Raw genomic sequence first — 72,089 nt, 5'->3', positions numbered from 1 at the left:
TGAATTTATACAAGCTCAAGCATGGGTGCCCCCGCTTAACAAGTTGGCATGCACACACTTCCACTTATATAAACCTAGTAATCCGCCGAGCGTCACGAAGGACCTCGGTAAATCAACATCACAACCAAGATTCACACGATTAAGCAAATACACATCACATACATGGAGTTCGCAGCGGAAATGATATTATAATAGAGTTTACAAATAAATAATAAAACATCAAGTTCAAATCTGATTTAGAGAAAACAACATAGCTTTGAAATGATTACAATAACCTAAGTTCTGAATACATTGCTAGCATAAGTAACATCCTCCAACAATAGCATATAGACGAGAAATAAATATAGAGTCGCCGAGCCCACCAGCAGGTTAGCCAACATCTTCAGTAGGCCGAGAAGTTTACCTACAACATGGTGGGATAAAACCTGAGTAGTCGAATGTACTCAGCTAGACTTACCCAATAGGAGAGAAATAAAAAGACTCTCAAGGATATGCAAGGCTTATTATTGGAGCTGGTTGGATAGCATAACTTTTCAAAAAGGGCATTACTACCATAAGTACTTACTTTTAATATTTTAGTCAATATCTTAGCATCAAGTTTAGTGAAGCTTATTATGGCAAACTTTACACCTATTCTAGAGCAATCACTTGATTAATAAGCATCACAATAGTAACCATATCCGGTTTATCATATAATTATCATAACTATCATGTTCCATCCAGTGTTACTACGATGAGGGGCTCAGTCAAATTTCTCACTATCTGGGAGAGATGGCTGATTTGAATAGATTGCAACCAGCTAGATAGAAATCCTAACACAAACCCACACTTCCCCCATCGGGGTCACGTTGGGTCACCTTTGGTACAACTCAAGACTCAACTTCGTGGGTTCAATCAGCGTCGTACCCTCAGGGACCAATTAGCTGCTAGGATGCTTAGGCTTGGCATGCCCTTGGTCTCATATCTGGCTCCCCGCACATCCTTACTACCTCTAGTTTATGCACTTGGATAGAACGACCCTCTAGCCTGAGTTGAGCTACTCGGCTTCATGGTCAGGAACGAGTTATCCGACCAGCTAAGTGAGAGGCTATGTTCAAAATGACATGAGGGCCCACAACGATGTAGTCCTTAACCCACACAGATGGGATAAATATACACACAAGACCTCCATGTCCTGCTGCCTCTCAATCACCAGATCTCGTATGATCTCCATTTATTCATCACCACATGGTTATTTTCCAAGATAGCAAATATAGCCAACCATGACCAGGTATCCACCTATATTGCAGGTGACAGGAAATCACCCACTTCTACTAATCTAAGCATGGCTAAGCATAGAACGTTCTACTCATACTAGTAAGGGTTCAGGTATTTATATATAGTGGGCAAGGTAGGAAATATGCACCAACAGTTTCATTCAACTCCTATCACCTAATGCAGCATACAAAAATTATACTTATGTGCATTTGTAAAAAGAGAAGGTAGGAGACTTAGAATGCTTCGGGTGATGAGGACATCCCTAGTGTTGACACTTCTCCCACATCTAAACAAAATTCTATTGACATTGTTGGACCTATTACACGACAACGAGCAAAATAGTTGGGGAAGGAAATAAATGCTCAGGTGAACGTTAACCTTTCATTCGTTACAAACAATGTTGAAGATTCATCGATGCATTTAGGTTGCTGCTTTATTATTCTTAGGAATGATGGAGCATATGAAAGTGCATGTGATGATGATAATTTTAGTCCACAAGTGTTGCTCTAGTGAATTCTTCAAGTGCAAAATTCAGGCTGAAAAGGTGAAAGCTATCCCTAATTATGTATTACAATTTAAATCTCGAATTGTTATATCATGTTTTCACTTCTATTTCAGATTCCACTTAATTCATGGATGTGCAAGGCTGCTACAAGTATTAGGAAAGAGTATGCAACTATATTCAATCAAAGACAGAAGCTAAAAGAGGACTGACAGCTGCTGAATTATGCTCAAATGCAAATCAAGGATCTCAATGCCACCTATTAATTAGGTCCAAAAAGATGGAAGGAGAGTATATACTACTGTTCACATCACTCTATAGGCCTAGGAAGCCCAACCACTTTAGGAAGCCAACAGTCATGCTATCTAATTTCCCACTAGCAGTTATCACTTATGTTTGAGTGTAAACTAAAAAGCACTCAATTAAACTATAAGTATGATTGTAATAGGACTTGAGAGGGATCTTTTGGCTATCAAATTTCATGTAAACACTTGTGTTCTATTCAGAACAACCACATGTGAGTCTTGAGAGGCTTGGAAAATATGTTCTTTTGATTCCTGAGGGAGTTGTAGAACGCCGAACTATGGTTCACCCAGTTTGTGCCTTCACGTCTTTACGGCGTGATTGCGTGGGATGGCATCTTTGGTGTGTGGAAGGACGATTGTCTCGACAGTTCATTGTGAGTGTAGAACTCGCTGGTGCACTGCCTCGTCATTAGGTCACGCAGCAATAGTTATCAAGTTCATGGATCCTTCGAGAAGATCAGTCCACAACTACTCATCACACAAAATCCCTAGGCGTGTGCACATCATGTGTTACCTAGAGCCTCCGTTTACTCAGTGGGATCATTCTTACTTTGGTAGGATAATTTGTTCCTTTTCCTATAGTCCACAAAAAGCCACACCACTAGCAAATTATATACCTATCATTTCAATTTTGCATCTGAATTTAGTTTGCAGCTTCGAGTTTTAATCCGATGAGTCTTGTCTAGTTGTTGGTTCTCCTTTGTTCTTTCCTGTAGTTGATCATAAATCACATCATTTATATGCTGCAATTTTTTCCTTGTGATTGTGCATCGCTATCGTAGTTCCCAAATACATAAACCTAATCATTAAGTCCACTACTTTCTCTTTTCATGAAATGCTTTGCATCAAGTTCCTTTGTTGTTTCACACACCTCAACCTGCAATTTTTTTAGTTGTACTGCATACATATTGCAGCAAGTAAAAAAAGAGGTACAAATAAAAGAAGAAAAACAAAACAGAAAGGAAGTGTTCCTATTCTGAAAAAAAGTATTGAAAAAAGAGAGGGTGTTAGGATTGCGATTCAGTTGATGCAAAGTGTGTTACCTCTAATTTTGGGTGCTAAGTTGTTTCCATCCACATAATTCTTCCTTCAACCAACAACTTAGGCTTGTTGTTCACTTGGATTATTATTTGATTTTGCATCACTAAAGTTTCAGATTGCAATGACAATACATCCCACCCTACCCCACCCAAAGCATCACGAGATGCATACGACATCTCTGATACAATTGTTTTTCCACCACTGATTTGCTGCCCTGGTTCTCCTCTTCAGGGAGACAAAGAGCTTGCTAAGTGGTGAGGGAGTGATTCCACATATATTCCACACATATATATTGTCCTATTATTTTTTCCCTCTCTACTAATATGTCAGGAGACAATCACCCTACTCCTGCCACTGTTTCTGCTCAAGATATCCAGGCGGTGCATGCACACATGGATCGACTGATGCAAGAGATGCCCACACTTCAACAATCTCTACAGCAACAACACGCTGAGCCTCCGCATGATGCTAGTGACCATGTTGAGGATGATGATCCTACTGCATTAGAGGCAGAAGCTGCACATCTTTAGGCTAAGGCCGCACGTCGTGCTGCTATAGGTGGTGGTGGTGGTGGCCGAGAGCATGATGCTGGCTTTGGTAATTTTGGTGGAGCTAATAGGAGGCCGCAATTTTTTGGTCGTGCACGGCGTGTTCCTATTGGAGGTGCTACATATTTTGTGTGATTCAGATTGTAGTGATGAACAGGGAGTAGGCCCTCATATTCACCCTAGTGGTTATGATGCTCATAGAAGTGCTACTTTTGGCTGCTTTAGAAATTATGGTGACAACCAGTTTGGTGGACATGATGGATACCGTGATTGAGGTCATCATGATCATGCACGCCGCCAAGATGATGATGGTTTAGGTAAAGTTAAAGTGTCCATTCCTCCTTTTAGTGGGAAGGAGAATGCTGATGCTTACTTTGAATGGGAGACCAAGGTGGACCAGATATTTGATTTGTATGATTACCCTACTAAAAAGAAGGCAAAGCTTGCCGCCATTGAGTTTGAAGGTTATCCTGTAACTTGGTGGAATCAAATTCGTGCATAATACCAATGATTTGGACATCACTGTATTACATGGGAAGAAATGAAGAGGGAACTACGACGTCATTTTGTTCCTGCATATTATTCCCGTGACTTACATTTGTGGCTCAAACGCCTTGTGCAAGGTACTCACAGCAGTTGATGAATATTTTCAAGAGATGGACACATGCCTACTCCATACAGGAATCACTGTGGATGAGGAATCCACAATGGCTTGGTTCTTGGTTGGCCTGAATAAACCAATTGCTGATAAAGTGGACATGACTAACTACAGAAATCTAACAGAATTAGTTCATTTTGCAAAAAGGGCAGAAAGGCAGCTTGCTTGAATCTTATAAGAACCGTGTTTCATTTTTAGCTCATAATAGTTCTACTCCTGTGGCGCCATTCACAACAACAAGGGTTAGGGGTGCACACACCTTCATCTGATGCAACTTCTCAGTTCAATTTTGACTTCTGCCAAACAATTTGATTCGAAAGGCAAAGCTATAAGTTCTAATCAGTCCAACTCCTTTGCTGTTGTTGCCCCAAGGAAGACAAGTAAGATTGAGTGTTTTAAGTGTGGTGGTCATGGGCATAAGCAGGCTGAATGCCCCAATAGGCGTGCTATTATAGCACTTGCTGATGGCTCTTATGACTCTAAGAGTGAAGAGGAGGATGAGCACAATATCATGGCATTAGCATATGAGAATCTTGAAACTTGTGAGTATCAAGCCAAGGATGGTGAATATGAGCTAGGCTTGAATTGTTTGGCCATTCAATCTATTCCACATGTTGCTCAGGGTGATATACCACAAGCTATTATTCCTCTGAATCTAGAGGAAATCACAAGTGCTGATTTTGATGATTTGCTTACTGATATTAATAATTTAGCGGCTCCTATTTTGTCCCAACATGGTAGTTCATTTGGGTCTGCTACAAGTTCCACTATGAGTGCTTATCTTTTGAGTGCACCAGATCATTCTTTGGTGGTTCGGCGAGTCCTTTCTACATAGTTACTTGCAGCTGAGCAAGGGCAGCACCATAATTTGTTTCAATCATGATGCAAAGTGAAAGGACGGGTATGCAGATTCATAATTGATGGTGGGAGCTGCAACAATATTGTTATTGCCCTGCTTGTTGAAAAGCTTGGTCTGCCCACACGTTGCCATCCACACCCATACCATATGCAATGGTTGAATAATTCAGGGACAATGAAGGTTTCAGCCATGGTTCGCTTATCATTCTCAATTGGTTACTATCATGATTAGGTTGACTATGATATTGTTCCTATGCAAGCATGCCACTTACTTCTGGGTCATCCATGGCAATTCAATGTGGATTCAATGCACTTTGGCCAGTCAAACAAATACACATTTATTCACAAAGAGAAGAAGGTGGTTCTTGTTCCATTATCTCCAGAAGACATACATTCTTCTAATGTTGCTCGCATGAAAATGGAGGAGAGTGAGAAAAGAAAATTATGTGAGACCTCCAAAAATAGTAAGGGAGCGACTCCTAAAACATGCAGGCACATAAAGCCTACCATGACAAACTGAGTGTTTATTTGTGAGCAAGAGTGATTTGAGAGAAGTGAGGAACACCACAACCCCATTCTTTGTGCTCCTACACATGGAGGTCCTATTTTCAACTAATGATTTACCTTCATCGCTGCCACATGCTATTCTTGATTCGTTATAGGACTTTGAGGATGTTTTTTCAGATGCGATGCCAGCTGGTCTTCCCCCCATCCACAGCATTGAGCACCAAATTGATTTGGTACCTAGTGCTTCTCTTCCAAATCATCCAGCCTACCGCACCAATCCTGAAGAAACAAAAGAAATTCAGTGACAGGTAAAAGAGCTTTTGGACAGAGGGTATGTTCATGAATCTCTATCACCTTGTGCTGTTCTAGTACTTTTGGCCCCTAAGAAAGATGGCTCTTGGAGCATGTGTGTTGATTTTCATGCAATCAATGCTATAACTGTTAGATATCGCCATCCCATTCCTTGGCTTGATGACTATGTTAGATGAATTGGGTGGCTCAACTATTTTCACCAAGATTGATTTACGCAGTGGCTATCACCAAATTTGAATGAAAATTGGTGATGAATGGAAGACAACATTTAAGACCAAATTTGGCTTATATGAATGGCTTGTGATGCCCTTTGGTTTGACAAATGCTCCTTCAACTTTTATGCGTTTAATGAATCACGTTTTAAGAGCTTTCATTGGAAAATTCATGGTTGTATATTTTGATGATATCTTGATCTATAATCAATCATTTGATGAACATCTTGATCATATCCATGCAGTCCTTACTATTTTGAGAGCAGAGAAATTGTATGGAAATATTTCTAAGTGCACCTTTTGCACAGGTCGTGTTGTTTTTCTTGGTTTTGTTGTGACTGCAGATGGCATCTAGGTTGATGAAGAGAAGATTAAAGCGATAAAGGATTGTTCTACTCCTAAAAATGTGAGCCAAGTTAGAAGTTTCCATGGTCTTATAGGATTCTACAATAGATTTGTTAAAGATTTCAGCACTATCGCTGCACCTCTTAACAATTTGACAAAGAAGGATGTTCCATTCAAGTGGCGAGATGAACAGGACCAAGCCTTCAAAGAGTTGAAAAGAAAGCTTTGTGAAGCCCTGCTACTACAACTACCAGACTTTGGTAAGACCTTTGACATCGAATGTGATGCAAGTGGTATTGGCATTGTAGGTGTGCTACTTTAAGAAGGTAAACATGTTGCCTACTTTTCTGAAAAACTAAATGGTCCACATCTAAACTACTCTATTTATGACAAAGAGCTTTATGCCTTAGTTCGAGTATTGGAAGTATGGCAACATTACTTTTTACCTAAAGAATTTGTAATCCATTATGATCATGAAGCTTTGAAATATCTCAAAAGCCAAGGTAAATTGAACCATCACCATGCAAAATGGATTGAGTTCATTGAAACATTTTCCTATGTTGTCAAACATAAGCATGGTAAAGATAACATTATTGCAGATGCTTTGTCACAAAGATGTGGTTTGATTACACAACTAGATACAAAAGTGCTTGGATTGGAATCAGTTAAAACACTTTATGCTAATGACTCTGATTTTAAAGAACCTTTCTCTAAGTGCATTATTGCCAAAGGATGGGACAAGTTCTATGTGCATGATGGATTCTTATTTTGGACTAACAAACTATGTATTCTAGCTTGCTCTATTCGCAATGTTCTTTTGCAGGAAGCACATGCTGGGGGTTAGCTGGTCATTTTGGTGTAAAAAAGACATTAGACATGCTTTTTGATCATTTCTTTTGGCCACATATGAGACGTGATGTCCAGCGACATGTTGAGCGGTGCATCACTTGGTTGAAAGCTAAGTCCCACCTTAATCCCCATGGTCTATATATTCCACTACCAATTCTGAATGTACCTTGGAAAGATATATCCATGGATTTTATTCTAGGGTTACCTCGGTCTACGAGGAGGAGGGATTCCATTTTCATTGTTGTAGATCGCTTCTCAAAGATGGCACATTTTATTCCATGTCATAAGAGCGATGATGCTTCACATGTTGTTGAATTATTTTTTAGGGAGATAGTTTGTTTACATGGAGTGCCAAAGACTATTGTTTCAGATCGGGATACAAAATTTTTGAGCAATTTTTAGAAGACACTATGGGGAAAACTTGGCACCAAGTTGTTATTTTCTACCACTTGTCACACACAAACTGATGGACAAACTGAGTTTGTTAATCGTACTCTATCTACAATGCTGAGAGTTATGCTGAAAAAGAACCTAAAAATGTGGGAAGAATGTCTTCCACATGTCAAATTTGCTTACAACAGGGTAGTCCACTCTACTACAATTTTTTGTCCTTTTGAAATTGTTTATGGTTTCAAACCACATACTCCCATGGATCTTTTGCCCTTACAATTGTAGGATAGGGTTGATTTAGATGCCACCAAAAGATCTGAGCTGATCAAGAAACTCCATGCTGAAACACGAAAGAACATAGAGACTAAGATGATACAATATGCAAAGCAAGCTAACAAAGGTAAGAAACAAGTACTATTTTAGCCAGGTGACCTTGTGTGGCTACATTTGCGCAAGGACCGCTTTCCAAAATAGTGCAAGAGTAAGTTATCACCACTGAAGAGATGGCCCATTCAAGGTGCTACATAAAGTAAATGATAATGCCTATATACTAGAGCTGCCACCTGAATACTCAAATGTGAGTGCGACATTTAACATCAAAAGCTTACTTCCATATGTGGGTGAGTTTGAGTCGATGATGAGTCCTTTTCAAGAGGGGGAGGCTGAAGAGGACATCCCTAGTGTTGACACTTCTCCCACATCTAAACAAAATGCTATTGACATTTTTGGACCTATTACAAGACAACAGGCAAACAGTTGGGGAAGGAAATAAATGCTCAGGTGAATGCTAACCTTTCATTCGTTACAAACAATGTTGAAGATTCATCGATGCATTCAAGTTGTTGCTTTATTATTCTTAGGAATGATGGAGCATATGAAAGTGCATGGGATGATGATAATTTTAGTCCACAAGTGTTGCTCTAGTGAATTCTTCAAGTGCAAAATTTAGGGCTGAAAAGGTGAAAGCTATCTCTAAATATATATTACAATTTACATCTTGAATTGTTATATCATGTTTTCACTTCTATTTCAGATTCCACTTAATTCATGGACGTGCAAGGCTGCTACAATTTTTAGGAAAGAATATGCAACTATGTTCAATCAAGACAGAAGCTAAAAGAGGACCGGCAGCAGCGAATTATGCTCAAATGCAAATCAAGGATGTCAATGCCACCTATTAATTAGGTCCAAGAAGATGGAAGGAGAGCATATACTACTGTTCATGTCACTCTACAGGCCTAGGAAGCCAAACCACTTCAGGAAGCCAATACTCATGCTATTTTACATTCCCACTAGCAGTTATCACTTATGATTGAGTGTAACTAAAAAGCACTCAATTAAACTATAAGTATGATTGTAATAGGACGTGAGAGGGATCTTTTGGCTATCAAATTTCATGTAAACACTTGTGTTCTATTCAGAACAACCACATGTGAGTCTTGCGAGGCCTTGCAGAACTTGTTCTTTCGATTCCTGAGAGAGTTGTAGAACGCCGAACTATGGTTCACCCAGTTTGTGCCTTCACGTCTTTACGACGTGATTGCGTGGGCTGGCATTTTTGGTGTGTGGTAGGGCGATTGTCTTGGTAGTTCATTGTGAGTGTAGAACTCGTGGTGCACTGCCTCATCATTAGGTCACGCAACAATAGTTATCAAGTTTGTGGATCCTTCAAGAAGATTGGGCCACAACTACTTGTCACAGGCAATCCCTAGGTGCATGTGCACATCATCGGGGCTTGCCTAGGATCCAATACTAGGTCACTGTTTGTTAGATGACACTAACTTCATGAGCATATCTAGTTCAAGCATGAACTCTCGGGGTCCTTCCATCTTCTAGATCCGTCCACCAACACACCATCTTCGGGACTTATCCACCAACACCAGTCTTCTGGTTCGACTCCAACATCATGTCCTTCCACCCTTTACAAGGTTCATCTAGTGTACCTAAATGAGATGCACAATGCAGAGATATGAATGCAAAGAATGGCCACAAGGGATGCATCACATAAAAGTATTCAAAACAAGCTTAAGGTTACACAAGAAGGCATAGCAGCTAGAGTTGTTTAACTAAACATCACACAATCTATTATAGAAAGATAGCAAGCACATCAAGCATGTCACACAAGTGAACTTAGGTTTAGCTATTACAAGCATTCATCAATCAAGAATTAACTAAACATGTTTAGCCAAACAAGAGTAAGCTAAAGCAATTGACTTAGCACATGCCCAGAATCTGGCAGCAACACAGAAGGCACTTGTTTCAACCATAACTAGAGTTATAGGTATCAAACAAAGGGGATCCTAGACCTTCTGAAAATCTTAGGAAGTTGTCTACAACTTTGTTATTTACACCTAGAGCTGATTCAAAGGTTAACAAGGTTGAAAAACACTAACAAGTAGATCTGCACAAACTAGGACAGAAAATAGACATGAACTTCAGAAATGTATATCTGAAGTTCTAGACATTCAGCTAACATGATTCTTAACTTTCTAGAAAGATTATTAAGTTATCTATAACTTTCTTATTATTATCTTAAGATGATTCTATAGCTAACAAGGTTAAACAACACTAAGAAGGCATCTCTGTCTAGATTTTGATAGAATCTGTTATTCCAACTCAGATAGCTATAAGTTGAGTTCTAGTCAACCAAAAAGGGTGTTCTTGTACATTTTGGAAAAGCTTAACAATATAATCATTCAGATCTGTTCAGAGCACATGCAAAAGCTGATAGCAAACTTGTAAAATCTATAACACCTAAACCATCAGGTCTATGATTGTGAATTTTTTAGGACAAGCAATATAAAGAAGTTAGCTACAACTTTCATATTCACCACATTCACAGAAAAGAACATTATCATCACAAAGTTGTCACCACAACAGAGACTGCTCTAGCAGCCATTTTTAGCACATAAGCAAAGTGATGCTTTACTTGATTCTTTAACAAGATCATACATGTACAACTCATTGCATGGATCATAAACTACTATAAACATGGTTAATTAACATTAGTCCACTACTAGGACCCAACCCTGTCGTGATGCCTATATTGGGTTGCAATATGGCTATTTTGGTTGTAATACGGATCAATTGCATCTATGTATGGTCGTTGACAAGTGGTTGCATTTGGAACGTTGCAATAGGTTGTTGCATCCATTTGGATGTGGTGTTGCAATATGGTGGTTTTGCAATGCACATAAAAAACTAACGCAACCACGATTTGGTTGCAAGCATGTGTATTGTGACCAGTTGAATGGTTACGTGAGTTACTGTTGCGACGAAACATGTGGATGTAATATGATAGTATTGCCACGAACGAACTTGTCGCAACATGGCTTTATTGCTACTCCATAGTTACGTGGTAATATGGTCATATTACCATGCAATGTGCTCCATTGCATCTAAGAAATGTTGCAACGTAACAAATTTTGTGGCTAGAATCACAACTGCCACTGCTCATTTGCTGGTGGCAATAAAAGGTAATGCAACTGAATCATTGTTGGTGGTAATAGATGGAAACAACAATGAATCATTGTTTGGGGTAATAGATGGAAGATGCAACGAATCATTATCAGTGGTAATAGATGAAAGATGCAACAAATCATTATTGGTGGTAGACATGTCCTATAGCAACAGATAAAGTTTGTGGCAATAATGTATATTGCAACAACAAAGAGTGCTTGCATAGTAGTATATTGCAACTGAGGGCATTTTAGCCAATGCTTTTTTCATAGCTAGATATTTAATTGTTGTTGCAAAATAATTGTATCATGAGTACATATTTCATCATCATATAAAAACTCGAGCCTTCATTAACTTCAAACATATGTCTCAACCAAAGTAATAACACAATGACCAAAATATTGCTAAAGTAAACATGACCACACCAAAATAAAAACATCATCTCTGACTACAAGTTTGCAACTATGTTTAGCATAATCAAATAGAACTAAATATGAGTTCTCTTATTAGTTTCTTCATGGTCCATCAGCATCAGCGTTCACCAATAAATCTTTCTCTAATTCTTCTAGCTATCCATCACCAACATTCAAGCATAAAGCTTTCTCTAATTATTCAGGTCGTCCATGTGTTCCTGCAATTTATGAACAGACATACAATTAGATACCCTGCTGATTGCTATGAGAACAAGCTCTATCAGTCTATCATATGGGAATAAAATTACTCATACAATTGGAAGTGGAAAATCAGTGTTTATACTATTTAGACTACAGAAATGTTCAGAAACTCAATAAAGACTTAATGTGAGATCTGCACTTCAAAGGTCCCTTAAGATATGAACAAACACAAAGTCTAAAAAGCCATTGAATTATGGGATTTGGATGGTTCATGGCCAGAAAAAGATCTGGAAAATACTATGGACCGCTAGTAATACCACACTAGATAGAGTGTAGCTTACCTAGTTCCTTTGAACGGCTAGCATCAAAGTAACCTCTGGTTCGAGTTCTTCTATCGCTATCTCAAGAAATCCTGAGCCCTTGTGTAAGATCCTTTTAATGCCTTACTTCAAATCTCCTTGAAGCGCTTCTCAGTGGTCGTTCCGGCATCTACAGATTAATGCCAAAAGTCAGGGAGCAGGAAAAATATTAAAAGTGCATTGTGGTTACATGTCTAAAATTAGATATTAGGACTTACGACAGCCAAATGATGTGCAAGTAATATGCAAGGCATGATCTGGTATTACATTTAAATTGAGCTCTGAAACCTTCCGGGAAATAGAATTACTTCTCTTTGTGCTTTCCAGAATGTAGTGTATCTGTCACTTATCAGGCCAGCAGTTCTATTTTCTTGATTTTGACCAAAACGTGTGCCATAAAAAATGTAGCCCCATATTAAGCTAAGGTAATTTCAAAACCATTTTGGTAGACAATTAAAGTAATCTGCAATGATGAACCATCTATTTGCCATGTTATTATCTAGTAACAATGAAAGCTTCAAAACCAAACCATTCAGACTTTGTGTTAATCAATAATCAGTGAGGATGCTACCCGTTACTTCATGGGAGAGCCTGAACAACTCAAGGAAGCTACTGCACTTCTAAAACTAGATGGCATTTCTACAATCTACATACGAAACTTAGGCTAAACATGAGAGCAGATAGCTAACCATTCCCTCTGCTTATATCCTTCAATTGCAGGAAAATAAGAACGCTACAGACAGTAGGACAACATCATGAACGGGAGGAGTACGAACCACTTCTCTATGACACTTCTGCAATGCTTGTCGCTGACCAGATTTGGCAGCTAGCGGAGGCAGTGTCAGGACCAACTATGCAACTAGCCAGAGTGGCCTCCTTCTCAGAGCATAAATCAAGTGGCAGTGGCTCTCCCTTCCAAAAGCGTAGATAGGACATGGAGTGCCGCCACCACTGCGGTGAGCCCCACCCTCCCAATCATCGTCCCTCAAGCATCACACAACTACACAAGTCAAAAAAACCAAATTGTGTTTAAGAAGACAGTAGATCGAGAGAGAGAAAATGGAGATCGAGCGGGGTGGAACAGAATCTGACGGAATCGACCGAGAAGACGGGGTGTCGGGAGGTGGTCGAGTGCCTTCACACACGAAAGCCATCAGGGACGCGCATGAGGCGGGTTCGGGTGGCCAGATGCCCGAATCCATGTGCTCCTCTAGGGAGATGCGGCTGTAAGCGATGGATCCATGTGCCAGACAGACATTGATCCGCATCCCCGAAGTCGAGCTACTCGTCGCCATTGTAGCTGCGCCTTGGGGAGCCCGCAGGGGTCGCCTGCGCCACCGTTCCACGAGAAGCCTGGACCAACGACTCCGCTGCCACTCTTACCGCTCGAGGCACCGCCTTGCCATGGATCAAGATCTGGTGATGAGAGAGAGATCGGAGAGAGGCACCTAGAGAAGTGAAGAGAAAGAGAGAGAGGCATCTCCGCTTGAGTAATCGGTGGCGTGACTGTGCTCGGAGGAGATGCCGTTTGGGACGAGGTGCTTGTGGATGCCGGCTGGGTCATCTCCTCACTCGTGAACTCCTGGCAGTGATGTGGAGCAGCTCTAGGGCGGTGCGGTGGGGCCAGATCCAGCGAGGTGCGGTGGCGGTGGCGGCGGCGGCAGGGGTCTAGTCATGCAGTGGCGGCGGCAGTATGATGGGAGATAGAGAGGAACGATTTGGATTTGTTCAGGAGTACGTTTTGTTTGTTTTAGAGAGAGAGGGAGGAAGGTCAATCGTGCGGGCCATCCGACCGAGATAGAGCGCGTGAAATTTGGATTTTGGTGGGCGCGAGTTAGGCCCCCCAATTATTTACTAGATGATCAATTTCTTTTTCTAAATCAATTCTTATTGTGGTAATTCGATTTCTTTCTCTAAATTTTAGAAAATATGGGTTAGTTGTACATTTGCAATTAGAATTTTAAATGGCCATGAAAATCACCCGTATGCTTGTTCTTGAAATTTCTCCAGAATAAAATGCTATAAACAATAATAAAATAGGCAAAATACATTTAAATAAATAGGAAATACAACACGACAATAGGTACTCCCGCCGTTTTAAACTATAGGTTATTTTGTTTTCTCTAGGTCCATACCTTTTGCTATTATCAGGTTCATATGTTTATTTATGTAATTTAATAAATATTTTTGGTAATAATATACTTTCTTCCAAAATTTACTTGATAAGTACCATGTGTTACAACTTAAATATGTTTTGGAATTGCAATTCTCCCATATGACCTTGCAACAAAACGGTATGTTCCATTGCAACACACATATATTTTTGGTAGTCTCTCTACTCAATGTAAAAAGTGAGGCGGTTCTCCTAACCCACATTTTTATGTCCCATATAACACCCTTGGACCTTGGTCCGTTCCCCGCATGCATCTGATTTGGGGTAGTTCCAGGTTCCACGTCGCTTCCTTGCCTCAATTGACCACCCATAAAAAGCCACAATAGCATAATTTTACCAGTTTCTCCTTGGTAGGTAGTTTACTTTGGGATAGAGGCAGAAAAAGAGCTTATTGCGAGGGCACTGTGTTTAATAAAGATTTTTATTAGAATCAATTTTATTAGGTATCATATTTGGTTAGTATGCCTTTTAGAAAACTCTTTGTTTGTCTTTGCAAAATTGAGAATGATCGGTGGTTGAGCATTTTGATTAGATAGGCTAATTTTTTTTATGAATACTGGACTTTTATCTTTTTTCCCAAGAATTTAGATGTGTTTGTGCATTGCTAAGGGAAGGACATTGTGGTTGTCTTTGAATCTTAGGTTCAGCTCAGGGTACCATAAATTAGGAAAGAGAGAAGATTCCTACTAGTTTGGCAAGTGCAAGTGTTGATAGAAGGGCTCACCGTTGAAATAATTCAATTGTGGTCACTAGTTGTTATAGATGGTTTCTTTGTGGATGGAGGGTAGAATCCAAGGGCCATAGAGTTATACTAATTTTAAAGAAAAAAAGTTAGATTTAACTATTAACCTTTGTGCATGGCGTGAGCCCTAGGCGTACTATAAACTTGAAGCATAACCCGTGTGTTGCCACGGGAATTGTGGATTAGTGAATTGCGTGGTATAATGAGGTGAACAACAAAATGCTTATTTGTCTTGCTGACATGGACATTGCAGTTGTATGTGCTAGTTGATTTGAATTGTACGAGATAATGCATTGCCTAGTTAGACAGCTTGTTGAGACAAATTGCTACTGGGGTTTTGCTTAGTGGATTTTAATTCCATGTGATATTGAAATACAAGTTTGTACTCATATATGTATTTCTTTGTAATTTTATAATCTTATTTACAACACATTTAATTCAAATAGTTTAAGCAAAATGAATAGAAATACATTTTAGATACTCAAAAAGGTATATTATTGCTTAAAAAACCATAACTAAATTATTTCATGAAAAAATATGCTAGTTCAAGATTATAATAAGTTTTCATGATATAAATATAATTTTAATAACTACTAGTTACCTTTAACTTTGCTAGAGAGAAAATAGTTGACTATAAACAGGTGCTTTGAAATGGACGCCAAATGAAGCAAAACATTGTCTCGATAAGATTTTCTCATGCAACTTTTTTTTACATGTTATTAACAATGGATTTAGCCCTTAACCAAAATTTGGACTCTTCAAAGAAAATTTGGCTATTATTTTTCAATGTACGAAATTACTCATAAATATATTTTTTGTAAAATGAAGATCATTTTCACATGTAGTTCAAGTGAAGTAATTCCAACAAACAACGAAACAAATTTGAAATGAGCAAAAATCCTAGGCAACAACAAAGACTGTGTATATCTTTTGAAGTGTAAATCTTTGGGGTTGCAATAGAGGTAGGAAGTGAAAAACATGCTTCCTGAGGATCAAATGTATACATAATGTTTGACACATTCTTAATACAATGTACAAAACTGAGAAGATGTTTCACAAATTCTAGTAGAGTTGTATTTTTGTATGGTATATTTATATAATAACTAGAACCGGTGCCCAACTACTTTCAATAGATTAATATGAAAATTTAATAAAATCCTTATTTTACTTTACCGGCACATATTATTATTTGGACATTCTTTATGTGCTGGTTTAAAGTCATTAGAAGGCTAGACGCACATCAAAATACTAATTTGTCATTGATTGCGCATCAAAATCTATCGAAAAAATTCTCTCGTATTCACGCGCCAAAAGACTGAACGAACGGACCTAAAACTTTGAGGTCTTCTCACAACATATCTGCCTGGTTGACGCCCTGGTATATCTGCTTGGCACAGGCATGCATCCCAGGCGTTGGTTTTTGAACGCCTGGGTCGGATGCATGTGCCTGGATGCAGCCAGGGCTCAAAACAAACAGCCCCCAAAAGTTTGAGACTATCTCGCGCGTCCTCTTTGCATACAGATACAACCCTGCTTCCAGTCCAATCCAAGCGTGTGCTCCGGGATCTCGCCCTCTCCTCATACGCATGCAAGCCACAAGTTCCTACTAGATCTGGAGGCCCCACATCCTCCCCTCACCGTTGTCCTCTTCCAGCGGCCCCCTTCTCGCGGGGCGGCTACAACTCCGGCCTCCGGCGAGCAAGCGTGTGCGCGGCACAAGCCAGTGACGTGCCAGGCGTAGTGTAGTGGTTGCGACGGCGGCAAGGCAGAGCACGTGCCTGCGGTGGCGGAGCACTCCTCGCAGCTGGCCGGCGGCGGAGCTTACGGTGCGGTGGCAAAGCTGGCCCGTGTGGTGACAAATAGTAGAGCAGAGGCACGGTGGTGGTCTCTGGTCGGCATCTCAATCAAGTTGGCACAGATGCAATCCAATGAGGTGGCCGAATGGGAGGGTTCACTGCTAGCTATAACCTGGTAATCCCTGCAGATCTAAGAAATTTCTTGATTTGTTTTACTTTTCTTTGGGTTAGGATATGTTGTGAGATTTAACTTGCGATGGAATTTTCCACCCTGTTGCTTAGTTTGCAAGTGACATGACTGGGTGCAATGCTATCGTTCGATGGAAATAAATCAATGGAAAATATAACCAGTATCTTAGTCACTTAAGAATATACATATAGTTCAGGTCGTTTGGCCACAACATGCAAGTATGCAACACATGTATTTTTTTTCTTAGCGTTGCACCGGGAACATGTATTTTTTATTGACACGTAAGGCTATAGATTTACAAAAAACAGTAAAAATCATATCAAACACGGCCACATGGATCTGGTTTTCATTGACTTGTGTAAGCAATTTCGATTCACTTTGGCCACCTAATATTTTTAGGAATTGCCCAACTAATTTCTAATAGACAGAAAGAGATAATTCATTAGCACCTTTCCATTATATTCCAAAGCTTTGATATATCCATATCACGCGTAGAATTCACGCTTGGAGAGACTGTTATTATTTACCGTCATTGTTTGGACTTGTTAAGCCTTTGAATGGGGTTGAACAACCTTGTCTCTTATTTTCATTAGGCTCCATGTAGCAGAGAATCTTTAAAAAAATTGTCGGCACGAAATTTCGTCCCGTGCCGAGGGCACACGAGCAAGCCGGAAGGATCCGCTCGATGGAGCCGGAGATCCGCCTAGCTTCAATGCAGGGATTATCGATCCTGCGTACTCCACCCGAGACATGTTAGTCAATTTAACCCTGTAATTGACAAGGAGAGAAAGGTAATCAATAATTTAAGGTGTAACATGCCGGTGTTGCCAGACAGTCCCGAATGTGCAGCTCTGAGAGCCAATGCGGAAGGAGATCGACTAAATAGCCGATTCTAGCATATTCATAAGAATAAATCAGTTATAACTCATGGAATTATGGAAGAAAAATCAGTTATAATTCAGGATGAATATTGTTAAGACAAATAATGATCAATGGCAATACGATGTTAACAATAATCAGTTTATGCTAAGCCAATAATTGCAAGTAACCGAATCCCTTTTTATATAAAAGAAACAGTTCATCATTATTTAACCATTTAATAGAGATAAATCTAATGAATATATTAGATCTCATTTATCGTTATGACCAGTGGGGCATGAGGCAGAATCATACAAGCTGTAGAAACATCAATAAATTCAACGACCCTAACTTATTACTAATATCAGTGGGGCATGAGACAGAATCATGCAGGCCGTAATACAATAATAAGATCATGGGGCTAACACATCTTTCAACCTATCTTTACTTCAACGGTCTCGTGACATGAACTGTTGTTGTAGCGGATTGTCCCTACAATAGTGATAATGATGAGGATGAGGAGAAGAAAGAAAAGAAGGAGAAGAAGGAAAAGAAAGAGAATAAGATGACATTCATAAAGAAGAAGAAAGGTGGAGGCCATGTGGTCACATGGGATAGTGATGGCTCATCGGATGATGATTCTAGTGATGATGAAAAGAAGTCACTCAAGAAGGCACTAGCAAGCATTGCCATCAACAACAAGCCTTCAATCTTTGACACTCCATCGACGGCCTCATGGCAAAGCCAACCAAGGTAAAATATGATATGAGTGATGATGACTATGAAAGTGATGATTATAGGAGTGATGATGAGGAGAAGGAGTACACCAAGGAGGAGCTCTTGGACATGTGTGATCAAGTACACACTTGCTTTGAGATGAAGAGATAGGAGTGCAAAGAAGTGCGCAAGAAAGTCAAATCTCTTGAGCAATCCTTTAATAAGCTCAATGCCACTAATGAGAGGCTAATGGAAGCCCATGAGAAGCTTGGCAAAGCTCACTCTAAGCTTGAAAAGGCTCACTCCTCTCCTCGAGCAAGTCAAGAAGGAGAAAGCTAAGAAGGAGCAAGTTATTGTGTCATGTGATGTGGGACTAACATGTGATATTCTTGATGAATCTTTTTATAAGCCCATTGTTGTTGCTCCCACTAACCCTTCTTGTAGCACTTCCACTTCTACTTCACCTTTGAATCATGGTTTCACTTGTGATGCTTCACTAATAGTGAAAAATGAGACCCTCAAGAAGGAGGTGAATGAGCTCACTCATGTCTTAGGCAATGCCAATGGTGGAGATGCCCACTTCCTAAAGTGCTTAGGTAGCGAAAGGTTTTCTCTCAATAAAAAGTAATTAGGCTATACCCCCAAGAAAGGTAAGGCAACCTTTGTCAATCCCAAAGCTAGCTTCGTGAAGGGCAACTATCGATTTTATAATAGATGCAAGCAAGTTGGGCATATAGAGCAATATTACAAAAGCAAGTACAACAAGAACAAGCAACCTAATGTATCCTCAATTATATTTGATCTTGTTACAAGCTTGTTAAGGGTGCCAATGGTGTAAAGGCTAAGTTCAATGGTGCACCTAATGTGGGCTCAAAGAAGAAAGCTATTTGGGTGCCCAAGACCTTAGTGACTAACCTTCAAGGACCCAAGCAAGTTTGGGTACCTAAAAAAATTGATTTTGTTTTATAGGTCAATTATAAAGCCGGAGGAAGACATTGGGTGCTTGATAGTGGGTGCACACAACACATGACCGATGATTCAAGTGTAACACCCTAGGTGTTAGCCTTGCACAATTTGACTTGCATAGCATGAGCATGAGCATCAAGCATTCATATTTAAGCTTTTATATTTGACACATATGATTGAAACATATGAAACATGCTTGTTATTTTATGTTTCTTGTTTATATGCATATGATCATGAGTGAGTACATGTAATTGGTTTATGTGAGTCACTAAATCATATTAGCTACACTTAGGTTAACAAATGGAACATTGTTCATGAAGATCACTTTTCATGATCAAGTACTTAAGTGGTGTTATATGTGTTGACCTAGATAGCCCTATGTGTGACCAATGCATGAAATGAGTGTGTAACCTTACAAATAGCTTAAACATGTTTAGAAGATCATGATGAACAACTTTGGTATTCATGGTTAGGGGTAAATTGGTCACTAAGCCAAAGTTTAAGTGTATACCATCATTTGAATGTAGCATGTTTGACCAAGTTTGAACTATGTGCTAGAGACCTTGCATGGAGGTGGTCACCAAAACAAAGTTGTAGTATTTGGCAAGAGGAACAACTTTTATTTTTAGGTCATTGACTAGTTTAGCTCCTAACATGCTTGAATTAGGCTCACAAGAATCACCAAATTCTTGTTTTCAGCACTTAGCAATTTTTTCTAAGTTTTTTCCCATGACAGTGCTGACAGCCCGACTTTGGGATGATATAACTTGAAATTGGTTGAGATTCAGGGCTTGAGTTCTAAACAAGATTTGGAGCTGGTATGTAGGGCTACGACTTTGGTATAGATTGTGTGCGCTAATTCATCATGGATTCGAAGATCGAGCTTCACAAAATCATGCTGTCAGGCGGTTGATCGGGCACTGACAAACTAAATCGCTTGTTCTTCAGTGGCCGACCGACGCCAGAATAGGGCTGCCGCGTGGAGCCAAATGCGAGCCATGCGCCGCCAACGCCCTGCCCAGTGCAGCCACAACAGGCTAGAGCACACTACTACAAGCCCCACGCTCGCCCGCACTGCCCTACGCTCTCCATTTTGTTTTTGGTCTCCTCCTTCGCCTCAGCACAGCCACCATAGCAGCCGCCAGCGCCATTACCATCGTAGCTGCTTCGCTGAGCTCGCCAGTGCTCACCGCTGCCCCATTCTCCAATCGGCCACACTCGCAGCTCCGCCTCACCCTTCTCCACCATTTTCGCCTTGCAGCGCCCTCATTCATGCCTTAGGTGAGCCACTTGTCGCTTTGCGCCGTCATGGGTACGCCTTCGCTAGAGTGCCGCCATGGCCGCTATGGGGGTATTAACCCTTATACCCTTATGACTAGGCTTAGGCCGGCCCGGACCAGGGGGTTTGGCCCACTAGAAGACGACGTGTGGCCCGGCCAATTTGCTCAGAGTCCCACGCAAGGAATCAAGGCAGACTTGGAGATCAAGCAAGATCCTGGTCGGTTAGAATAGGAATCCTTATCCGGCCACTTATGGCAATTGTAACTGGTTAGGATTAGTTTCCAGATCTGTAACCCTGCCCCCAGACTATATAAGGTAGGCAGGGGACCCCTCTCAAAAAACATCTCTCATTGACATACAGCAATACAATCAGACACAGGACGTAGGTATTACACCTTTACGGTGGCTGAACCTGGATAAAACCTCGTGTTTGTCTTGCGTCACCATCTTGTTTGTAGCTTGCGCATTTGTCTGCCGATAATCTACTACCTTGGGCATACCCCTAGGTAGACTGCCGACCATATTTCGTCGATAGTGGCGCGCCAGGTAGGGGGTGTGCGTACTGCTCTCCAGACGAACAAGATGGTCATCATCCCTGGTTCCATGGCTACATCAAACGGCCTCACGTTCACCATCGGCCAGATCACCTGGACCACTGGCTCCGACAACTTCATCACCATGACCACGGAGGAGGCGTGGATCCAATCTGCATCAACCACTGCTTCACCAGCATCAGCTACGACTTCGACCACGTTGGGTTTGGCTCTGGCCACACCAGCATCATCTTTAGCCATGCCAACAACCCATCATCCGCTTCCTCGCTACAAAGGGAGGCAGATCGACAACACCGACCTACTCGACTCTATCAATTGAGTCGGCACCAAGCTTGCTGAAACCCTAGCTCTGGTAGATTCAATTCAAAATCAACCTACCGAGCAGGTAACCACTACCCATAACAGATCTACCTGACCAGCTCGGGCCAGTCGTCCTGCACGACTCGGTATGGATCTTGTGGTCACGTCTACTCCTAAAGGACGCTCCGTTCATTACCGACCAGCTCCCGTGATGGGTCTCTAGCTCTCTGAGTGCGAAGCCTCGATGAAGAACTACCAGGCTCAGCCCTACGGCCTACGAAACACTGCTTCCAACTACGTGCACAATATACAACGCTGCTTGGATCTGTGTTCTATACATCAACCTCGGCTAAAGCCACGCAACTTCGTCAACATGGTTCGGATCGAGGAGTATCAAGAAGGGTCGGTCCACACAGTTCAAGAGGGTGGTTCAAGCTCCCCGTCCAGCATCACATCTATTGGCTCCATCCACACTGAGCTCCAGCATCGTGACAATGAAGAAGTTGAATACGATCTGGATATCCTAGACCACTCCCCAGGTTTCCCACGATTCCCATCTTTCCCACCAAGGTGAGGAGACTTGATCAATGTCGTCAGTAATGATGAACCACCGGCAGTTGGCGAAATAGAATAAGAAAGGCTAGTACGCGAAGCACGCAATATTGATCAGTTTAATCACAGACAAGCCAAAGCCGAGGTAGAAGAGGACGCACGATGCATAAGGTTCCAGCCACGCGATCTTAACAATGCCTTTGATAGGGTAGGGGAAAAGCAGGTCTTTAGGACTCCAAGCGCCAATGTAGCTATTGCTATGACAACAATGCAACGACTACCCAATACCCCAGAAATCCAGGCAATTCGTGATGATGTACAAGCCTACCTGACGGCTGCTATAGCCTAGACCATAGAGATTGCAAACCAAGCCTGGGCTCCATCCATCTCAGTCGAATCAAGTCGCAGTCACCAGTACTTAAGTCACCCACAGTCACCCAACCACCGTGGCTCACGCAACAACGACCCATCAAACAACCGTCAAGGCGGAAACGGTGGTCATGATGGTGGTCAGGATGACAACCGCCGCAACAACTAGGACGATAATCGATGAGACAACCGTGACAATCGCTGTGGTAACCACGATCGCACGGTCAACCAGGATGGCAATCGGGATCGCCGTGATGGCAATAACAATCTCCGCCATTCCCTCAGAGAACGCGATCTGCGCGATCGCATTAACCAAAGAGCCAATGATCGTGCATCCCACGAAAGCTATCACTATATGGAATATGATACTACCCATGGCCCTCCAGGTTTGAAGCAGTTTACTCCTCACCTTCGCGAAGTCATATGGCCCTAAAACTTCAAGCTCGAAAAACTCCAGAAGTACGACGGCAAGGAGAACCCCGAGTTATGGGTCATGCTCTACGAAACCGCATGTAGATTAGCCATGGCTGACGAGCATGTCATGTCTAATTACTTCCCAGTCATCGTCGGCCATGCAGGCCACCAATGGTTGGTTAGCTTGCCAGTGAACTACTTTGATTCTTGGCAAGAGCTCAAGCAAGCATTCATCGACAACTTCATTGCTACTTGCGAACAACCCGGCAATAAATATGATCTGCAGCGGATTCGAGATCGCAAAGATGAGCCACTGCGTGAGTACGTCCGACGCTTCTCGGAGATGCGCATCAAGGTCCCGTCAATCTCCAACAATGAGGCAATCGAAGCTTTCATCACTGGTCTCCGCTTCCACAATGCCCTAAGGGACAAGCTCCTCTGCAAAAGACCTGAATCAGTTACAGCGCTCCTAGCCACTACTAAAAAATATGTGGATGCCGATGATGCTAAAAAGATAATCATCGAAGAAGCAGCAAGGGTTCCATGCTCTAACCACCCCCACACCGCGATGACTACTGTGGCAACTGTGGTCGGAATGATAATTTTGATTACCACAACCAGCGCAATGATTCCCGTGACCACCGTGACCAGCATAATCAGCGGCATAATTGCCATGACGATTATAGGGGCAAGCGTGCTCAGGAAGATGACAGCGAAGTCAACACCGTTAAAAAAGGTGGAGGGCATAGCAACTACAAAGAAGACTACACCAAAGCATTAAAAGGACCCTGCCAGCTCCATCCCAAGTCAAACCATACCATGGAGAATTGCTGTGTTCTCAAATCTATCTACATGCGCCAACAGGCTCTGGATACATCCGACAAGTCTAACGACACAGGGGAGCAGTGTAACGAGGACAATGATGATGAAGACGTAGATCCCCGTCACAAGTACGTCAAGCCAACCGACCGCGTCCACACCATCATTGGGGGCAGAGTGTCCATGGAGACCAAATGAGAACGCAAGCTGCTCGCCCGCGCTTGCTTGAACGTGGCCAATACCAACAACCTCATCGCCGATCCGTGGCTCCCTCCTTGGTCTCACCGCGAGATCCCCTTCAGTAGAAAGGACCAATGGGCTACAATACCTGAGCCAGGGCTTTTTCCTCTGGTTCTCGATCCTTGTATCAACAAGGATCAGTTCGACAGAGTGCTGATTGACAGCGGTAGTTCCATCGATATACTGTTCAAGAACAGTTTGCCAGCCTTGAAGATAACCCAAGCTGATCTCAAGCCATACGAGGCATAGTTCTGGGGCATTCTCCCCGGACAGAGCTCCACATCTCTTGGGCAGATCACGCTACCTATGCAATTTGGTACCCCAGACCACTTCCGCACCGACTATGTCAACTTCATGGTCGCTGACTTTGAAGGCACCTACCATGCTATCCTTGGCCGACCAGCGCTCACCAAGTTCATGGCCATACCTCACTACAGGTATTTGGTGCTCAAGATGCCTACTGAGAAGGGGGTTCTAACTCTTAGGGGCAATGTATACGCAGCTTACACCTACGAGGATGACAGCTTCAAAATAGCAGAGGCTCATGACCTCTCTATTCGCATGGCTGAGACCATGCTCGACGCCAAGCAGACCCCAGCCAACCACCTGGAGATCCAGCTGGTCGATGGTGATCCTAGCAAAACAGCCCTTATTGGGGCCAACCTGGATCCTAAATAGGAAGACGCGCTCGTCAGGTTCTTGAGGAGCAACGTGAGTTTGTTCACATGGAAACCCGCTGACATGCCTGGTGTACCTCGAAACTTGATCGAGCACTCCTTAAATGTCGATGGCAAGGCCAAACCCATCAAGTAGAAGCTACGACGGTTCTCTCGCGACAAGGAGGCTATTAAGGTAGAAGTTACACAGCTTTTAGCAGCCGAATTTATCAAAGTAGTGTATCATCCGGAGTGGTTAGCCAACTCGGTTCTGGTACACAAAAAGAATAAGGAATGGAGAATGTGCGTTGATTACACTGATCTCAACAAACACTGCCCTAAAGACTCCTTTGGCTTACCTCGCATAGACGAGGTCGTAGATTCAACTGTCGGTTGTGAGCTGCTTTCCTTTCTCGATTGCTACTTTGGTTATCACCAGATCGCTCTCAAAAAGGACGACCAGATCAAGACATCCTTTAGCACGCCCTTCGGTGCCTACTACTACATGACCATGTTGTTCGAGCTCAAGAAAGCTAGGGCTACCTACCAACGTGCCATTCAGGCCTGCCTCAAAGACGAGATAAAAGACGACCTCATCGAGGCTTATGTTGATGATGTAGTTGTTAAAACCAAGGAAGCATACACCCTTGTCGACAACTTAGAACGTACCTTTGCAGCCCTTAACACATTCCAATGGAAATTAAACCCAAAGAAGTGCATCTTTGGTGTTCCATCTGGTATACTGCTCGGCAACATCGTCAGTCACGACGGCATACGCCCTAACCCAGAGAAAGTAAAAGCTGTCTTGGACATGAAGCCGCCCAAAAAGGTGAAGGATGTTTAGAAGCTTACCGGATGCATGGCTGCCCTTAGTCGTTTCATATCAAGATTAGGCAAAAAAGGACTACCATTTTTCAAGCTGCTCAAAGCATCCAAGAAGTTTGAGTGGTCGGAAGAAGCAGACGCTGCCTTTACACAGCTGAAACAATTCCTTACATCACCTCCGGTCCTCACTGCTCCTAGAGAAGACGAAACCCTCCTGCTTTACATCGCGGCAACTAATCGAGTGGTCTCCACTGCCATGGTGGTCGAGCACGATGAGCCCGACCACGTCTACAAGGTATAGCGACCAATTTATTTCATTAGTGAGGTGCTCAATGAATCCAAAACCCTCTGGGTACCCTCTGGGAGACATCATCGTCTGATCTACGCCATACTAATCACATCCTAAAAGTTGAAACACTACTTCGACGGATATCGTGTGGTGGTCATGACTGAGTACCCTCTGGGAGACATCATTTGCAACAAGGATGCAAATGGGCGCATTGTCAAATGGGCAATGGAGCTATGCCCTTTCTCATTGGAATTTGTAAGCCGTACTACAATCAAGTCTCAGGCACTTGTCGATTTCATCGTCGAGTGGACAGACTTAAGCACACCTGCCTCTTAGGGGCCCACCGAGTATTGGAAGATGTACTTCGATGGCTCTCTCAACATCGATGGCGTAGGAGCAGGAGTCCTTTTCGTATCACCATCCAAGGAGCAGCTCCGATATGTCCTCAGGATTTATTTCCCGGCGTCTAATAACGCCGCCGAGTACGAAGCATGCCTACACGGTCTACGCATTGCGGTCGAGATCGGTGTCAAGCGTCTCTATGTCTATGAAGACTCGGCTCTGATCATCAACCAACTCAACAAGGACTGGGATATGACCAGCAAAAAGATGGACGCATACTGCAAAGCGATCAGAAAGCTAGAAGGCAAGTTCTATTGCATCGAGTACACACATGGGTCCAGGACAAAAATCAAGCAGTAGATGCGCTGTCAAAGTTAGGATCATCCTGAGCCAAAGTCCCACATGGCGTATTTGTTCAAGACCTGCTCACGCCCTCTATCAAAGAAGAAGATCCCGTGGTCGACAAGCCTCCAGACTAGCTATTGGTGGCTACGGTTCTGGTGTCAAACACCACCAAACCACCTCTGACCACTAAGGAGCCCGACTAGAGAGTACCTTTCATCAAGTACCTGACAGATGGTAGCGGTTACACCGATCGGACAGAAAATGAACGCCTGATGCGTCGCAGTAAGCAGTATCTGCTCGTCGATGGCAAATTATGGCGCAAGAACGCGAAGGAAGAAATCTTGATGAAGTGTATAACCCAGGAGGATGGTGAACATCTCCTAGATAAAATCCACTCTGGCTCCTGCGGTAACCACGCGGCATCGAGAACGCTGGTCGGCAAGGCTTTCTGAGCAGGGTTCTATTGGCCGTCAGCCGTAGCCAATGCAGAGAAGCTAGTCCGCCATTGTGAAGGTTGTCACTTCTTCGCCAAGAGAATCCATATACCAGCACATGAGATTCAGACTATAACAGCCTCTTGGCCCTTCGCATGCTCAGGACTGGATATGATCGGGCCTTTCAAACTGGCCCCTAGGAAATTTACATGCGTCTTCGTGCTGATCGACAAATTCTCCAAGTGGATAGAGTACATGCCCCTGGTCAAGGCATCTTCAGAAAAGGCTATCGCGTTCCTCGACTAGGTCATCCACCGCTTCGGCATAACCAACAGCATCATCACTGATCTGGGTACTTAGTTCACCAGGAATGCTTTTTGGGACTTCTACGATGAAAGGAGCATAGTAGTAAAATACGTCTCAGTGGCATACCCTAGAGCTAATGGATAGGTCAAGCGGGCAAATGGTATGATCCTGGATGCACTTAAGAAGAGGATGTACAGAGAGAATGACAAAGCTCCTAGAAGATGGCTCAAAGAGTTACCGGCCGTGGTCTGGGGTCTTAGAACCCAGCCTAGTCGCAATACCGACGTATCACCATACTTTATGGTTTATGATGCTGAGGCAGTGCTCCCAGCAGATATAGCCTTCAAATCAGCACGGGTAGAGAACTTCGACGAAGATAAGGCCAATGAAGTGTGGGAGCTAGAAGTGAATAGTGCAGAAGAGAAGCGGCTCGATTCTTGCATACGTACAGTCAAATACCTTGTTGTTTTGCATAGGTACTACAACAAGAACATCAAGGAGCGGTTCTTCGTGGTCAGAGACCTAGTCCTGAACTGGAAGACGAATCAAGCTGGTGTTCATAAACTCGCAACCCCATGGGAAGGACCCTTCATGGTCAAGGAGGTTACACGCCCTACATCTTACAGGCTAGCTCACCTAGACGGCACAGACGTACCCAATTCCTAGTACATCGACAAGCTTAGGCGTTTCTATGCTTAGCTACTAAGATATGTACCCCTCTTGTACTTTTGGTTTATTTCAATAAAACTATTATGATTTCTCCAACCACTCTAATGTGTCACTTCGAAGTCTATTGTTATTCTAACTCTACCAGTGAAAACTGACCACCATTCCTTCTCGGGTTCTTAGAGCAGGCCCTATCTCCGGTACCTCCCAACGCGCGCATGGGATCCGCTCTCTACGCTATGGGTGATCGGTAGGTGCTCTCTGGTTTGACTTGTGTTTCTACGTGTGCAAAAGCTACGCACCTCACACTCCGACCGCAAGACAAACCAGGGCCATACAAACCTTTTAGGATGACATGTCGACTAAACTAGTACAACTAAACAGAATGCCAACACGTTCTAACTTAGTTACATCAACACGATATCCGAGCTTAAACACGTTTTCTACAAACACAAACAAGCTTATGTTGAAATACAGTTACGTTATTAGAAGCTTTTCTGACAAGGTCCAAGTTTACAATAACCCAACTACATCTTCTTCTACAGCTATAGCCTACACTATTGGCTGGTCGGGGCATGCGACACCTGCTGCTCGCTGGGCCTGACATCGTGCTCGGGTCTAGGGGACTCCGGCATCAATCGAGCTGAAGAAGATGGCCCCGCCGATGCCTGGCTGGTCAAGACCGCAGGCTTCGTCGGTTGGCTTGAAGATGACAGCGCTCCCAGCTGACTTGTTGACGACACCCCTTGTATGGGTGGTGTCGCACCTCCACACAAGTTAATATCACCAATTATTTTCACCGACAAGTCCAGCTGGGTCATCCGTAGCTCCTCTCCCTTGTCTGGATCTACCTCCTTTGGGATCCAGCCTCCAGGCGCTTGAGATCGATCAAGGGGTAGTGAGCACGTACCATGCTTAGCACATGTGCGCCTGCGTACTCTCCTGCCTCCTTCACGAACCCCTAGAACCATCCCCATGCCCTCTGGCATCTCTCGAGCAATCCTAGCTGCGGCGTCCTTGGCACATCTTCTGCTAGCGCCGGATCGATGAGGTTAAGGATCGACAAAATGCCCTTTGCCACCTCCTAGCACCGGCTCTTCCAATTGTCATGGTCCTTGGTGATCTCTTGGCATTGCGCCTTCCAGCCATCACGGTCTTTCATCATGGCCTCCAGATGCTTCTTTGCATTGATTTTTATAACTATAAACTGCACATGCCGTTAAGACATAAGACCACGCCAAACTACGGTAGGCAACAAAAATGAGCAAAGGTGGTTGGACAACTAACCTTTCAGCTCCTTTGTCATCTTGGTCATGTTGTCCCAGAGCTATGATTGGTCTTGTGCCAGTTTTCTGTTGTTTTCATTCAGGCGATCACACTCCACGACCACACGATTATTCTCCTCTCAGAGACGGATCACTTTAGCTTCTAAGCCTACACTACAGCTGTTACTACCAACAACACAACACCACTTGTTAGTAGTTAGTATGATAAAATGGCTACTTGTTCTTTCCCGCTCTTTATTACTGAGCTGGATGACCAGGTTCTGCTTCTAGGACTCTTGCACCGTCTTTTCATGATTGGTGGCTTCAAGTTGCTAGCGCAAGCGGACCACCTCCGCCGTTAGCTCCTTGTTGCTTGTAGCGATCCCCTTGACCTGGTCAAAGCATTTCTTGTGGTACCTTGCGGTCTTCATTAAGTCCTGTGTGCAGATAGCTAAGTAAGACAACTACGACTAGACAGCAAGACCAACGGGTGAAGCGAAGCTTACCTGCACTTCCGTAACAAGCCGCTTCACCGCCCGTTCAACTTTCTTGGTCTCTTCGACCTCCGGGACTTCCTCATGGATAACCCATTGGTCGTTCCGCCAACACGACACATAAACATGTTGTCACTTATCTTGCGGATGGCCCAGGACCTCCTCTACCTCATCGTCTTTGGGGTCTTCTTTGGGTCCTGGTGCTGGCCCAGCATCAGTAGCATCTATGATCACCACAACCTTCCCATGAGCTGCAGCATCGGTAAATGTGGTCTATGCTCTTGCCTCCGGCCGTTGCTCCTCGGTCTGCTCCATTACCCTCAACGCTGAGGTGTTGCCCTCAATAGGTTTAGCACTCGGAGCACTCGTGCCCAGCTCATCTGGTCCCTTGACCACCTGCTCAGGGACTGTTGGCTGACTGCTCGCTTGTTGAAGCCCCGATGGATCTTCTACTATGGGTTCCTCGGTGGTCGGCTGCTAGGCAGTCTGCTCTGTACCTATTGGTGGCGCCACGCCACTTCTGGCTAGCTAGTCTAGACTTTCTATGGACGTCGAGCTAGTACATCCGAAATAAGTTCAGAAGGCAATCATATTCAATGCAAATTGCTAACTTACAACAAGGTTACAAATACTTACATGTTGGAAGCATGGAATGATGTGGAGAAGGCGTGTCTCCTCGTCCATACTTGCTCCACGTGCTGTGCAGGTGACTCCTGGTCTCCCTCTACATCCAGCACTATCGCTGGGCCTTGGTGCTCGACCCCTTCGTCGCTTATCCTTCGCACTGCAGTGGTCAGTGGCATGCTCAGTTGAGTTGTTGCTCCCGTCGCCGGTCGCGTTCCTTGCCCAGGTACTCCCAAGGTCGACCTGGCTTCATCCTTCACCATCGTCGGCGATGTAGGTCCCATAGGCGTGGAGGAGCCACCTAGCTCCATCGACTCCAGTTGCCTCCTCCTTTTTTGAGGGACAAGTTGAAAGGTGTCTACATCCTCTCCCCCCTTTGCGTCATCGTCCAACCAAGCAAAAATCGCCTGTCGACGCTTGCTGGCCGGGTTCTCCTCTAGGCCCCCCTCGGGCTCATTGATATTTAGTGCCCCCCTAGTGAGCAGGGTGGTTACTGATCTCTTCTTCGACTGTTTGGGGGTAGCCGGCCGCTTACCACCTGCTTTGGCCGCTGCCTCCTCTCCAGCTCCGAGCACTGCCCAGTCGACATCCTCGTCCTCGATCTCGACGCTAGTCTAGGTGGTGGGGTCAGCTCCTTGTGGCCACTCTACTCCAGGGGGTGGCGACACAAACACTGTTGCTCTATCCCAACCATTAACCTGGGTAACAAAAAGGAGTGAACACAGTAAGTTTCCACTTATCCTACCACAATATAAGACTACGGGTACAAGGCAAGACGAGTTACCTTTGGGGGAGGTCGGGCAAGCTTGAAAGCATGCTCAATGTCGCTCAATCTGGCATAATTTGGATCGGCTAAGTTAAATAGCTCGCCAATTCTGGCTTTGACTTTGATTTTGTCAAGCGCCCCCTGCCTCATCCTTGTCGGGTCCACGCTCCCTTGATACTCATAGCTAGGATGTACCCTCCTCTAGCAGGGCTAGATCCGTTGGCTGATGAAGCTCTCGACCACGCTCGGACCATCTAGTTTTTTCCACGGGATCATTCCAAATATTTCTGGAATCAGTTCCAGGTGCTCGGGCTTCTCCGACCAGTTTGTCTTCTTCTCCGGAATGTAGCCCACGTCGCACAACATGATCGTGTTCTGCTCTTCGCGGATGTAGAACGATTTCTTGTACTAGTCGTCCAACGACATGTTCCATGGGCAGTGTAGGTACTGGGCTTTCATGTCATCATGGAGGTTGAGGTACACACCCCCGGCTATCTTCGAACCACCACTTCCTTTCTTCCATAGACAGAAAAGATGGCAGAAAAATTGAAATGGGGCTGGAAGCCGCCATATGCTTCGTAGAGATGTATAAAAGTGGCGACAAGGAGGATCGAGTTGGGATGCAGATTGCAAATCCCAATCTCGTAGTAAAGATAGAGCCCCTAAAGAAACGGATGTACTGGAACCCCAAATCCTCGTTTAAAGAAATCCTCGAACACCATGATCTCACCTGGTTGTGGATCGGGGTACCCCTCGCCCTCTGGCGCACGCCATCCTACAAACTCCTTGTTGTGGAGTACCCCCATGGTGATGAGGTCTTCAATGGTCTGCTCGTTGCTTTTCGATTTCCACCATTCCTTCGCCATGACCCCTGCTTTCTTCTGCGCATCACTTTTTGCCATGACTCCGGCCTTGCTGGTGAACCGGGAAATGGCGGTGGATTGATTGGTGGCGATTTTGGATGTATTAGGGTTGGTGAGACGAAGAAGAAAGCTACGGTTGTGAATGGCAATGGGGTTCAATAAATAGTAACTGGCCTATCATATACCGTATTTAACCCAAGAGTTATGCCGTTTCGTCTGCCAGAGATTCTTGGGGGACGTGCGCACACGCCGCAGACAGTTGCTTTCATGTTTGCAGCATTACTTAGCCTTGAGATCTACGCCAGTATATGCGCCTCTTCGTTGCCAGTGTGGTAGGGCCCACACTGACGCACCTACTGATAGGTACCACGCAACTGTTTGCTTGACAAGACAAAAAGGCAGTATGACGTGCTATACCCGTCTACTTTTTTGACTAGACGTGTCAGATTGGACTTGACAGAACCAGTAAATAAATAAATACATAAAATAATAGTACAAGTGGCATATGGTTTTTTGCCACACTTTTTGTGCTTGGGGATTGTCCCAACCACCCTCATGCTCGGGGACTGTCGCGACTATCCTTGTGCTTGGGGACTGTCCAGACCACCATCATGCTTGGGAACTGTCCAGACCACCATCGTGCTCAGGGACTATTCCGACCACTCATGCTCGGGGACTGCCTCGACCACTCTCTAACCAATGCTCGGAGACCGCTCTCCTCGGCTACATGTGATTTGTACTCACAGACAGTTGAGAGGCATTTATTTTTTCTCACTTAGAACTTGCTACAAGGCTGATACCTCGCCTTCCAGCAAACTCGGGGACTACATCGGTACGATGCACCTGCCGGTGCATCTCGTATCGCTTGTACGACGATTGGATTCTCAACTTAATTAGGAATTCTTTTTAGACCCTGGCACCATGTGCCTGCATCACCTACTACCAGGCTCGGGGACTAAGTGGACACACTTCAACTTACGGTGAATGTGCTTATTTTATCGACCCCTACGCTCTGACTATTGGCCATAACTACTATTGTACAAGGGTCACTTACATTTCTTTTTAAAAATACAAGTGGGCACACTTGATCAGGAAAGAAATCTTTTTCTTTTTTCTTTAGAGCACCATGCATTCTTCAGACAACTAGAATCTTCGGCTATAATCGTGGTCTATTGCTCTCTGTGCTGACCAGAATACTAGGACATTTGCTTGGTCAATGTTTCAGCCAGTTGGAGATGACATGAAGACAGATCGCATTAGTCAAAGAAGATCGAATAGCGTGTCGCAACATAATACATGGTGCTCAGGGACTAGCTGTGGGGGTATTAACCCCTATAGCCTTACGGCTAGGCTTGGGCCGGCCTGGACCAGGGGGTCTGGCCCACTAGAAGACGACGCGCGGCCCGATCAATTTGCTCGGAGTCCAGTGCAAGGAATCAAGGCAGACTTGGAGATGAAGCAAGATCATGGTCGGTTAGAATAGAAATCCTTATCCGACCACTTATGGCAATTGTAACTGGTTAGGATTAGTTTCCAGATCTGTAATCCTGCCCCCTAGACTATATAAGGCGAGCAGGGGACCCCTCTCAAAAAACATCTCTCATTGACATACAGCAATACAATCAGACGTAGGACGTAGGTATTACGCCTTCACGGCGACCGAATCTGGATAAAACCTCGTGTCTGTCTTGCATCACCATCTTGTTTATAGCTTGCGCATTTGTCTACCGATAATCTACTACGTTGGGCATACCCCTAGGTAGACTGCCGACCATATTTCATCGACAGCCGCTGCCCTGGCCGTGCTTCTTCGGAGCATCTCCAACCGCCTAAGTCGCTTAGATAGAGTCGCCTGGCCGCCGTGATGCTGTTGCGCGCTTCGCCGGGCTTCGCCATGGTCGGTGATGGCCGGCACACCATAGAGCAGTGCCGCCATGGCCGGCGACGAGCCCGCTCCGCCACACCTGCATGGTCACCGCCTAGACCATCCGACGTGGTTTGCTTAGTAGATCGCGTTGGTGCCCTTGGCTTCGCCGGAAAGCTCGCTGACGATGAGCCGCGGCCATCCCGCGTCGAAGTAGCGCTGCTGCCCTGCTTTGTTTCGTTGATGCATGGGTCTGACTGACTAGTGGGTCCCCATTGTCAGTGATAGTAGTACTGAAGCTAGTGCATTTATTTCCTGTTTTATGTGCATCTTTGAAAATAGATAAGTTGAGCTGTGTAGATTCAAAAATTGTGAACTAAATTTTTTAGTGTTCCTTAGGAAGTGTAGTATTTAGAAAAAATATGATATTAGCATTTATAGTAGAGTTTTTGGAGGATTTAAATTGAAATTTGAAATGTGTTTTTAAATGTATGTAAACTTGTTTATTTTATAACTAGAGTTCATGTGCTCCAAGAAAATTTTGTCGTAAGCTGTTTTTGACAAGTATAAGCTCTGGTAAAAATTTGAGGGTCAGTACATGTATGGATTTGTAGTTATAGATTTTCCTTTTATAATTAGGTAATCCTTGTATGAATTTTTATAAATTATTTATAAATCCAATATTTATGAAATTTGTTGGAGGTTGTCCTAGTACCATATGGATGCTAAGAAAAATATAAAATCTATTGCTTGACACGTTTCATTAGGGTTTTCTATTTATGCTATTTTAAGCCTTTATGCCTTTGTCATTTTTGTGTAGAGTTTTTACTTGTTAAAATGGAATGAAACTTTTATAGTAGTCTATTGGTAGCATTAGTAAACCACTATAAATTTGTGAGAATTTATGATGCAGATTTGGTATATGTTTATTATTTACCCTAATTACTTAATTAAAATAAGAAAGGCATTGAAATAAATAGATTGTGATTAAGCATGATGTTTTCTATGGTTCTTATGATGCATAGCGACTATTGATGTCAGTGGTAAAATTTAGAAGCCATTGATTATATACAAATGACTAATTATCGCTTTATCATTCGAATACAAGACTGCGTGTATAGTTTTGATTGCATAGATGATTTCATATAGATAATGGTCTCTACAGTAAAACTTGTTAATAAGAAAGTTGTATATAACTTGCAAATCTACCTAGTGTTAAATTTTCATAGTCATAGGACTTAGGGTTTTCGAGTTCTAGCTGTTGCAAGTTTGCTGTCCGAAAGGTTTACTTTCTGGACAGATTTGATTGAGTGAATTGTTTGCCCAATTTAACTCCTGAATCACAGTGAGAGTATTAAAAGAAAGTTGTAGATAAATTTATAAGCTTTCTAGAAAGTCCAAGATCACCACATTTGGATAAGTAGAACTTCAGTTACGAGTAAGACAAGTAGCTGCTGTTTTGTAGTGTAGTAAATGAATTGTTGAAGTGTTTGATTTAGTAATTAAGAAGAGATATGCACATACTCAGTAAAATATGAAACACTTGTTATTACTTTAACAACCTGCTGTGAAGAATACTTACAAGAATGCATTCTTCATATAGCATCATACTATACTTGTTGGCATGTATGCATTCGCAATATCTTATGCCATATTCATGCATCTAGGATCGACGGAAGAGATAACGTTGCTAGAGTTCGACAAAGGAGAGGAAGGGGACCAGCAGGAGATTCCTCAAGCCACATCTCCCAAAGGCGAGGAGTAGAACCCAGAAGAGCTTCCAGAGTGCCCTGATCACCACCCCACTTCCTTTCTAAAGGGCAAGCCCCAGAGCATTCGAAGTCTCCCAGTATTTTTACAAAATATTACTCAAGTCCTTATGATTGATGCATTAGGTTATAAGAGTTGAATGGAACCACTTGATGCATATAAATTCCTTGTCCAGATAAATACACCTTTAACCCTATGTAGGTCTAGGATCGAATATATGCTTAGCCATGCTTAGACCGGTAGAAGTCGGGTGATTTCCTGTCACCTACGAGATATAGGTGGATACCGAAGCACGGTTGGCTATATTTGCTATCGTGGAAAAGAACCATGGGGTAATATAAATCAAGGCCAGGCGGAGTCTATGCGTAGGTTGACTCATGTGATTTCGTCTATGCCGATTAAGGGTTGTACCATTGTTGGAACTTCTAACAAGATTGAACGCATGCCTATCACTTAGTTGGTCGGATAACTCGTTCCGACCGCGAAGCCGAGTAGCTCAATTCAGGCCGGCCCGTTCTGTTGTGCGCTCCTTGCAGGGAGCCAGACTGAGCCCAAGGGCAGGCTAGGCCTAAACGTCCTGGCATTTGGTGTCCCCGATTGTGCGGCGCGGTACGAACCCGCGAAATGTGTTCCTAAGTTGTACTAAAGGTGACCTAAGGTGATCGTTGATCTGGTCTGCCTGGTTTTGTGTTAGGAATAAATTCCTAGCTGGTTGAAATTGATTCGAATCGCCGTCTCTCCCGGATAGTGAGAAACTTGGCTAGCTCTAGCATCGTAGTAACTGTATTGTGGAACATGATGGTTCGAATGAATATGGAATTACAATACCTGCTATGGTTACTTTGTATGCTATTAAAATGATATACCACATGTTTGGCATAGGATAGTTGCTAATTTAGAGATGGATAGTCATAATTAACTTGATAACAGAATTATAATTGTATAATTTAGTTAATTGCTTTTTATGCAAAATGTTGTCAAGCTACATCCACTTATACAGCCTTGCATGATCCTTGGAGTCATTTTATTTCTAGTTTATGATGGGTAAGTCTAGCTGAGTACCTTCTCGTACTCAGGGTTTTATTTCCCATTGTTGCAGGTGGCACTGTGTATCATGGTTATTGCAAGAGTTGCTTCTATCCCGCTATGGATGAGGAGTAAGCCTTGGGCAGGCTTCTTTATTAACCCCTCTACATGCTTTTGTGGACTATGATCGTATGTTGGCACTGTATTAAACTATGTGGGAAACTTTACTTTCAAACTTAATTTGCTTCCGCTTTTATCCATTAAACTTGGTTTGTAATAACTTTGTTTCATACTCTAATGATGGAAATGTATTTGTGAACTTTATGTAATATGTGACATGTATGTTGAATCATGTATGATCTTGGTTGTTGTAAATCGTTTGTCGAGACCCGTCGTGGTACTCAATGGACTACCGGGTTTATATGGGTTCAAGTATGACAGTGCGACCGCTTGCGGGCTACCATTATACTTGTACTCTTATAAATTGGTCGGTTCTACGACAGCTGGTATCAGAGCAAGATTTCATGTTAATTGTCACATGTGTATTTAAAACACAAGTTTTTGTTTTCCAAAACCTTTTCTAGCAACTGATAGCTATATAAATAGGTATTTGAAATCTAAAGTGTGCCAGTGATCACTTTTTTTATGCCCAAATTAAGGACTATTAGGTGACTATTTAAGTACTAACATGGGGGTTTTACTTTCGTAGTCCATACGGCGTGCTATTGTATGGATGCTATTTGCTTGAATGGTAATGTATGGATCAAATGCCTCTACGCCAAGGTAAGATGATAAGTGACATGACCGCAAGATGTGAGCGTGTGGCCGAGGAGAGTTAGCTTTGGTACGGCTATGTATGCATGCTTGCATGTGTATATGGTGCATATTTAATTGTGGGTATAAACTGTTATCGGGTAGCTTTGATATGGAAGTATATGTATGGGTATACATATATGGAAGTATTTAGATTTACATTCTGCATATTTAATTATGGGTTTGGGCTGAAATGAAACTCTTATGCAGGTACACTAATAATGAAATGTGTAGCTCGACTAGTTACGCTATATATGAGAGAACATATGTATGCCACCGTATATGTCGTTAGAAATAATTTTTCCTAAGTTTGTGATGACGTACGGAACAAGCATGCATCATGATAATTATCATTCAAATAATTACATTGTTCCTCCCCTTATAAATTTCTTACTTGGTTATGTAACTCTTATCCATTATCGCCTTATCTCACACAAAGTTGTACATGTTGATGGTACAGATGGCAGCACCAGCTGGATGTGAAAATTTCCTGATGGTTTTCAGAACGCCTACACTACTGTGGAGAGTTATGCACTTTGTGGGGTACCATGAACTGCCCCTTTATCATTGGAATGAAGAGTACTTGGAAGGATAGCCATGGTATGAGGTGTGGCTAACTATACCAGCTCGCACCCAAGCACCCTTCTCGCAGGAGTGGAAGGCAGAATCGGAAGGGAAAACTCCTTTGGAGGCTGCCCAAGTTGTGGCCTTTGAGGTTTTGAGTCAAATCTGCCAGCAGCATGGAGATGCACTTACTAGCAGTGCAGCGAGTATGTTTCCTTGGGTGGACCCATCCACCACAATATGGGAACAACGTAACCAAAATGCATTAATCTGAGATCGGGATGAGCGGGCAAACAGCTCTAGTCCCGCTATGAGTGCCATGTTTGTGGTGATGAAGATGTTTTGTGCACGCCCGGACACCAGGGATTTCTGGCATGAATCATACATCACTTGCATGGACAAACTCATGAGAGTTGAAGCCGCACAGCATAAGCTCAAGAAGTGTGTGTGCAAGCAAAAGAAAGCCGCAAGTAAAGCCCGATGGGAATCTGACCAAGCCTATGCAGCTTTGGGCACTCTCCATGCCTAGATGGAGCAAGTGGATCAACAGAGAGCAGCAGCCCAAGAAGCAAGAGCGAATGACCAAGCATTGCTTGTAGGATTACGTGAGCAGCTGGAGACCACCCCATGTTGAAGTGTCCATAGCTAGACGCCAGTGAGATGCAGTAGAAAACCGTGTCGCTACAATAAGGATAGAGCGGGACAGGCACCGTGACATGAGTAATGCCTAGAACCATGTCGAAAGGGGCTTACGTCAGCAGCTTGCACAGGCTCAACTTCAAGTGATGAACCTTCAGCATGAAGTGCACTATTTGAACAACCAGGTGAACCCAATCCTGGATGGGGAAGAAGATGGTCCAAATATGGAGGAAGATGATGATGAGGAAGAGGAAGAGGTGGAACCTAAGGAAGGAGATGACCCTATCTCTAACCTCGATAGTGATCATGATGAGGATTAGATCGCTTAGTACTTAGTAGAAGTGCTTAATGTATCATCGTTGGTTATGTAATGGACCTATAGTTTGAATTTGGTGTTGGTGAATTGGACTACCATGTAATATTGTTATTTGCATGACTATCGCATGTTTGGTTAAACGCTAATGCAAATTCCAGTTGATTTATCTGAGATCATGATTTGAATATTAACGTGCTATGAGTCCGATAAGTGATCAAATTGGTGGTGTCATGTTGCGAGAATGAATTATTATGCCTCTGTTTTTATTGTATGAATTTGAGATTGTCTCCAGTAATTTTAGTTTGGCATGATTATAAATTCATCTGTAGCCTTTTTGACATCAACCAATAATCGCTTATTGTTGAAACTTCATAGATGACTCGCACTCGTGCAGGAGCTAGTAGCAGCCATGATGGCAACGACGGTGACTTACCACCACCACCGCCGCCGTCTGCTCAGGAGTTCTTTACCCAATTCTTGGGAAGCCAAAGGACAATGGAGGAAGCTCTACGCCTCATCGCGTAGAACACCGCTCGTGGCCACCCGTAGCAACAAGGGCCCGAGCCAAATCAGCACAGTATCTTCAAGGAATTTCTAGATACAAAGCCTCCTATCTTCAAGGTGGCAGAGGAACCACTACAGGTGGACGAGTGGCTCAACACCATTGAGCAGAAGTTTTGCCTGCTAAGGGTCACCAAGCATCTGAAGGCTGAGTATGCTTCCCACCAGTTATAGGGACTAGCAGGGATCTGGTGCACACATTTCTTATCCTCTCTACCTGCTAATGCGCGAGTAACATGGGAGCAATTCAAGTTGGCTTTTCGAGGACATCACATTCCCCCAGGCCTAATGCGCATGAAGGCGGCTAAATTTATGAGGCTCACATAGGGAACAAAGACCCTCACAGAATATATGCACGCATTCAATAACCTATCCAGGTATGCTCCAGGTTTCATGGATACCGAGGAGAAGAAGATAGAGAGCTTCAAGCAGGGTCTGGGAACCAAACTGATGAAGACCATGGCCAATTCCAAGTGCACCACTTACAACAAGTTTATTTGTAATGCTTTGACCCAGGAAAACCATAATAACATGCATGCGGTTGCTAAGGGTCACAAGAGGGCATTCGAGGCAGGTGCCTCCGGATCTTCACAATCTAGAGGTCCTATAACAGCTAGGCCATAGTTCCATCCACCTGCACCTAAGTTTAGGCCTCCACCCCAAAAGCTTAGAGCGGCAGGCCTCAGAAAGCATTCCATAAGGCATTTACTATTGCCTTACCTAAAGGAAATGGCGGTCAGGGAAGCTCCACAGGACCTAGGGGTAATCAACCCTATATCAACTGTAATCAAGTGAGGCATTGGGTCAAGGAATGCCCCCACCCAAGGAAGAATGGCAACTAGAATCAGAACAATCAGAGGGAGGCGAACACAAGGGCACGTTTAGGATACGTGCATTATACCACTATTGAGGAAGTGCCCATAGGAGAAGTGGTCACAGCTGGTATGTTTCTTGTCAACAAGCATCCCGCTATTGTTTTATTTGATTTGGGAGCTTCTCATTCATTTATGAGTCAAGCATTTGCATCTAGACATGATCAGAAAATAATATAAGTTCAGCGGGGGCTACTATTTCTACTAATAAGATAGTAAAAAACGTGCTCATCTCTATACAAGGGAGGGAGTACACAACGAATTTGATAATATTGCCCGGGTTATCGATAAGTGTAATTTTAGGCATGAATTGGATGAAGGATCATGGTGTTCTCATTGACACTAGCACTCATACTATTATGTTGAGAGAACCCAAGGGAGGGAATGCTTTTCTAGTACCACTCTCCCAAAATTTTGAACTCAAACATTTAGCTTTGCTATCTAAACCACTACCCTTTGTGATATCCCCGTGGTTTGTGAGTTTTTTGATGTATTTCTAGAGGAGTTACCAGGTTTACCACCTGATAGGGATGTGGAATTTAAGATTGAGTTAGTGCTAGGTACGGCACCTATCTCAAGAAGGCCGTATATAATGCCGCCAAATGAGTTAGCAGAACTTAAGATTCAGTTATAGGATCTATTGGACAAGAGTCTCATTCAACCTAGTTCATCTCCATGGGGCTGTCCAGCATTGTTTGTGAAAAAGAAGGACAAGTCACTGAGAATATGTGTAGATTACAGACCACTCAATGTTGTGACCATCAAGAACAAGTACCCGTTGCCTCACATCGACATCTTGTTTGATTAGTTGGCAAAAGCAAAGGTATTCTCCAAGATTGACTTGAGATTAGGCTATCATCAGATAAAGATCTGGCCAGAGGATATACCTAAAACCGCTTTCTCTACTAGGTATGGTTTATATGAGTATTTGGTTATGTCTTTCGGACTAACAAATGCTCCTACCTACTTCATGTACCTAATGAATTCGGTATTCATGCCAGAGCTTGATAAGTTCATGGTCATGTTTATCGATGATATATTGATTTATTTAGAAAATAAGGCAGATCATGAAGAGCATCTGAGGATTGTTCTATCCAGATTGAGGGAGCATAAGCTATATGCAAAATTTAGCAAGTGTGAATTTTGGTTGAGCAAAGTACCTTTCTTAGGTCATATCTTATCAAGAGATGGAATCTTTGTAGACCCATCAAAAGTACAAGAGGTCATGGACTGGAAGGCCCCAACTTCGGTTCATGAAGTTTAGAGTTTTCTAGGGTTAGCAGGATATTATTATCGTTTCATTCTAGATTTCTCAAAGATTGCCAAGCCCATGACTAGACTACTTCAGAAAGATGAGAAGTACAAATGGACACCAGAATGTGAAGCAGGTTTTCACACCCTTAGAACTTTGTTAACTACAGCGCTTGTCTTAGCACAACCCAACATTGAGAAGCCTTTTGATGTATTTTGTGATGCATCAGGTATAGGTGTGGGGTGTGTGCTTATGCAAGAAGGAAGAGTTATTGCATATGCTTCTCGGCAGTTGAGAAAACATGAAGTCAACTACCCTACACATGATTTAGAACTTGCAGCAGTTGTTCATGCATTAAAGATATGGAGACATTATTTGTTGGGCAATATATGTCATATATATATTGACCACAAAAGTCTCAAGTATATCTTTACCCAACCAGAACTGAACATGAGGCAGCGAAGATGGCTAGAGCTGATTAAGGACTACAATTTGGAAGAGCATTACCATCCGGGGAAAGCCAATGTAGTAGCTGATGCACTCAGTCGGAAATCTCATTGTAACACTGTGGAAGCATTGTTAGAAGATGGCTTTAATTTGTTACATCCTATTGTACTATACAATATCACGATCAATTGTTCACTTGAGAGCAAAATCATAGAACTGCAGCAGATAGATGTAGGTATAAGTCACATCAAGAGAAAAATGCAAGAGCAAGAAACCAAATATTTCAGATTAGACGAAAAGGGTGTACTATGGTTTGAGGACCGACTTGTGGTACCAAAAGACCGTGAGCTTAGAAACCAAATTTTAGATGAAGCTCATTTGTCCAAATTGTCTATCCATCTGGGTAGTAGTAAGATGTACCAAGATTTGAAAACCCATTTTTGGTGGACTAAGATAAAGAAAGAGATCGCAGTTTATGTCGCTAGGTGCGACAACTGCAGCAGAGTAAAAGCTGTTCATATGAAATCTATTGGATTACTCCAGCCATTGCCTATTCTAGGTTGGAAATGGGAAGAAATCAGTATGGACTTTATCACAGGCCTTCCAATGACACTGCAGGGTCACGATTTAATATGGGTTATTGTAGATCGTCTCACCAAGTCAGCACATTTTATACCGGTTCACACCACATATCACGTGGGGAAGTACGCTGAGTTGTACATTTCTTAGATTATGAGATTACATGGAGTACCTAGGACCATAATCTTAGACCGAGGACCATAGTTTGTAGCTTGTTTCTAGTAACACTTACACCAGGCTTTGGGAACTAAGCTAATCAGAAGTTTGGCATACCATCCACAAACTTCAGGACAGATAGAGTGAGTGAACCAAATCTTAGAAGATTTGCTAAGAGCTTGTGTTATATCTTCCAAGGGTTCATGGGAGAAATGGTTACCTTTAGCTGAGTTCTCCTACAACAACAATTATCAAGCAAGCATCAAGATGGCTCCATTTGAAGCCTTGTATGGTAGAAAATGTAGAACTTCGTTGAATTGGATTGAGCCCGGTGAAAGGAGATACTTTGGAATTGACTTCGTCAATGAAGCTAAAGAGCAAGTGTGTGTTATCCAACAGCATATGAAGGCAGCTCAATCGAGACAAAAGAGTTATGCTGATAAAAGAAGAAGACCACTAACTTTTGAAGTGAGTGACTATGTATACTTGAAAGTGTCACCCATGAAAGGAGTGAAGAGATTTGGAATGAAAAAGAAGCTTGCGCCTAGATATGTAGGGCCATACCAGATTCTAGAACAAAAAGGAAATGTTGCTTATAGGTTACAACTTCCACCAGAGATGAGTGCAATATTTGATGTCTTCCATGTTTCTCAATTGAAGAAATGTCTTCGTGTACCTGAAGAAGCTATTGCACCCACCAACATGAAGCTTCAATCGGATTTGACCTATGAAGAAAAGTCAATCCGAGTGTTAGAAGAGATGGAAAGAGTAACACGGAGTAAGATCATTAAGTTCTATAAGGTGGTGTGGAACAATCACAGTGAACAAGATGCTACATGGGAACAAGAGGATTATTTACGAGAGGTTTATCCTGCCTTTTTCCAAGAATGGTAGGTCTTGCAATTCTCGGGATGAGATTTTTATAAGGGGGAGGGGCTGTAACACCCTAGGTGTTAGCCTTGCACAATTTGACTTGCATAGCATGAGCATGAGCATCAAGCATTCATATTTAAGCTTTTACATTTGAAACATATGATTGAAACATATGAAACATGCTTGTTATTTTATGTTTCTTGTTTATATGCATATGATCATGAGTGAGTACATGTAATTGGTTTATGTGAGTCACTAAATCATATTAGCTACACTTAGGTTAACAAATGGAACATTGTTCATGAAGATCACTTTTCATGATCAAGTACTTAAGTGGTGTTATATGTGTTGACCTGGATAGCCCTATGTGTGACCAATGCATGAAATGAGTGTGTAACCTTACAAATAGCTTAAACATGTTTAGAAGATCATGATGAACAACTTTGGTATTCATGGTTAGGGGTAAATTGGTCACTAAGCCAAAGTTTCAGTGTATACCATCATTCGAATGTAGCATGTTTGACCAAGTTTGAACTATATGCTAGAGACCTTGCATGGAGGTGGTCACTAAAACAAAGTTGTAGTATTTGGCAAGAGGAACAACTTTTATTTTTGGGTCATTGACTGGTTTAGCTCCTAACATGCTTGAATTAGGCTCACAAGAATCAACAAATCCTTGTTTTCAGCACTGATAGACTGACTTTGGGATGACATAACTTGAAATTGGTTGAGATTCAGGGCTTGAGTTCTAAACAAGATTTGGAGCTGGTATGTAGGGCTACGACTTTGGTATAGATTGTGTGCGCTAATTCATCACGGATTCAAAGATCGAGCTTCACGAAATCGTGCTGTCAGGCGGTTGATCGGGCACTGACGAACTGAATCGCCCGTTCTTCAGTGGCCGACCGATGCCAAAACAGGGCCGCCGCATGGAGCCAGACATGAGCCGCGCATCGCCGGCGCCCTGCCCAGCACGGCCACAATGGACCAGAGCGCACTACTACAAGCCCCGCGCTCGCCCGCACTGCCCCACGCTCTCCATTTCATTTTCGGTCTCCTCCTTCGCCTTAGCACAGCCACTATAGCAGCCGCCAGCGCCATTGCCATCGCAGCTGCTCCGTCGAGCTCGCCAGCGCTCACCGCCGCCCATTCTCCAATCGGCCGCGCTTGCAGCTCCGCCTCACCCTTCTCCACCATTTCTGCCTTGCAGCGCCCTCATTCATGCCTTAGGTGAGTCGCTTATCGCTTTGCGCCGATGCAGGTACGCCTTCGCCGAAGTGCCGCCATGGCCACTGCCGTGGCCGTGCTTTGTTGGAGAATCTCCATCCGCCTAAGTCACCTAGATAGAGTCGCCTGGCCACCATGATGCTGTTGCGCGCTTCGCCGAGCTTCACCGTGGCCGGTGACGGCCGGCACACCGTAGAGCAGCGCCGCTATGCCACCATGGCCGGCGACGAGCCCGCTCCGCCACACCTGCACGGTCACCGCCTAGACCATCCGACGCGGTTTGCTTAGTAGATCGTGTTGGTGCCCTTGGCTTCACCGGAAAGCTCACCGGCGACGAGCTGTGGCCAACCCGCGTCGAAGCAGCGCCGCTGCCCTGCTTTGTTTTGCTGACACGTGGGTTCGACTGACCAGTGGGTCTCCGTTGTGAGTGACAGTAGTACTGAAGCTAGTGCATTTATTTCCTATTTTATGTGCATCTTTGAAAAATAGATAAGTTGAGCTGTGTAGATTCAAAAATTGTGAACTAAATTTTGTAGTGTTCCTTAGGAAGTGTAGTATTTAGGAAAAATATGATATTAGCATTTATAGTAGAGTTTTTGGAGGATTTAAATTGAAATTTGAAATGTGTTTTTAAATTTATATAAACTTGTTTACTTTATATCTAGAGTTCCTGTGCTCCAAAAATTTTGAAATTTTTGTGGTGAGCTGTTTTTGACAAGTATAAGCTCGGGTAGAAATTTGAGGGTCAGTGCATGTATGGATTTGTAGTTATAGATTTTCCTTTTATAATTAGGTAATCTTTGTATGAATTTTTATAAATTTTTTATGAATACAATATTCATGAATTTGTTGGAGGTTGTCCTAGTACCATATGGATGCTAAGAAAAATATAAAATCTATTGCTTGACACTTTTCACTAGGGTTTTCTATTTATGCTATTTTAAGCCTTTATGCCTTGTCATTTTTGTGTAGGGTGTTTTGCTTGCTAAAATGGACTGAACCTTTTACAATAGTCTATTGGTAGCATTAGTAAACCACTGTAAATTTTTGAGAATTTATGATGCAGATTTGGTATATGTTTATTATTTACCCTAATTACTTAATTAAAATAAGAAAGGCATTGAAATAATTAGATTGTGATTAAGCATGATGTTTTCTATGGTTCTTATGATGCATAGTGACTGTTGATGTCAGTGGTAAAATTTAGAAGCCATTAATTGTATACAAATGACTAATTATCGCTTTATCATTCAAATACAAGACTACATGTATAGTTTTGATCGCATAGATGATTTCATATAGATAATGGTCTCTACAGTAAAACTTGTTCATAAGAAAGTTGTAGATAACTTGCAAATCCACCTAGTGTTAAATTTTCACAGTCATAGGACATAGGCTTTCGAGTTCTAGCTGTTGCAAGTTTGCTATCTGAAAGGTTTACTTTTTGGACAGATTTGATTGAGTGAATTGTTTGCCCAATTTAACTCCTGAATCACAGTGAGAGTATTAAAGGAAAGTTGTAGATAAATTTATAAGCTTTCTAGAAAGTCCAAGATCACCACATTTGGATAAGTAGAACTTAAGTTATGAGTAAAACAAGTAGCTGCTGTTTTGTAGTGTAGTAAATGAATTGTTGAAGTGTTTGATTTAGTAATTAAGAAGAGATATGCACATACTCAGTAAAATGTGAAACACTTGTTATTACTTTAACAACCTGCTGTTAAGAATACTTACAAGAATGCATTCTTCATATAGCATCATACTATACTTGTCGGCATGTATGCATTCGCAATATCTTATACCATATTCTTGCATCTAGGATCGACGGAAGAGATAACGTTGCTGGAGTTCAACGATAGAGAGGAAGGGGACCAGCAGGAGATTCCTTAAGCCATAGCTCCCGAAGGTGAGGAGCAGAACTCAGAAGAGCTTCTGGTGTGCCCTGATCACCGCCCCACTTCCTTTCTAAAAGGCAAGCCCCGGAGCATTCTAAGTCTCCCAGTATTTTTACAAAATATTACTCAAGTCCTTATGATTGATGCATTAGGTTATAAGAGTTGAATGGAACCACTTGATACATATAAATTCCTTTTCTAGATATATACACCTTTAACCCTATGTAGGTCTAGGATCGAATATATGCTTAGCCATGCTTAGACCGGTAGAAGTCGAGTGATTTCCTATCACCTGCGAGATATAGGTAGATATTGAAGCACGGTTGGCTATATTTGCTATCGTGGAAAAGAACCATGGGGTAATATAAATCGAGGTCGGGCAGAGTCTATGTGTAGGTTGACTCATGTGATTCTGTCTGTGTCGATTAAGGGTCATACTATTGTTGGAACTTCTGACAAGATTGAACGCATGCCTATCACTTAGCTAGCTAGATAACTCATTCTGACCGCAAAGCTGAGTAGCTCAACTCAGGCCAGGCCCCGTTCTGTTGTGCACTCCTTGCAAGGAGCTAGACTAAGCCCAAGGGCAGGCTAGGCCTAAATGTCCTAGCATTTGGTGTCTCCGATTGTGCAGCGCGGTATGAACCCATGAAATGTGGACCTGAGTTGTACCATAGGTGACCTAAGGTGACCGTTGATCTGATCTTCCTAGGTTTGTGTTAGGAATAAATTCCAAGCTGGTTGAAATTGATTTGAATCGCCATCTCTCCTGGATAGTGAGAAACTTGGCTAGCTCTAGCATCGTAGTAACTGTATTGTGGAACATGATGGTTCGAATGAATATGGAATTACAATACCTACTATGGTTACTATTATATGCTTTTAAAATGATATACCACATGTTTGGCATAGGATAGTTGTTGATTTAGAGATGGATAGTCATAATTAACTTGATAACAGAATTATAATTGTATAATTTAGTTAATTGCTTTTGATGCAAAATGTTGTCAAGCTACATCCACTTATACAGCCTTGCATGATCCTTGGAGTCATTTTATTTCTAGTTTATGATGGGTAAGTCTAGCTGAGTACCTTCTTGTACTCAAGGTTTTATTTCCCATTGTTGTAGATGGCACTGTGTATCATGGTTATTGCAAGAGTTGCTTCTATCCCGCTGTGGGTGAGGAGTAAGCCTTGGGCAGGCTTCTTTATTAACCCCTCTACATGCTTTTGTGGACTGTGATCGTATGTTGGCACTGTATTAAACTATGTGGGAAACTTTACTTTCAAACTTAATTTGCTTCCGCTTTTATCCATTAAACTTGGTTTGTAATAACTTTGTTTCATACTCTGATGATGGAAATGTATCTGTGAACTTTATGTAATATGTGACATGTATGTTGAATCATGTATGATCTTGGTTGTTGTAAATCGTTTATCGAGACCCGTCGTGGTACTCGACGGACTACCGTGTTTATGTGGGTTCAAGTATGACAGTGCGACCGCTTGCGGGCTGCCATTGTACTTGTACTCTTATAAATTGATCGACTCTGTGACATCAAGAATGTTCAATTCAATCAACACAAATGAGAGCAATGGGATTGATAGTATCACATTTGGTGACAATGGCAAAGGCAAGGTCAAAGGTCTTGGTAAGATTGCAATATCCAATGACTTGAGTATTTCTAATGTGTTACTAGTAGACAGCTTGAACTTCAACCTATTGTCGGTAGCTCAATTGTGTGATCTTGGTTTTAAGTGCATATTGGGTGTGAATGATGTATAGATCATAAGTGTAGATGGTTCTAACTTGATATTCAAAGGTTTTAGATATGAGAATCTATACTTGGTTGATTTCAATGCTAGTGAAACCCAATTGTCAACATGTTTGCTCACTAAGTCTAGCATGGATTGGTTATGGCATAGAAGGCTTGGTCATGTTGGAATGAAACAATTGAACAAATTGATTAAGCATAGTCTAGTAAGGGGCTTGAAAGATGTCACATTTGAGAAGGATAAGCTATGTAGTGCATGTCAAGCCAAAAAACAAGTTGGTAACACACATCCTAAGAAGAGCATCATGAGCACTTGCAAGGCATTTGAATTATTGCACATGGATTTGTTTGGGCCAACAACATATACAAGCATTGGTGGAAATAAATATGGCTTTATGATAGTGGATGATTTCATAAGATATACATGGGTGTTCTTTCTAGTTTACAAGAGTGATGTGTTTGCAATGTTCAAATCATTTGTCAAGAGAATACACAATGAATTTGAGACTACCATCAAGAAAGTGAGAAGTGACAATGGAAGTGAATTCAAGAACACAAGAGTTGATTTTGTGTGATAAGTTTGGCATTACACATCAATTCTCGGCCAAGTACACTCCACAATCAAATGGCCTTGTTGAGAGGAAGAATAGAACTTTGATTGACATGGCAAGATCAATGTTGAGTAAGTACAATGTTAGTCATTCTTTTTTGGCCGAAGCAATCAACACAGCTTGCTACTATAGCAACCGCCTCTATTATCACCCAATGATGGAGAAGACATCGTATGAGCTCTTGAATAGTAGAAAGCCCAACATTGCATATTTTTGGATTTTTGGTTGCAAATGCTATATATTGAAGAAAGGCACTAGATTGAGCAAGTTTGAGAAGATATGTGATGAAGGCTTCTTGCTTGGTTACTCCACTACTAGCAAGGCTTATAGAGTTTGGAATTTGGCTAGTGGTACTCTTGATAAAGTTTATGATGTAGAATTTGATGAAACCAATGGTTCATAAGAAGAAGATAAGAATCTAGATGATGTGAGAGCACACAATTGGTCAATGCTATGAAGAACGTGGATGTTGGTGATATAAGGCCTAGAGAGGTGATTGATGCTGAAGATGACAAGAATCAAGTGCTCTCTAACTCAAATGTGCAAGCTAGTGATTCTCATGATCAAAATCAAGCTAGTACAAGTTATGCTCAAGTGAAATATCAACAAGTGGCTAATTCATCATCTCAACGAAATGACCAACCAAGTGCAAGCAATCAAGTTCAACTACTCCAACCAACCAATGTTACAAGAGATCATCCTTTGGACTCTATAATTGGTGATATCTTGAGAGGTGTGCAAACTAGATCAAGATTGGCATCATTTTGTGAGTATTTCTCATTTGTGTCATCCATTGATCCAAAGAAAATAGATGAAGCTTTAAAGGATGTTAATTGGGTCAATGCTATGCATGAAGAGCTAAGAAACTTTACAAGAATCAAGTATGGGAGTTAGTTGAGAGGCCTAAGGATCATAATGTGATTAGAACCAAATGGGTCTTTAGAAACAAGCAAGATCAAGATGGGATAGTTGTAAGGAAGAAAGCAAGATTAGTGTCTTAAGGTTACACTCAAGTTGAAGATCTTGACTTTAGAGAAACATATGCCCTGGTTGCAAGATTAGAAGCAATTAGGATCTTGTTAGCCTATACTTGTGCCCATAACATCAAGTTGTACCAAATTGATGTAAGGAGTGCATTTCTCAATGGGTACATCAATGAGCTTGTGTATGTTGAGCAACCTCCCAGTTTTGAAGATGATAAGAAACCCAACCATGTTTACAAGTTGAGAAAGGCTTTGTATGGATTGAAACAAGCACCTAGAGCATGGTATGAGAGATTGAGGGATTTCCCACTCTCAAAGGGATTCAAGATGGGCAAGGTTGACACCACTCTTTTCACCAAGAAAATAGGCAATGAGTTGTTTGTGTTGCAAATCTATGTTGATGACATTATCTTTGGATCAACCAATCAACAATTTTGTGAGGAGTTTGGAAAGATGATGGCAAGTGAGTATGAGATGTCTATGATTGGAGAGCTTAGTTACTTCCTTGGTCTTCAAATCAAGCAATTGAAGAATGGCAAATTCGTAAGTCAAGGCAAGTACATCAAAGACATGCTCAAGAAGTTTGAAATGGATGATGCTAAAGCTATTAGGACACCTATGGGGACAAATGAAAACTTGGATAGTGATGCTAGTGGCAATATGGTGGATCAAAAGTTTTATTGGTCTATGATTGGAAGCCTACTCTATGTGATTGCATCAAGGCTGGATATGATGTTTAGTGTATGCATATATGCTAGATTTCAAGCCTCACCAAGAGAGAGTCATTTGAAGGCAACAAAGAAAATATTGAGGTACTTAAACCATACACAAAATGTTGGATTGTGGTATCCCAAAGGAGCTAAATTTGAGTTGATTGGATAATATTTGGGTGCTTGAGACAATGGAAAGAGTGACTCATAGCAAAGTCATTATGTTCTACAAGGTGATTTGAAATAATCATAGTGAGCAAGATGCTACATGGGAAAGAGAAGATTATCTTCATGAAGTCTATCTAGGTTTCTACGCGAGATGGTAGGTCGTACAAATCTCAAGATGAGATTTCTTTAAGGGGGAAGGGCTATAACACCCTAGGTGTTAAGCATGCATTTAGCATTGGCATTGCATGAGCACAAGCATCATTGATCATTCATGAGCATGAGCATCTCAAATTTTATCTCTATGATTGCTTATATCACATATGTTTGTTACTAAACGCTTTACATATGCTAGGATTTACATGTAACCAATGTATAAAATGTTTGTGGGACCTTAGCAATACCTTAAACATGTTTAGAATGACACCTGGAACAACTTTGGTATTCATGACTTGGACCAATTTGGCCTCTAATACATGGTTATAGTGTAAGTTATAATTTTCAAGTTGCATGTTTGACCTAAGTTGAACTATACTCTAGAGACTTTGGATGGTAGTGCACCCTTAAGTAAAGTTGTAGTACTTGACTAGGGCAACTTTTATTTTAGGGTCGAGGTCTAATTTAGTGCTTAACATGGTATAATCATGCTCACAAAAATCAATGCAGTGCTGTTTTTAAGACTTAAAAATTTCTAGTCTAAACTGCATTTACAGTTTCAAGTACCCTTGTTTGGTATGTTATAGTTTGAAATCCATGGAGATCTAGGCTAAGTTGGTATTGGAAATGTTGTAGATATCGTGTAGCTCTACAATTCTTGTTAATGATGTTTTTGTAATTAACGAACAGTTTAGGATTATTGGATGCTTGACATCGCGTCATCAATCACCTACATCTACTCGTTTCAGGGTCTCAGCTCGTCGTGGGTGGCCGACAGAGCATAGAGCATGACCACCGTGTGTCTGCCATAGGCTAGCGTCAGGCCCCCATCTTGGTAGGGTGGCGTGTGATAATCATGATGCCACGCTGCTCATTTCCCTCTCTCATTTGCACTCTCTCCCTCTCTGTTGCTCGTTGTTGCGTGGGCAACAGAGGCACTGAGCCACCAATGCCATTGCCGACCGCTCGGCACCTCACCATGCTCGCACCACTCTCTCGCCAAAGCCATAGCTCCGTTGTGTCCCCACCACCTCGCTGAACCCCTTCGTGTACCTAGCTGAGCATGGTAAGGCCCCTATGTTGTGCCGCGGCCATCGCCATCGTTCTCACTGTCATGCCACACCGCACATGGCCGAGCCACCCCGACCACCATTCACTGTTCTTGCGTGTGCACTAGGTTCGCCGTAGGGTGTAGAAGCTCGATAGAACCCTAATTTCACCATCCCGACCAACTCCAGTGGTGCACTGTTGTTCCCTATCCATCATGGCGCCATTAGTGCCGTTGTAGCCCTTGACTCCCATAATCGGCCCCAACCATCTACCCCATTACGTGTGGAAAGTCATCAGGAGTCCACTGGTGCCGGTGCTGTCGTCGGAGAGCTCGCTGTCGGTGAACTCCGGCCGGTCAACACCCGTGCTCTGCTTTGTGCTGATGACACACGGGCCTAGTTGACTCTAGGGCCCTAGCTATCAGCGGCTATAGATCTAATTCTAATGCATTTGTTTCTAAAATGTATGCAAAGTTTGAAAAATAATAAGTTGGGTTGTAGATCTCCAATTTTGGTGAACCAAATTTTTTTGGATTCCACACTAAGTGTAGTATTTGATAAAAATATGATATGCACTGTTTATGGTATTTTTCTAGGTGAATAAAATGTAGCTAGATAATCACTTTTTAAATGGTTTCTATCTTGAAAAATGCATAACTTGAGTTTGGTATATGCAAAAATTGTGATTCCAATTTTGTTGAGTTTATATTAACATGCTCTAGCTAGGAAAAATACTAAACTAGTAGTAAACTTGATTGGAGTAGGGTCTTTCAATTTATCTTTTAATAAATGATGTTTTCTGAGGAAATTCATAAGGATAAAAATAAGTAACATATTGCCATGCAATTTTTTATATAGTGTTATGGTACTAGAATGAAGCTAAAAAATATAAAATCTATTGTTTGACACATTTCAATAGGGGAACTATTTTCACTAAAATAAACCTTGCTAGCTTATCATTTTTGTAGAGGATGCTATATATGTTCAAATGGCATGAAGATTATACAGTAGCCTATTGGGAGCACTTGGGAGCTACTATAATTTTCTAAGAATTTATTGTGCACATTTGGTATATGTTTGTTATTTCACCTAATGATCTAATTAAATAAATAAAGGCATTTAAATAAATAAAGTGGGTGTGACCATTATGTTTTCTAAAGTGTATTTTATATTCCCGAACTGTTGGTACTAGTGGTGTTGCTCAATTTGAGGTGTTGATATGCCATGAAAATATTATTGCTTTATAGTTCAATTTAGAGGTGTTTTTGGTTAGATTCTATTGTTGAGTATTTTTCATAGTAAAAAAGAAGTTTACTGTAAAAATGGTTAATAACAAAATTGTAGGGAACTTCTTCATCTATCTTGTGTCAAAATTTTAGAGCACCAGACCGATTGGTTAGGGAGTTATAGCTCTTTGAAGTTAGTCTCCCGAAATTCTTGTTCTATAGAATTTCCGGATAGAGCTAGAAAGTTTGCCTATTTTGGTTAGGATAGAGTTTGAATTAGCTTGTGGTGATTAAATAAGAGTTGTCGGAAATTTTATAAGCTTTCTATAAAGTCCAAGATCATAGTATTTGGATAGGTAGAACTACAATTATGATTTAATCTTTAACTGCTATATGTAGCTCAGAAATTGTCTCATGAAGAATATTGGAAATGGATAGAGAAGAGTTATGCACCTACTCAGTAAACAAGAACTTAACATTGTTATCATTTGTGTAACTTAACATCTTTATCACAGCATCATATACATTCCCATGTCGCATCATCCATGATCCTTCTTATGCATTCATGGAACTTACTTATGCATATGCATGCAATAGGTGCAGCCGAGGAGATCACGTTGGTGGAACTCGATGCCGATCCACAAGAGGAGAGCCAAGAGGTGCAGCACCAGGAGGTTCTAGGAGAAGGAGAGCCTGAAGCTGTTCATCTTCCCAATTGCCCAGATCATCAACCTACCACGTTCGTGAAAGGCAAGCCCTAGAGCATTATAAGTCTCCCTATTTTATTTATGTCAACTAAGTTACTCGTATTGATGCATTACGTGATAGTTGTTTTGGAACACTTGCTACATATTACCTTTCCTTGTCTAAAAATATCTACCCTGAATCCTATGTAAGTCCAGGAATGCTCCTTATGCTTAGCTATGCTTAGACTGGTAAAAGTCAAGTGATTTCCTATCACCTACGAGCCATAGGCGATATCTTGATCATGGTTGGCTATATTGTGGTATCGTGGAACATAACTTGGTGTTGTTGATTTATTGGAGACTGGGTGGAGTCTTATGTTGGATGTAATCATAGTGATTCTGTCTGTGTCATTTAAGGACTAGTCATTGGAGGTCATCTTGTCATGTTGAACGCATGCCTCTCACATAGCTAGACGGATAAGTCATTCCGACCGCAAAGTCGAGTAGCTCAACTCAGGCTAAGGACATGAGCAGTTAAAGTGCATACCCTGGAGGTAGTAAGAATGTGTGGAGAGCCAATTTCATGAGTCCAAGGGTAGGTTAGAGTCCTAAGCTTCCTAGCAGATTAGTAGTATCTTTGAGGGTGTGGCGCTGGTCTTACCCGTGATTTGGACTTGAGTTGTACCAAAGGTGACCTGATGTGACCCCAGTGGGGGAAGTATGGTTGTGTGTTAGGAATAATTCCCCAACTAGGTAGGAATCGATTCGAATCACCGACTCTCTCAGATAGTGAGAACTTGATAGGAGTACTATTCATCATAGTAATTGATGGAAGTGTTGGTTATGGCGTTATGAAAGGGTTCAACTTGATATGGTTATTATTGTATTGACTTAACGATACCAACATGTTTGGCATAGGATAGTTGCTAATCTAGTATGAGATAGGATTAATAACTAGTGATTCACAGTTTAAAAGATATTGGATAACTAATGCTTTTTATGCAAATAATGTCTACCAGCTTCACTTATAAAGCCTTGCATACTCCTTGGTGTCTTAGTATTTTAGTTGATGATGGGTAAGTCTAGATGAGTACCTTCTCATACTCAGGGTTTTATTCCCATTGTTGAAGATACCGTGATGTACCACAGCTACTATAAGCACTACTTTGCTCCTATCATGTATGAGGAATAGGACCATGGGCATGGTCATCCTATATATCATCTCACCCTTATGCTTTTGTTGGAGATGATTATATAAACTGGCTATGTATCTAAACTACTATTGATGTTGTTCTAAACTATTATGCTTCTGCTACTGTTAAACTGATGTTGTAATAACTATGTTAGAACTCTGATGTATGACAATCTACTTGTGAACTTGTTGTAACATGTGGCTTGTATGTTGAATCATGTACGATCTTGGCTTGCATGTTGGTTGATTCGAGATCCTTCATTATAATCGATGGACTACCAGATTTATATGGGCTCAAGTGTAATGGTTTGACTGCCTCGGTGGTTGCTATTGTACTTGTGCTCTTATATATTGGATGGTTCTGTTACAGCTAGCATTGGAGCAGGATTCAACACTAAACTTGTCACATGTGTAATTAGAACAAAGGTTTTTGTTTTATAAACATAATTTCTACAACTGTAGTAATAAGTTTAGAGTGTTGAAAATTGAACTTAAAACTATAGTGTGCTAGTGGTCATCTCCATTATGACAGTTAAGGACTATTAGGTGGCTATTTAAGTACTAACATGGGGGGTTTACTTTCGTCGTCCATACGGCGTGCTATTGTATGGATGCCACTCACTTGAGTGGTAATGTATGGATCAAATGCCTCTACATCAGGTAAGAAGGTGAGTTGATGAGTGGCATGACCACAAGAAGTGAGCATTCGGTCAGGGAGAGCTAGCTGTGATACGGTTGTATATGCATGCTTGCATGTGTATATGGTGCCTATTGAATTATGGGTAGTGTATTGATCATCAGGTAGCTTTGATACAAAAGTATATATATGGGATATATATATATGGAAGTATTTAGTTTACTGCTTTCATATATATCTTGCTATCCTTGATATTCAACTTAGAGCCCAGATTTACCTTTCTGTACATATAACTGTTGGGTTGGGCTAAAATGAATTTTCTGCAGGTACACTAACAATGAAACATGTAGCTTGTTTAGTTATGATTATATCGAGAGAACGTATGTATGCCACCGCTTATGTCGTTAAGATTTATTTTTCTAAGTTTGTGAGGACATACGGAATGAGCATACATCATGATACATCATTCATTCATATTATTTCATTGCTCCTCCCCCTTGCTAGATCTTATTGTTAAGTAACTCTTTTCTATCATCCTATTGCCTCACTTAATTGTAACCTTTTGCTATAGATGGCAGCCCTAGGAGCCCCTGTTGCAAGCGACACCTTTTTGGCATTATTTGGGACTCCCACCTTACGTTGAGGGTATTGTACTCTGTCAACCACCTCGCTATTTTTGGAGCAAAGTGGTAACTAAGGGACAACGGTGGTACGACATGCGGGTCACTGTTGCCGCCCATGTGGACAACCCTCAGTGGCAGGGATGGAGTATCGAGTCAGATGGATAGACCCCTTGGGAGGGTGCCTAAGTGGCCACTTTCAAAGTTCTCAGCGAAATTTGTTAGGAATCCGGTGATGAGCTTGTCAATGGGCCTGTTGGATCTTTCCCTCGAGTGGATGCATCACAGACCTCTTGGACCAAGCCAGGCGGTAAAGCTTTGGTAAGAGACCAGGATGAAAGAGCAGAAAGTAGTAATGCTACAATGAGTGCCATGTATGCTGTTATGAAGATGTTTTACTCTCACTAGGATAGCTATATCAGCTTTATGCAAGAGCTCCAAAGAGCACAAGCTACATAGCATAGGATGCGAGGACATATGCGTAGGCACCAAAGGGTAGTTAAAGCAGCCTCAAAATGAGATTGGTTATTATATGATAGCCTTGGACGCCTATTGGAGGCAGATTGTCCATGCCATTACCGAAAGAGATGCAGCTAGGGCTGAGTTACAGGACGTCCGTACTGAGAGGGATGAGGTATTTGCCTTGCTAAAACTAGGGAGGTAGCTAGAATCTGGACTATGTTCTAGGATGATAGACAGACAATGGAGTTTGATCGCAGAGAGCAGGAACTCATACGCTAGACTAAGGAGCTTCAGCTAGATGTTCATCATCTCAACAACGTGGTCAACCCAATTCTACCTCTAGCTCTAGCAGTGGAATAGGATCCAAATGTGTTGATTGCTGAGGACGATGGCATGGAGGTGGACGTTGAGGAGGAACCCAAAGATGAAGAGGTTGAGCCTTTTGAGGACGATCACGGTGATGGTGTGTCCGACATCGATAGCGACCACCCCGAGGAGAAGCTTAGCTATAATATCTAGCTAGATGCGTTAGCTCTTTATCATCGATCCTTATGTAATGAGCTCATAATGTAGGTTTTGATTTCATGATGTACCCCTTTTCGATGTTATTGGAACCGTGCATGTACTACATGTGGTGATTGCACTTTTTAGTGAATTCCTAGTTGGTTTTGGCAAGAAAATTTTGGCATGTATAGAACGTGTTGTCAGTATGACAAGTGGTTCTTTTGGTGATGTTATGTTGTGGAAATGAATTGTTGTGCCTCTGTGTTATTGTATGAATTTAAGATTCTCTCTAGTAATTGTAGTATGGCATGATTATACAATTCTTCTGCATTCTCTTGACATCACCCAATAATCACTTATTGTTGTAACTTTGCAGATGACTCACACTTGCAGAGGGGCTAGTACTAGTCGTGATCATGATGGTGATGATGATCTCCCACCACCACCGCACCCCATGCCTGTGGAAATGATGGCACAACTCCTGGAGACCCAACGGTCTATGGGGGAAGTACTATGTGGGCTTGTGTAGAACACTAGTTGTGGACGGTGATGGGACCAACACTAGGGGCCCAAACCAAATTAGTTCAGTGATTTCAAGGACTTTTTGGACACTAAACCTCCTATCTTTAAGGAGGCAGAGGAGCCATTGTAAGCCAATGAATGGCTCAATACCATTGAGTAGAAGTTTTGTCTCTTGAGAGTTATAGAGCATATGAAGGCTAAGTATGCCTCACATTAGTTGCATGGCCTAGCAGGCATTTGGTGGACTCATTACCTATCTACGCTCCCAGCTAATGCTTAGGTTTCATGGAATGAGTTCAAGGCTACTTTCAGGGGCATCATATTCCCCCAGGTCTTATGAGCATGGAACATACAGAGTTTATGAGGCTTACTCAGGGCACCAAAAGTCTCACTGAGTACTTGCATGCCTTCAACAACCTCTCTAGGTATGCGCCTTAGTTTGTGAATACCGATGCTAAGAAGATTGAAAGTTTCAAGAGAGGACTAGGTACAAAGTTGATGAAGACCCTAGCAAATAACAAGTGTGTGACCTATAATGAATTCGTGAGTGATGCGCTCACCCAAGAGAATCATAATAATATTTATGCTGGATCCAAGAGCCGCAAGAGGGCCTTTGAAGCTAGTGCATCTTAGCAGAGAGCTCCAGTGGTGGCAAGAACCCAACACCACCCACCTGCTCCAAAATACTGGCCACCTCAGAAGAAGGCCTAGCCAAGCCAAGCAAATAAAGGATATCATCGGGCATACTCTATTGCTCTACCGTCTAAGGGTGGTGTAGGACAAGGCAACTCAAAGGCACCACCTAACAATCAACCATGTTTCAATTGCAACAAGACTGGTCATTGGGCGAGGGAGTGCCCTTACCCCAAGAAGAACAATTAGAAGCCAACAACTATAAATGCACACTTGGGGTATGTGCATTACACCACCATGGAAGACATTCCCTCTAGCGAGGTTGTCACAGCTGGTATGTTTCTTGTAAAACATGATCCTGCAATTGTTCTATTTGACTCTGGAGCTTCACATTCATTCATGAGTCGAACATTTGCATCCAAGTATGATCAGAAAATATTTGTAGTAGACAAAGGTGGTTATTGTATAAGTGTAGCCGGTTGTAACATTTCTACTAATCAGATACTTAAAGATGTACTTATCCAAATAAGTGAACGAGAGTATACTACAAATTTAGTGATATTACCAGGATTGGGTATAGATATGATCTTGGGTATGAATTGGATGAAGAACCATGGTGTCCTTATCAATACATCAACTAGAACCATTATGTTGAGAGACCCCAAGAATAACGATGCTTTTCTAGTACCCCTTCCTAGGGAGTTTGATCTAAAAAATGTGGCCAATGCTATCCAACCTGTGGCCCTTGCTGATATTCCTATAGTATGTGAGTTTTTGGATGCCTTTCCTGATGAATTGCTAGGGTTACCACCAGACAGAGAGATAGAGTTCAAGATAGAATTGTTATCGGGTACCGCAACCATTTCCCAAAGACCGTATAGAATGCCACCTAATGAGTTAGCAGAACTGAAGATACAACTACAAGAACTGTTAGAGAAGGGTCTTATTCATCCTAGTTCATCACCATGGGGTTGCCCAGCCATATTCATGAAAAAGAAGGACAAGTCTTTACGGATGTGTGTGGACTATCAACCACTCAATGCTGTTACTATCAAGAACAAATATCCCTTGCCTCGCATTGATATCTTATTTGATCAATTAGCAAAAGCAAAGTGTTCTCTAAGATTGATTTGATGTCAGGTTATTGTAACACCTCGGGTGTTAGCCTTGCATAACTTGACTTGCATAGCATGAGCATGATCATAAAGCATTCATATATAAGCTTTGACACTTGAAACATTTGATTGAAACATATGCAACATTCTTATTATTTCATGTTTCCATGTGTATGTGCATATGATCATGAGTGTAAACATGTAGATGATTGTGTGACCTTGCAAATAGCTTAAACATGTTTAGAATATCATCATGAACAACTTTGGTATTTATGGCTAGGGCTAATTAGGTCATTATGTCATAGTTTAAGTATGTACCATCTTTTGAATGTAGCTTGTTTGACCAAGTTTGAACTAGGTGTTAGAGACCTTTCATGGAGGAGATCACTAAAGCAAAGTTGTAGTATTTGACATAAGGAACAACTTTTATTTTTGGGTCATTGACTGATTTAGCTTCTAACATGCTTGAATTGGTCTCACAAAAATTAGCAAAATCAAGATTTCAACACTTAAGAAATTTTTCTAAGTCTTGTACCCTAACCGTGCTGACAGCCGACCTTTGGGATGATATAACTCGAGTTCGGTTGGGAATTGGCACAAGCTCTTTGAACAAGAATGGAAGCCAGTACATTGAGCTATGATTTTTGTTTAGACGATTTATGCTTTGGAGCCACGGTTTAGCGGTGAAATGGCCTAGAAAACACGCTGTTAGGCGGCCATCGTGTTAACTGAACCAACTGAATCGCCGTTTGGTGGCCGACTAGCTTCAGGCATCACGCGTCGCGTGGAGGCCGCGACGGCCGCGCGTCGCCGGCGCTCTGCCCAGCGTGGCCAAGGTAGGCAGACGCATGCCTTCAACTCCCCAGCATCTGTCCGCTCCCTCCGCGCACCCTCATTTCCCATTTCTGCCTCCTCCTTCGTCCTTGCGCGCAACCGCCGCAGCCGCCGAGCTCCCGCAGCGCTGCCGTCGCCATAGCCAGTGCAAGCTCACACCGAGCCGCCCATTCGTCACCACAGCAGCACCACCAGCTCCCTAGCAACCCACTGCCTCCTCCCGTGCCCACTGATAGCACTTGGTAAGCGACAGCGCCGTGAGCAAGCTTGCCGGAGCATCACCGCCGCACCCGTCACCGTGGCTAGGGCACCTCCCTCCACCGTCGGCCGTGCAACCTTGTGCGATAGGTTCGCCTGAGCCCATGGAAGCTCGTCCATGCCTTTTAGTGCTTCACCGTGGTCTCTATCAGCGTAGCGCCGTTGTCCGGCTCCGCCGTGCCGCCATGAATGCCGCCACCGTGCTTAGCTCCAACGATAGGCTCGGTCAAGTAGGTCAATAGGTCCGAGAGATAGTGGGGGTCATGTCGTGAAGACCTCACCGCCGACGAACTCGCCGTCGACGAGCTCCGGCCGCATAGCATCGAGCAGCGCCGTCGTGCTCTATTTTGTCTCGCTGACCGGTGGGGTCAACTGACCAGTGGGTCCTGCTTGTCAGCAACTCCAACTTAAAAGCTAGTTCATTTAAATCCAGATCTGGTGCTGTTTTTGTAATTTCTAGATCTCTAGTTTGGTAGCTTCAAAAATTGTGAAATAAATTTGGTTATGTTCCTTAGGAACTGTAGTATTTAGGAAAAATATATTCTTGACATTTACAGTAGAAATTTTGGGAGACTTAAATAGAGATTTGAAATGTGTTTTTGAATGCATGCAAACTTGTTTATTTTATATCTAGAGTTCCTATGCTCCAAAAATTATGAAATTTTTGTGGTAAGCTATTCTTGTCGTGTATGAACTCTGGTAAAAATTTGAGGATTAGTGCATGTGTAGATTTATAGTTATAGATTTTTCTTTTATGAATAGTTAATCCTTATATGAATTTTTATAAATTATTTATGAATCCAAAATTCATGAAATTTGTTGGAGGTAATCCTAGTACCATATGGATGCTAAGAAAAATAGGAAATCTGTTGCTTGACACTTTCAATAGGGTTTTCTATTTATGCTATTTCAAGCCTTGTTGCCTTGTTATTTTTGTATAGGATGTTCTACTTGGCAAAATGGCATGAAACTTTTGCAGTAGTCCTTTGATAGCATTAGTAAGGCACTGTAAATTTTTGAGAATTTATGAAGTACATCTGGTATATGTCTATTATTTAACCTAAATATCTCAATAAAATAATAAAGGCATTTAAATAAATAGTTTGGGCTTCACCATTATATTATCTTAAATGTATTTGGTATGCTTAAACTATTGGTAGACTTTATGTTGTCAAATTTTGAGTGATTACATGAAGTAGAAGTATCGTTGCTTTAAAATGCAAAATTAAAAGGATTCCGGATAGATTCTGTAGTTTGATAAGTTGCATGATAGGGATGATGTGTACTGTAAAAATGGTTAATAACAAAGTTGTAGAGAATTTGATAAGCTTTCCAGAAAGTCTAGGATCACTGTATTCGGATTAGTACAACTTCAATTATGAGTGAAACAAGTAGCTGCTATTTTGTGGTATAATCGATGCATTGTGGAAGTAGATAATTAAATAATCGAGAAGAGATATGCACCTACTCAATAAACATGATGCACTTGTTAACATATATGCATTCATAATACTTATGCCATATTCATGCATCTAGGATCGGAGGAAGAAATAATGTTGTTGGACTTCAAAGAAGTAGAGGAAGGGGACCCGCAGGAGAATCCGCAAGCCGTAGCTCCCGAAGGCGTGGAGGAGAACCCTGAAGAGCTTCCAGAGTGTCCTGACCACCACCCTACTTCCTTTCTACGAGGCAAGCCCTAGAGCATTTTAAGTCTCCTAGTAATTTACAAATATTTACTTAAGTACTTATGATTGATGCATTAGGTTATAAGAGTTGAATGGAACCACTTGATGCATATAAATTCCTTGTCCAGATATTACACCTTTAACCGGTATAGGTCCAGGATCGAATATATGCTTAGCCATGCTTAGACCGGTAGAAGTTAGGTGATGTCCTGTCACCTGCAAGATATAGGTGGATACCGGAGCATGGTTGGCTATATTTGCTATCATAGAACAGAACTATGGGGTAAAAGAAAATCGAGACCAGACGGGAAGTCGATAGAGAAGCAACAAGAAATGGAGGTCTTGGGTGTGGATCTATCCCCGTCTGTGTCGATTAAGGACCGTACTGTTGTTGGCGCTTCTAACAAGATTGAATGCATGCCTCTCACTTAGCTGGCCGGATAACTCGTTCCGACCGCGAAGCCAAGTAATTCAACTCAGGCCTAGACCCGTTCTGTTGTGCGCTCCTTCCAGGGAACGATCAGACTGAGCCCAAGGGCAGGCTAGGCCTGAATGTCCTGGCATCTGGTGTTCCAGATTGTGCGGCACAGTACGGACCCACAAAATGTGTACCTGAGTTGTACCAAAGGTGACCTAAGGCTATCGTGGTTAGTAGACCTAGGTTTGTGTTAGGAATAAATTCCCAGCTGGTTGAAATTGATTCGAATCGCCGTCTCTCTCGGATAGTGAGAAACTTGGCTAGTCCCAACATCATAGTAATTGTGTTATGAAACATGATGGTTCGGATGAATATGGAATTACAATACCTGCTATGGTTACTATTGTATGCTTCTAAATGATATACCACCTGTTTGGCACAGGATAGTTGCTAATCTAGAAATGGATAGTTATAATTAACTTGATAAAGGCATCGCAATGGTCCAACTACGTTAATTGCTTTTATGCAAAATGTTGTCAATCTACGTCTACTTATACAGCCTTGCATAATCCTTGGAGTCATTTTATTTCTGGTTCATGATGGATAAGTCTAGCTGAGTACCTTCTCGTACTCAGGGTTTTATTTCCTATTGTTGTAGATGGCACTGTGTATCATGGTTATTGCAAGAGTTGCTTCTATCCCGTCGTGGATGAGGAGTAAGCCTTGGGCAGGCTTCTTTATTAATCCCCATCTTTGCTTTTGTGGACCATGATCCTACTTGGCACTGTATCAAACTATGTTGGAAACTTTATTTTCGAACTTAATTGCTTCTGCTTTATTCTATCAAATTTGGTTTGTAATAACTTTTATTCATACTCTGATGATGAAATGTAGCTGCGAACTTTATGTACTAACATGGGGGTTTTTACTTCGTCGTCCATACGGCGTGCTATTGTATGGATACCATTCACTTGAGTGGTAATGTATGGATCAAATGCCTCTATGCCAAGGTAAGATGATGAGTGTATGACCGCAAGAGGTGAGCGTGCGGTCGGGGAGAGTTAGCTTTGATATGGCTATGTATGCATGCTTGCATGTGTATATGGTACGTATTTAATTGTGGGTTTAAATTATTGTCGGGTAGATTGATACGGAAGTATATGTATGGGTATACATATATGGAAGTATTTACAATTACATTCTGCATATTTCATTATGGGTTTAGGGCTGAAATGGAATTTTATGCAGGTACACTGACAACGAAATGTGTAGCTTGACTAGTTATGCTATTTATGAGAGAACGAATGTATGCCACCGTGTCTACCGATTAGAAACAAATTTTTTCCTAGGTTTGTGAGGACATACGGCTCAAGCATGCATCATGATAATTACCATTCACATAACTACATTGTTCCTCCCCTTATAAAATTCTTACTCGGTTAAGTAACTCTTATCCATTATGGCATTGTCTCACCAAGTGGTACATGTTAATGGTGCAGATGGCACGCACAAAGCAGACCGCTCGCAAGTCCACCAGAGGCAGAGCTCCTAGCCGTCAGCTTGCTCCACGTACCCATCAACGCCATATGTTTCTTGGAGAGTTTGGGATGCCTACACTCTTGTGGAGAGTGCTCAGCTATGTAGGCTATCCTGATGGAATGGAGCCCCGCTACTTCTGGGCGAATGAGCAGTTGGGAGAAGGTCTCTTAGTTACTATGGAGGCCGTTGTTTGTCCCCGAGGTGACGATTCTGAGTGGACAGGTTGGTGTTATGAGTCAACTGGCAGGACTGCTGAAGAAGCAACTGGCAGGGCAGCCTTTGGGATCCTGAGGGATATCATGGATCGTTTTCCTCAGGAGCTGGCAGCCACTTTGGTTGGAGTCTTTCTGAGGGGCAACCCCTCCACTGACTCATGGCAGCAGGCAAGAGGAAGATCTTTGGAGATTGGTGCAGTAGAAGGGTAGAACAGTGATAACCCTGCCATGAGCGCCATGTTCGCAGTGATGAGAGTGTTAGAGGGAGTAGAAGGTAGCCTCAGACATGTGTCTGGTGCTCTTAGTCATGCCCACAAGGACCGACGTCAGCTTCAGAGGGAGCACGATGCTGAGGTTGAGAGGCTCACTGCAGAGATGGCTCGGTTAACTCACCAAAGGAATGTAGCCTAGTCCAGGGAAGATGTTCTAAGAGCTCGACAGTTTGAGCTAGGGCAGCAGTTGGCCAATGCATAAGAATACAATGATAACCTACATGAGGAGGTTCATCTGCTGAATAACCAGCTCCACCCTTATGTCCCACCTAGAGCCATAGAGATGGATCTAGAAGAGGACGAGGAAGAAGAAGAAGTGGAGCCTAAAGAAGAAGTGGAGCTTGAGGAAGGAGATGATCCTATGTCTGACCTTGATAGTGATCATGATGAGGATTAGATCGCTTAGTACTTAGTGGAAGGTCTAATGTATCACCTTTATTCATGTAATGGACCTGTAGTTCGAATTTGGCATTAGTAGTCTGACTATCATGTAATATCATTAATCGCACGACTATCGCACGTTTGGTTGAACATCAATACGATTCTAGTCCTTTGTTGGTAATCACGATTTAAATTTGCATGCGTTATGAGCGCGATAAGTGGTCAAATTGGTGATGTCATGTTGTGAGAATGAATTGTTATGCTTCTGTTGTTGTTGTGAATTTGAGAAATTTCTCTAGTAATTTCAGTTTGGCATGATTATGGTTCATTTGCAATCTCTTGGCATCAACCAATAATCGCTTAATGTTGCAACTTCGCAGATGACGCGCACCCATGCTGGAGCTGGTGGCAGCCAGGATGGCAACCATGATGACTTGCCACCCCACTGCCACCGTCCGCTCAGGAGTTCTTTACCCAGTTCCTGGGGAGCCAGAGGACAATGGAGGAAGCTTTGCGCCTCATCGCGCAAAACACCGCTCGTGGCCACCCACATCAACCAGGGGCCGAGCCAAATTAGCACAGTACATTTAAGGAGTTTCTGGATATGAAGCCTTCAATCTTCAAGGTGGCTGAGGAACCACTGCAGGCTGATGAGTGGCTAAATACCATTGAGCAGAAATTTCATCTGCTGAGGGTCACAGAGCATCTGAAAGCTGAGTATGCTTCTCATCAGCTGCAAGGACCAGCAGGGATCTAGTGGACACATTTCCTATCATCTTTGCCTGCTAATGCGCGAGTTACCTGGGAACAGTTCAAGCTGGCTTTTAGGGGACATCATATTCCCCTAGGCCTGATGCGCATGAAAGCGGCCGAATTTATGAGGCTCACTCAAGGGACAAAGACTCTCATAGAATATATGCATGCATTCAACAACTTGTCCAGATATGCTCCAGGTTTTGTGGATACTGAGGAGAAAAGGATAGAGAGCTTCAAACAGGGTCTGGGTACTAAACTGATGAAGACTATGGAAAATTCTAGGTGTGCCACGTACAATGAGTTTATTAGTGATGCCTTGACCCAAGAAAACCACAACAACATGCATGCAGTTGCCAAGGGTCATAAGAGGGCATATGAGGCAGGTGCCTCCGGATCTTCCTAGTCAAAGGTGCCTATCATAGTTAGGCCACAATTCCGTCCACCTGCACCCAAGTTTAGGCCTCCACCACCTAAAGCTTAGAATAATAGGCCACAGAAACCATTTCATAAGGCGTTCACTATTGCCTTACCAAAAGGAAATGGCAGTCAGGACAGCTCCACTGGATTTAGAAGTAATCAACCATGTTTCAACTGCAACCAACTAGGTCATTGGTCCAAGGAATGCCCCCACCCCAAGAAGAATGGCAACCCAAATTAGAACAATCAGAGACAGGCGAATGCTAGGGCACGTCAGGGACACGTGCATTATACCATTGTGGAAGAAGTGCCCGCTGGAGAAGTTGTCACAGCTGGTATGTTTCTTGTCAATAAGCATCCCGCTGTTGTTTTATTTGATTCGGGAGCTTCTCATTCATTTATGAGTCAAGCATTTGCATCTAGACATGATCAAGAAATAATTGAAGTAAGCAAAGGGGGTTATAACATAAGTTCAGCAGGGGGAACTGTTACTACCAAAAAGATAGTAAAAAATGTACTCATCTCTATACAAGGGAGGGAGTACACAACAGATTTGATAATATTGCCCGGGTTATCGATAAGTGTAATCTTAGGCATGAATTGGATGAAGGATAATGGTGTTCTTATTGACACTAGCACCCGTACTATTATGTTGAGAGAACCCACGAGAGGGAATGCTTTTCTAGTACCACTCTCCCATGATTTTGAACCCCAACATTTAGCTTGTGCTATCCAAACCACCACAATATGTGATATCCCCGTGGTTTGTGAGTTTCTGGATGTATTTCTAGAAGAATTACTAGGCTTACCACCTGATAGGGATGTGGAATTTAAGATCAAGTTAGTGCTGGGTATGGCACCCATATCAAGAAGGCCCTATAGAATGCCACCCAATGAGTTAGCGGAACTTAAGGTTCAATTGCAAGATCTATTGGACAAGGGTCTTATCCAACCTAGCTCATCTCCATGGGGATGTCCAGCCTTATTTGTGAAAAAGAAGGACAAGTCACTGAGAATGTGTGTAGATTACAAACCACTCAATGTTGTGACCATCAAGAACAAATATCCGTTGCCCCACATCAACATCTTGTTCGATCAGCTAGCGAAGGCAAAGGTATTCTCCAAAATTGACTTGAGATCAGGCTACCATCAAATAAAGATTAGACCGAAGGATATACCTAAAACTGCTTTCTCTACTAGGTATGGCTTATATGAGTATTTGGTTATGTCTTTTGGACTAACAAATGCTCCAGCCTACTTCATGTACCTGATGAACTCGGTATTCATGCTCGAACTTGACAAGTTCGTGGTCATGTTTATTGATGATATATTGATTTATTCAGAAAATGAGACAGATCATGAAGAACATCTAAGGATTGTTTTATCCAGATTAAGGGAGCATAAGCTATATGCCAAGTTTAGCAAATGTGAATTTTGGTTGAGCAAAGTACCTTTCTTAGGTCACATTTTATCAAGAGATGGAATCTCTGTAGACCCATTAAAAGTACAAGAGGTCATGGATTGGAAAGCCCCAACTTCGGTTCATGAAGTTCGGAGTTTTCTAGGGTTAGCAGGATATTATCGTCGTTTCATTCCAGATTTCTCAAAGATAGCTAAGCCTATGACCAGGCTACTTCAGAAAGATGAGAAGTACAATTGGACACCAGAATGTGAAGCAGCTTTTCACACCCTTAGAACTTTGTTGACTATAGCACCTATGATAGCACAACTAGACATTGAAAAGCCTTTTGATGTATTTTGTGATGCATCAAGAATAGGTTTGGGATGTGTGCTTATGCAAGAAGGAAGAGTTATTGCATATGCTTCTCGGCAATTGAGAAAACATGATGTCAACTACCCTACACATGATTTGGAACTTGCAGCCGTTGTTCATGCATTAAAGATATGGAGACATTACTTGTTGGGCAATGTATGTCATATCTATACTAACCACAAAAGTCTCAAGTATATCTTTACCCAGCCAGAACTGAACATGAGACAACGAAGATGGTTGGAACTGATTAAGGACTACAATTTAGAAGTGCATTACCATCCGGGTAAAGCTAATGTAGTAGCCGATGCACTTAGTCGAAAGTCCCATTGCAACACTATGGAAGCATTATTGGAAGATGGATTCAACTTGTTATATCCTGCTGTACTACACAATATCACGATCAGTTGTTCACTTGAGAGCAAAATCATAGAGCTACAGCAGATAGATGTAGGAATAAGTCACATCAAGAGAAAAATGCAAGAGCAAGAAACCAAACATTTTAGATTGGACGAAAGAGGTGTATTATGGTTTGAGGACCGACTTGTGGTACCAAAAGATCGTGAGCTAAGGAATCAAATTTTAGATGAAGCTCACTCGACCAAATTGTCTATCCATCTGGGTAGTAGTAAGATGTATCAAGATTTAAAAACCTATTTTTGGTGGACTATGATGAAGAAAGAGATCGCAGCCTATGTTGCTAGGTGTGATAACTACAGTAGAGTAAAAGTTGTCCATATGAAATCTGCCGGACTACTCCAGCCATTGCCTATTCCAGGATGGAAATGGGAGGAAATCAGCATGGACTTTATCACAGGCCTTCCAATGATGCCACAAGGTCATGATTCAATATGGGTTATTGTTGATCATCTCACCAAGTCAGCACACTTTATACCCATGAACACCCGGTATATAGTTGGAAAATACGCTGAGATATATGTTTCCCAAATCGTGAGACTGCATGGAGTACCCAGGACTATAATCTCAGATCAAGGACCATAGTTCATAGCTCATTTCTGGGAGCACTTACACCAGGCTTTGGGAACCAAGCTAATTAGAAGTTCGGCATACCATTCGCAAACTTCAGGACAGACAGAGCGAGTGAACCAGATCCTAGAAGATTTACTTAGAGCTTGTGTTATATCTTCAAAGGGTTCATGGGAGAAATGGTTACCTTTAGCTGAATTCTCCTATAACAACAGTTATCAAGCGAGTATCAAGATGGCTCCTTTTGAAGCCTTGTATGGCAGAAAATGTAGAACTCCATTGAATTGGATTGAGCCCGGTGAAAGGAGATACTTTGGTATTGACTTTGTCAATGAAGCCAAAGAGCAAGTACGTATCATCCAATAACATATGAAGGCAGCTCAATCAAGACAAAAGAGTTATGCCGACAGAAGAAGAAGACCACTAACTTTTGAAGTGGGTGACTATGTATACTTGAGAGTATCACCCATGAAAGGTGTGAAAAGATTTGGGATGAAAAAGAAGCTTTCACCAAGATATGTAGGGCCATACAAGATTTTGGAACAAAAAGGAAATGTTGCGTATAAGTTACAACTTCCACCAGAGATGAGTGCAATATTTGATGTGTTCCATGTTTCTCAGTTGAAGAAATATCTTCGAGTACCTGAAAAAGCTATTGCACCCACCAACGTGCAACTTCAATCGGATTTGACCTATGAAGAAAAGCCAATTTGAGTATTAGAGGAGATGGAGAGAGTAACACGGAGTAAGATTACTAAGTTCTATAAGGTGGTGTGGAACAATCATAGTGAACAAGATGCTACGTGGGAGAGAGAAGATTATTTACGAGAAGTTTATCCCGCCTTTTTCCAAGAATGGTAGGTCTTGCAAATCTCGAGATGAGATTTTTATAAGGGGGAGGGGCTGTAACACCTTGGGTGTTAGCCTTGCATAACTTGACTTGCATAGCATGAGCATGATCATAAAGCATTCATATATAAGCTTTGACACTTGAAACATTTGATTAAAACATATGCAACATTCTTATTATTTCATGTTTCCATGTGTATGTGCATATGATCATGAGTGTAAACATGTAGATGATTGTGTGACCTTGCAAATAGCTTAAACATGTTTAGAATATCATCATGAACAACTTTGGTATTTATGGCTAGGGCTAATTAGGTCATTATGTCATAGTTTAAGTATGTACCATCTTTTGACTGTAGCTTATTTGACCAAGTTTGAACTAGGTGTTAGAGACCTTGCATAGAGGAGATCACTAAAGCAAAGTTGTAGTATTTGACATAAGGAACAACTTTTATTTTTGGGTCATTGACTGATTTAGCTTCTAACATGCTTGAATTGGTCCCACAAAAATCAGCAAAATCAAGATTTCAACACTTAAGAAATTTTTCTAAGTCTTGTACCCTAACCGTGCTGACAGTCGACCTTTGGGACGATATAACTCGAGTTCGGTTGGGAATTGGCACGAGCTCTTTGAACAAGAATGGAAGCTGGTACATTGAGCTATGATTTTTGTTTAGACGGTTTATGCTTTGGAGCTACGGTTTACCGGTGAAATGGCCTAGAAAACACGCTATCAGGCGGCCATCATGTTAACTGAACCAACTGAATCGCCGTTCGGTGGCCAACCAGCTTTAGGCACCGCGCGCCGCGTGGAGGCCGCGATGGCCGCACGTCGTCGGCGCTCTACCCAGTGCGGCCAAGGCAGGCAGATGCACGCCTTCAACTCCCTAGCGTCCGTCCGCTCCCTCCGCGCACCCTCATTTCCCATTTCTGCCTCCTCCTTCGTCCTTGCTCGCAACCGCCGTAGCCACCGAGCTCCCGCAGCGCCGTCGTCGCCATAGCCAGCGCAAGCTCACGCCGAGAAGCCCATTCGTCACCGTAGCAGCACCACCAGCTCCCTAGCAACCCATTGCCTCCTCCCGTGCCCGCTGATAGCACTTGGTATGCGACAGCGCCGTGCGCAAGCTCGCCGGAGCATCACCGCCGCGCCTGTCACCGTGGCTAGGGCACCTCCCTCCACCGTCGGCCGTGCAACCTTATGCGATAGGTTCGCCTGAGCCCATGGAAGCTTGTCCGCACCTTTTAGTGCTTCGCCATGGTCTCCGTCGGCATAGCATCGTTGTCCGGCTCCGCCGTGCCGCCATGAATGTCGCCACCGTGCTTAGCTCCAATGATAGGCTCGGTCAAGTAGGTCAATAGGTCCAGGAGATAGTGGGGGTCATGTCGTGAAGACCTCACCACCGGCGAACTCGCCGTCGACGAGCTCCGGCCGCGCAGCATCGAGCAGCGCCATCGTGCTCTGTTTTATCTCGCTGGCCGGTGGGGTCAACTGACCAGTGGGTCCCGCTTGTCAGTGACTCCAACTTAAAAGCTAGTTCATTTAAATCCAGATCTAGTGCTGTTTTTGTAATTTCTAGATCTCTAGTTTGGTTGCTTCAAAAATTGTGAAATAAATTTGGTTATGTTCCTTAGGAAGTGTAGTATTTAGGAAAAATATATTCTTGACATTTACAGTAGAAATTTTGGGAGATTTAAATGGAGATTTGAAATGTGTTTTTGAATGCATGCAAACTTGTTTATTTTAT

General features: G+C 42.4%; 2 long non-coding RNA genes across 2 annotated transcripts; one reads left to right on the top strand and one right to left on the bottom strand.

The window, feature by feature from the left end:
* Positions 1–11,520: 11,520 nt before the first annotated feature.
* Positions 11,521–13,932, bottom strand: LOC136498287 (uncharacterized). Its single transcript, XR_010769559.1, has 4 exons — positions 13,309–13,932; positions 12,993–13,216; positions 12,199–12,346; positions 11,521–11,874 (listed from the first exon to the last, which is right to left on the bottom strand). It is a non-coding gene; the product is annotated as an uncharacterized lncRNA (long non-coding RNA).
* A 2,744-nt stretch (positions 13,933–16,676) lies between these two features.
* On the top strand, positions 16,677–37,027 carry LOC136495399 (uncharacterized). The gene is made up of 3 exons (XR_010768990.1): positions 16,677–17,102; positions 35,594–35,746; positions 36,796–37,027. It is a non-coding gene; the product is annotated as an uncharacterized lncRNA (long non-coding RNA).
* The last annotated feature ends 35,062 nt before the right edge of the window (positions 37,028–72,089 follow it).

This window comes from Miscanthus floridulus, chromosome 12, assembly GCF_019320115.1.
Source record: "Miscanthus floridulus cultivar M001 chromosome 12, ASM1932011v1, whole genome shotgun sequence".
Classification (NCBI taxonomy): Eukaryota; Viridiplantae; Streptophyta; class Magnoliopsida; order Poales; family Poaceae; genus Miscanthus; species Miscanthus floridulus.
The sequence above is the reverse complement of the archived record's forward strand: the minus strand, read 5'-3'. Positions and strand labels throughout refer to the sequence as shown.